The following is a 72089-nucleotide window of genomic DNA, read 5'->3' on the forward strand; positions in this document are numbered from 1 at the left end:
GTCACATTACGTCATTATCGTTATTTTTTTTTTTTTTGTCTGTTCTGTTTTCGTATTCAGAGGTGCGTCGTCTGTTTGACATCCAGATTTAAACAAAGCTTTTAGCCTCGTCTGACTGTTCATATCCATGGAGACCGACAAGCCTCGTGTTCATCTTGTTCCTGTTCACCTGGACACCCCAATGTTTAGGACGGTGAGTGTTCCGTTTGTATAGGCAACTATAAATATTTAAACGGTAAAACTGTGGTGGGGGATGTTGCAAAACTACTCTCAGCTGAATATTCATTACTTATAAATATTTTATCTCTCATTTCACCAGCATTCCATTGTGTGTGTGTGTGTGTGTGTGTGTGTGTGTGTGCTTGCAAACACACATGAATCCGAGTGAGTATGCTGTTTCCAGAGGTTGCTTTCGCTGGCCAATATTATTTTATCTGACATGTGTAATCAATAAAACTACTGAAGCTACAAGGTCTGCCTTCCTCACATGGGACTGGCAATTTTTCTCTTCTAAGAAACTGCAGGAATCTTTTCCCACAGTACTATTTTCAAGTACTTTTTGATTCAAGAGCTAAGAAAAAAAAACTCAGCAAATATTTACTTAATTTATAAAAAATTCAGCAAACGGAGGGAAATTTTGAGGATGCTGGTTCAGTGGAAACGCTGAGTTGGTCGACTCCTAAATGAGGCGAAGGTCTTGGCATTAGTTTTTAGAGAGAAAGGTAAATTATAGTCGTCAACTAATAGTCAGGTGTACTGAAACGGAGTACAGATACGATATCATTATCTACAGCAGCAGAACCTTCTGTTGTTCAGACATGAGAATAGTCCACATTCTTATTATTTTGTTTGATTTCAGAGGCGTGTTTGTGTGATGACACACAGTTCAATTCCAGTTTTGTGCAGCTACGTCGACGTTTATATAAAAGAGGCTCAATGTTTGTCCTTCATTACTGGCATCACCCTGTGAAAATAAGAATTGTGTTTCAATACTGTTTGGCGTCAACTCCGGGGTGTTGCAAAGCTGTGCCTTCCTCCTGCGGGCTGGGAAGAAGCCGTTTGGTTTCTTAAACACAGCGATTTGACAAACCACCAGCACAAAAAAAAAAAAAAAAGAAGACATTTATGTACTGTGAGGGAAAACAGAATTATTTTATGGTTATTGCTACTGCAAAAAAAGAAACCAATATTGACTGGTAATGTTTAGGTTCTTCTTATTTAAATAATGTCCTCTGTGTTTAATTTTTAGCCAATTCCCCACCAGCGTTTACTCAGTGGATTGAACAAAATTGAATTAGTCAGTCCAATTTAAAGAGATAATATAATATAATATAATATAATATAATATACACAAGAGCAGCAGCTTTTCCCCAGGTTAGCTCTCTCCTATATTCAGCTGGAGGAATGTTGTTTATTGTCTAAACACAGTATGTGTTCAAACTTGCCCTAAATTCACACAAGGATTTCCATCTCAAGAGGGTAAAGTATGCAGAAATATTCTTTGTTGCCATAGTGAACTGTAGTATCTGGGCTGATTCAATGGTGCCTTATTAGAGCCGCATGGACATGCTTAATTAAGCAATGTTCCGGTTCACAGCTGACTGTGGCCGACATGTTTTTTTTTTTGGGGGGGGGATTAGTGAGGAGGGGGGGTCCTGGACCACGTAGCCCTGTCTTGAAATGTTACAAAGCAACAACGCTCTGTTCACTTCCTGTTCAGTTGGCTGTGTTTATTTGTGTTGTGTATTTGTAATTTTAATATTGTTTTTATTTGATCCCTCGTGCTGTTGATGCCTAATGTGATGTCATTTTAAAGGTTAAAACTGACTGTGAGAATTTTCCTACTCGATGTTGGAGCTCACACCTGCACACATCACACTTCACATCATCCTATTACCCACAGATAAATACACTGCCTTCCTGTCATTTCATATCTATGGGAATCTGACCATAAAGAAGTATCGGTACGAGGTACTGGTGAGTAATAATAATAACAATAATAATAATGACCGACCGAAGTGTAACTAAACCAATAATATCATTTAAATGGTGAGGAACCTCTGAACCCGTAGCTGCTGCCAGATCCCGCGACCCAGCGATTTGATTCATGTTTACCTCCATGATGAGAGTATTAGAGGCTTACCACTGTGTGTGAGTGTGAAACCAGCAGTGTAATGGAACAAACACTAGGGATGCCACCAGAGAGGGCTCCTGACTTTAAACACACATCAATGAGTGTCCGGCCGGTGCGAAGCGCGGCGCTGCTGGCAGTTGTTTTGACACAATATTCTCAAGTGTTCGATGAAAAGATCTATGGCAGTGATTGTGGCGTGGGTCCAAGGTTCTCACTTCTGTTTGGTTTTTCATTAGTCCCTTTCTAATTAATGTTTTCTCGCTTTACTGATTAATGGCACAGAACAATTCCCCACACTTTAATATATGGTAGGATTCAGACTGTGGGCTGGTTAGATTGGGTTGGAACCCCAGAATGATCCCTTTATAATATTTGGACAGTAAACAGCCCTGTAATGAAACCATAAAAAACCAGTCTGCACACTAGGCAGTTATTAACTGTTGACAATATTGATGACGGATCAATAGCCATTCAGAAAATTTCAATTGATCAACTCTCCATACACTCAGAATAGAGCCATTTCATAGATATATTTGAATTTGAATGACGTTTCGTGGTTGGAATGTGTCATAATATCAGTATATTTACCTGAATTAACTTCAATGGTCCAAAAAAGGAGAAAATAATTTAACTAAAACTCTAATGAATTTTGTAAAGTTAATATTGAAACAAATATAGAAACAAACTGTACTTTTATTCAGTAAGATGTTTTTAAGTCTTTAAATAGATATTATTTTTATTCATTATTTTATTGACTTATAGAAATAAGGCTCATCTCTTTATTTACTTTATTTATTTTTTTCCTTAGACTTTTCTGCTGCTGTTTACAAGGTTCTGAATGTTCTGTTAATCATTCCAATTTTAAATGTCCAACTATTTCAATATGTGCCTTGTGTACAGGGCTGATCATGTTTGGCCTGTCGGCCAATGGACGGGTCGTTAGGGGCAAAGGTCGAACACATCGGGATGCATTTGTACATCGTACAATTCAGGATTTCCAATACATGAATTATTCAAATGCGATCATTAACATAAAGGATCTCTCAGTGGTCACTGTAGTGACGTATACGTGTGTCCGCGGTACAGAAAATCTATTCACTAAGATTCATTAAGTGTGTTTGTATTCATTAGGCCATGTTTTACATAAGAAGTTGAAACTTTTATGCAAAGCGCCGCACGTTTGCCTTCGACGCAGATGAAAGGGTACTGGACACACCGGCCGCCATCAGCGTTCAATGTTTTAATCAGTGGAAACTGAAATTAATGCAAAATAAGGTGAAAGAAAAAAGCTTGAACATATTAAATCAAACCTCTTAGAGGCAATACTTGATCAAACATACTGCAGTGGGGAGAGAAAAATAAATGTCAATCTGAATATTTTATATGAAGATTTTTATTTGTTCGACAACATTAGCTGTTTTTTATGGGTGCTGTGTTATAATGAAGTTCAATGGAAATTGGGTTTAATAAAAGTTGTATGGATGTCAATGTGGTGGTGGGGAGGGGGCACAGGGGGCTAAACTTGAATTCTATCTAGAAAAAAAGTAGTGAAAAAACTATGGATTAACTGGTTGAGACAAATAAATTAGTTTAAATCTTTTCACTGGAGGCAAACAGATGAAGTACATGTACTATATCAAAGAATGTTTCTGAATGAAGTACATATAAATATGTCACACACCAACGTCTATGACTGCGTCCACACACACACCGGCGAAGAGAAAGTGAAGAATTGGGAACACCAACGCAACCACTGGTCACACTGACAACATGCATCCAGCCAAATCTTTAACATTCCAGTTCCCCTCTGGGTTTAGAAAGCTTTGTGAGCTACCTGTTAGCTACTGTTAAACCATTATGATGAAACTTCCCTCATTCCACTGCAACCCTGCAATCTCACACACACTCTCTCTCTCACACACACACACACACAGATTTTTGTTTTGCTAGCCCTTCACGTTAACACAACACCTTCTCCAGTCCTTTACCCTAAACTTAACAATCAGAAATACATATTTAATCCCAATCCTTACACTGATTCTAATCCAGCCTAAATTCTAATCCTAACATGGAGCTCAATCCTGAACCTCACAGCGTTACACCCTGAGCTGGAGTCAGGAAGCAGGAAGGTCACAAGTGCAGCCCTCAGTTCTCAGACAGTTCTCAGTTGCAGGATTTCACTGTTTATCCATAATTCACAGAGCTTGAACTTGAACCCACTGGACAGAAGGACGGCACAGACCGAGAACACACAAGCGTAAAACACAAAGTACAGCACCAACAACGAACTGACCTGGACTGAGGTACACAGTACATACCCTGGGCTCCAGGTGGCATGAGTGAGACTGATGACAGAGACACAGGTGAGTGTGATCAGAGGGATCACCACAGCAGACACAGGCAGAGAGGAAGGAGGGCCTAACACCTAGTGGAGATCTGCAAAATGACAAGGAGAGTTTCCCCCTCAACAATAGTATAAAAAACATTGTTCTGACTAGAGCTGTTCCAGGAACACACACACACACACACACACACACACCCACCCATGGTTCTCAAGCCATTTACTGAGGGCAGGTTGCCATGATTGCTTTTATCAGTGCACCATTATTCCCAGTACGTCTGTATTCTGGGTTTATTGTACTTCTATACTATTGTCAGACACAAGTATCAGCAGATTTATCGCCGAGGCAAATGACTAATCTGTCAAACGCAGTTGTCACGATACATTTAGCTGTTGAAAATGCACAGAGAATCGGCGCTCTGCTCCAGTAGCAGACACACGTTTGGTATTCTGTGAAAGGTTTCCTTCAGAAAGAGCATTCCTCTATAAAGCATTATCTCTTTTCTTTGCTCAACCTTTTCTTCCATTCTGAGGCTCTTTTTTGGGAGTGTGACACTTAAGGGTAAGGTTGGTGAAATCACAGTGCAGGGAAAAAAAATAGAGTTCTGTCATGCAGGGGAATATTGAAAGTTGTGCTGAAAGGATTGAGTGGAGAGCGAGAGAGAAAAAAACCCTCTGATATCTTCAGGTTGGTGTGTCCACATGCTGGGCCTCAACACAAAGAAATGTCTAATTGGATGATTTCATACGGCGACGGCAGCTCTGTCGTGAATTAAAATAACTCCTTAAAAAAGCCACAGTCGTTTTTAATACAGCTTTGCCGTTGAAAAAGAGCCACAGGAAGCTGAACAAACGCCTTTGTCGCCGAGCATCTTATCTCTGAATCATGTCGTGTCCAATCACACTGAACAACAGAACTTCATTTTTACACATTGATAAAATCTTAGATCTGAGTCAAGTCAATTAGATTATTTATTTAATTATTACTATGACTTACTCAAAATTCCTTAATTAACCCCTTCGTCCTCGTCACTGAGAATAAAGGCAGTGATGTATATGAAGTCAATATTATACTGAGGCAAAGTGGAGCAGAATGTAATTGAAATTATTGTGGAGAGCAAATTAGAACACACACTGAGTAAACACTGGCGATGGTGAGGAGAAAAAAAAAGACTTTTGAACAGGAAGAAATATCCAGCTGATCCAGACTCTGTGTTCAGCAAAGAGTGAGAGGAAAATGGGGGAGAAAGGAGGAGAAACAGTAAGAGAGAGAGAGAGAGAGAGAGAGAGAGAGTGTGTCAGGTAAGCTGTTAAATACAGTACACTACTTCCCAGAATTTCTGTTTTCCTTAATATTGAAGTACTTTGTCAACGCTGTTGTGTGTGCCAAACGGAACGCACAGCAACATGTTGCCATAGATGTGGAATTAAGGTGTGTTATATTTATCCTAGACAGGATGAAACATAAACAGACCAGACTGATTGCAGCAGGTTTGATAACACTGTATGAAGCATTGCTAACAACCACGGAGATTAACCTGGTGAATGTAATGGACACTTTTAGCATTATAGGATGATGGTGATGAGGAAAATTCTGCATGGTGGTATGACTGATGATTGAGCAGATAGTTTCAGTTAAGTAAGTCACAGTAAAAAGAAAAACAAAACAGAAAAACAACGGGCATGACGTTCTCGAAACAACCTCTGAATCAGGGGTGTCTTTTCCTTTGTGTACAGAAACTGCTTTGACGCTGCTTTTTCTCTCAGGTTCATAACTGCTTTTTTTAACATTTTTAAACTCTCTCACAGTCACACACACAGATCTCTACAGACCTTTTCAACCTTCCCTGTGAACGTTCAGTCCGAAAACAGAAGGCACCGAGAGGAATTTCTAGATTTTCACATTGAAAATGACATTGTTAGCTTCATTATGCCACGTTACAAAATCAATGTTTTACTAATCTCTAGAATCAATTCTTCATTAAAAAATATTTTATCATCAGCTTTCTCCCAGAAGCCAAGAAAATGCTAGCAAAAAAATAAACATAAACACATACAAAATGTATGTAACAGTTGTAACAGAAAAGCGTTTAATAAAAGTTTAATAAATTTGCTCTACAAATAATTCAAACTAAAAGATATCTTACAAAATATAAAAAAGTAATTCCCAAACTTAATGAGAGGCAATAAATAAATAAAGGCAAATACATGTACCTGACAATGTTCTGCTTATATTTGACGCTAACGTGCACTGAGGCACAACCAGTTCATTAACTTCAGAAGAACTGCGGTTTAACATAAATAAACCTGTGGAGATACATTTACTGACATGTCTGTCTGTCTGTTAACACTTAAAAAACACACAGTGTCAAAAGAGGTTTTAATTAGTCTCTTTGTGAAGTTTGAATTACAGCCAGGCTACAGGAAATCACTCGAAGCGTGGTTAGAAACTGAAACTGTGAAAACCCATATCTGGATTTTCCTGTGTGATGTCACTAGGGGGCATAGTGAGACTGCAGGAGGCACGACCTGCCGCTGGTGAACTATACATCCATTACCATGGCAACAAGACTTTCTCCACTTCTACATATGAGGTACATTTTTTGAATGATTTGTCTGGAGCTAAAAATATGACATGGATCAACGTCAACAATTACTGTTGGTTCTTTTGCGAGAAACAAGTTTGAAAACACTGCTGGAATAAAAAGTGGGTTTTCTTCTTCAGTTTTGGAGAAAACATGGTTTCTCCCTCTTACCACCAAAGTGCCTGTGTTCCTTCACACTGAGAGTAAAAACGTGACTTTGCAGGTGTTGTGAACAGGAATTCACAGATGTTATTTAACAGCGCTGAAATGCTGTGAGCTGCAGAGAACCACAGCTCCAGGTTCAAGATTACAGGTCAGAACAGCACAATGAGTTTCTAATGAGTGTAAATGTGTGCACTCGGAGTGGTGCCCTGGTGTCTTTCTCCGTACAGAGTCCAGGGCACATGTGTTCACCTCTGGTTTAAGTGCTAATTAGAATGCAAGACTCTTCTCTGTACAATGATGTCAAGACCTTGTGGGAACAGACGCCGCGAAAGTGAGGAACCCATTCATGTGGTCTGATTGTTTCATCCACTAATACAAAAACAAGCTAATTATTTCACTGCACTGGAGAAACTTGTTAGGTAAATTATTTTTAGAAGACTAATGAACAGGTTACATGTGTTTTATTTCTATTAGATTGTTAATGATCTGCATGTGTAACACCGGTGGACTATAAAGAGGCAGCCACTGGGATTCTTCTGTTGTGAATTATAATAAAGGTATATTCATATATATATATAATATACTTATTTTTAGATACTGAAGTTTCACGATAATAAGCTGCACTCTTGACTGCCAGGACTGTCACGAGTCTTTGGAGAAGTAACTGGCTCCTAAAGTAAGTCAGGCTCCTACAGTCCTCTATATGAATTACATACCATGATAAAACTGCCTGAGTCTAAAAATAGAAAGTGCTCCTGCCATCAACTGGCAGGTCTGAAATAATCATGGCTACATTTTTCTTTGTGTGGTAAATCAATTGTTTGCTTGTTTGTTGACAAAATAAAATAAATAAAATAAAGCCAAAAAAGTACTCTGTGCAAGATTTTGTGACATCTTGTGGTAAAGTGAGATATTACTGGATACATCTCAGGCTCTTGACATGGTCATCTTCTGGAGTGTAGTGGCTCGGGAAAACAAAACTAACATAATGGATGACAGGGGGCGCTAGATCACGATTTCGTTTTAGGCGAAAAAATGTCTACAGCCAACACTGCATTCTAGTATATAGAATATTGGATAACTCTCCGTTATTCTTAAATAATTAAATAATAATAAAATAAATACTGTTGGCTAATACAAAATGATTTCATTAATAACAATCTCATGCTGGAGGTGAGTATAAGGTACTAAAACAAATACACGTGACACTGTAGTGCTGTATGTTTGTATGTAAAGCACGTTTGTGTTGGGTTTACCTTTAGGATAATCACCCTCCACATACACTAGTTGAACTGGGAAATTCTTTCAGGTGAAACGATGATTCAACTGTGGCCCAGTGAAAATAATACACACGATGCAGTTCATTGTTGGTTAAGTGCTAATTGTGTTTGTCATCTCTGAGCGCTGATAGGACTCTGCTGCTGCGGCGCCACATGAACTGGGTGTGGAGGTATACTGTTCAAACACAGTGAAGGCAGGGTGTAAGCATTTTCTCCATGCCTGTCCACATTTCATGAATGCATTGTAAAGAGTGCAGCAACGTCTGCCTGTTTGTCCACATTTCCTGCTCATAACAGTGACGAAAACAGATCTAAAATCTGCATTATTATGAAGAAACAATCATGAAAATTGTGCCCAAGTGATGACTTTACCTTGACTGACAGCTGAGACCCTCTAAGAAATGTCTCCCCACGTTTTGTATGGGTTGTGCACTGGTTATAGTTCATGACAGCAGTCATTCCACACAGCCAGCTCCCAGAGTTACTGTGTGCCCTTTGACCCCTGTCGCTTCTAAAATAGAGGGACGACCTTGTGGTGACTTGAGTCATAGTCCCAGTTGTTGACTGCGCACTTTTGGTCGTCAGTCAAACACTCTGACGTGCTGGGCGGCACACAGAAAAAAAAAAGAAAAAAAGAAAGGCGACGCACTTCACTTGTTTTCCTGAAGGAGATGTGATGAAGTGTTTGCACACAGTCAGTGGTTACAGAGCGGACTTAATGTTGTCATCTCTCTGAGGCTGTCTCTCCTGAGGAACTTCTGTATAACTGTCTCTCTTGTCTGATGGGTGAGTTTGACTAATTCTTTCCATTTTTACCACCATGTTTGTGTTGTCTGTCAGGAAGGAGAGAGCTTTGATTTGAGCTGAACAGACTGTACTTAGTAAGTTAGTTGTTTTCTTGACAACAGAGACAAAAGGTCACTGTGGATAAAGATAAAGAACAACATGTAAAAGTTTCTGTTTTAGTCTGGTGGTCAACACTTTTCTTTTAGGATTTAAAAAAATATTCAGTGTGATTTTTGTTGTGGCAAGTGAGTGATTCCCAACCTCTGGGTTGGAATCCATATGAGGGCCACAGGGCATTCTTCTGGTCCTTATCTGCTTTTAGTTGGAAATAACTAGATGGTGAATTTTGATAATAATTCACAAGAATGACTAATGACTTGTTTACCAGCATACAGGCTTAGTGATTTGGTTAACTATAACATTGTTTTTTCATTTTCCCACAGTTAAACCTAAGGTTATGAAACCACATAAAGGCAGATTTTTATACAGAATTGTTTCAGTTATTATTAGTGTCATGTGTCATAACTATTTGTTTAGGATCATTGACATTTAACTGTTAATGTCACGAGGCTGTGTTGTCTGTAAGATACTGGATCCTCATTTAAAATACTTGAGAAACACAGCTATAAATCAAAAGACACGACGTTGCCTTCTGTCTGCGGTTCCTAACAGGAACATTATAGTTTGTGCTGATTTATCGTGAGACAGTTTCCCACGAGCTCAGGTAACATAAATACAACTAAGTATTAATTAGTGACACATTTTATGGATGTTTTTATCTCTTCCCACTGTAAATGTTTAGACGTCATCTGTTTTATGTACCTTAGCAGTGAGGATTGTATGGAATAAGTTGAAGATAAAGAGTTGTTTTTTTAACCACAAAACTCAAAGAAATGAGAGTGAGCGGTGATGGATGAGTTGCCCTGAGCATTGGCCACACTCGTTCCTGTGAAGCCCAACTATTCAAAGCCTGCGCAGCAGCTTTGTCAGAGTGAAGTGGGTCGAGGCTCTTTCTTTGTGTGTGACCCAACTTGACTGAAATGTGGTAATTGGGGAACCCTGGTGTCTGGGCTCCCTGCGGTGATGATGGGTGAGGGTTTTTATAAAATAATTCAAAGCTCAACCGGTTGACACATGAGAAACAGGTCAGCTTTTAATTTAGGGCCCTGACAAAAATACACTTCTGTGCTCGGTCAGGCGTGACGGCTCTTTCTTTTCCTCACATGAAAAAATGATGCCACAAATAATGATTTCACAGAGTTTTCCTTGATGCTATTGTAATCATTTCATTAGCATCGTGGGACTATGGCTAGAGGAGGTGTAGATTTGTTATGTCTAATTTGTTTATGTAATCACTCTTGATATTGCAATTGATGTCAATTCATTAGGAATGAAATAGACAGAAATTTGACAATCGGATGTTCCATTAAGAACAAGAAAATGAAACCTTCAGTAAAAAAAGAGGAATAAAATGTACTGGTAAGGTGAAGTGTTGAGTAATGCTGCAAAGAAACTCCAGCTATATATAGCTATTCAGATGTTTTCTTTTGTAACATGATCGTTTTTTGTTCCTTACAAAAAAGATGGAGTGCAGATATCTGTGTGACTTAAGCTGTAGTTGATGATGAGTAGAAATTGTTGCTTTTGGCAGATTTTCTACCACTAAGTTTGACTCGGTTTGTAATTTAAAATGGAGTAGGAAGTCTGCAAATACTACCATTATGGATAGGTATAGCATGAAATATGCTCAAAATTCACAATGCAACATGAGCCACTGTCTAGGTATGACTGTTTGACCTTTCAAGAGCGTAGTGTTGGACAAGTTTAGTTTTCCAGGCTGTTCAGTTTCTGTGACCCCAGAGTCCATTATCATGCTTCATTAAAGAAACAAGAAAGTGTTCAGTGTAACACACACACACACACACACACACACACACACACACATATATATATATATGTGTGTGTGTGTTAGTGTGAATGTCCATGGTCGACCCCACCCTTGTCTGATGACAACTGGGACTGCCCCCCCCCATGTACTGTAGGGCTGTAATTACACATTCATTTCTACCAAGCGTCATGTCCTGTCCCTAGAAGTTTAGTTGAACTGGTGATCAACTACAGTACTGGTACTGATGATCAACTACAGTACTGGTACTGATGATCAAATACAGTACTTGTACTGATGATCAACTACAGTACTGGTACTGATGATCAAATACAGTACTGGTACTGATGATCAAATACAGTACTGGTACTGATGATCAACTACAGTACTGGTACTGATGATCAAATACAGTACTTGTACTGATGATCAAATACAGTACTTGTACTGATGATCAAATACAGTACTGGTACTGATGATCAAATACAGTACTGGTACTGATGATCAAATACAGTGCTGGTACTCAGTTCATAGGTCATAGTTCTTACCAACAGTGAAAATACCTCCAGACCTTTGTCCTGTTATCTGTTCAAAATCATTCAGAATTCTGCTTTAAATTAATGGAAGATTTAACACAGATTCTTATGGTGCTTACCTATTGTGTTCTATTAGCTTCTCTCTATTGGATAAAGTCAGTATTGTGCAGATTGATTTCCACTTTCACATTTGGAGCTCGTGAGCACAGGGAGGCAAAGAAACGGGAATAAATTCTAAATGTCACATGCCGCGCGGTTTGCTTGCATGGGCCTCTCATGTCTAAATGGAAAATGACAGTGGATCCTCAGTGTAAATGTCATTATGCTCTGACACTGTGAAATGGAAATCAAAACTTTCCATGGCTAATAGCTCCCTGGTGGTAACGACGAGAAAACATGAATGTTAAAGTGGCCCAATAAACCACTTCCTCCCACTTTTTCAGAGGTTCCAGTCTGCGTCACCCTGCGACAGTTATATCCAGCATGTGTTGCCACATGTCAGGCATGCATGGTCTCCACCTACATGGTTTGCCTTCCTGAGAAAGAGAAGACATAATTACCTCTAGGCAACCTGGGTGACTGCATAATTGGAGCCTGTCAGAAAAGTTTTAAAAATATTCTCTCTGTGATGGAGCTGAAGATCCAACGCAGACTTCACACGAGTGACAACGAAGACGCTAACTTAGCTTAAAATAAACATCGTCATCATTGTTTAATCTGGTAGATAGGACGCTCATATAATGCACTGTTATTTTTAACCACACTGGTCGGATTTGAACTCCAGCCAAATGTGTGGTGACAGGCTGGGGTATAAGTTTAGCTGCTGTCAGCAAATGAGCGGCTCATTGTTATCCATTAGGGGCAGCCAGTCTAAGTGTAAGAGCCTTAACCAGGCAGGGAGTGAGTTTTCAGACAATTAATCGGTGGTGTGCTGGGAAGGTTTTGAATCCCGGCCAGTTATTTAAAAAAAAAAAAAAAAAACAGCAGTGTGGTGTTATCACGGCAACGAGGAATAGAAACTGCAGTAACTTCTCTCCCTGTAACAGGATTCTATATGAATACGTTGATTGACTTTAATCAAATCTGAAAACATCGCCAGTGAATACATTTATATGGTTGAATTTGTTGAAGAGAGACATCCGTAATTAGGAGAATTGACGTATTAGCAAAAAAGATGCAGAAACAAAAAACTAAATTAGAAAATGTCCTGGTATTAAGATCAACGTTTGATTTCAGCCTTGCAGTTATCTAATGAGCGTAAAGCAATTAAAACTGAAAAATCCTAAACTAGATTTTAAGAAAGGTGCTGTTTTTTTTTCAATGTTCTCACGTTGCAGACGTAACAACTAAGCACCTAAACTGCACGTTGTGGTCTCACGTTCATCACTTGGTCCAATTAAACTGTCATTAAAAGTTAAATGCAGTTTTAAAGCAAAGCCAGATATGACTGCAGAGACTACGGGGTGTTAAAGAAAGCATTTGTATGGATCAGGATTGATGCCATCGTTTAAGGACATGTTAAGGTCTTCAAGGTCACATGTCATATATTCTTTATTAATTCAAATCTAGATCATACGTGTCAAACTCAAGGCCCGGGGCCAAATGCGGCCCGCCAAGCCGTTTTGTGTGGCCCACAGGAGCTTAAAAAGCATTTACTGAAGTCCAAGCAACAGAGGTTCTTAACCTATGAAATTAAGAGTTTTCTTTACTACACAGCAATGAACAATATTTGTAGCTTGAATAAATAATAATCAACTGCAGAACCATTTTTTAGTCTGTTATGGAGTAGTTACATCTATACCAGTGCTCCCCAACCTTTTTTGTTCCAAGGACTCAGCCAGTTCACTGTGTCCCACTGTGGCCCGGTACCAGATGACCTATGGACTGGTACTGGGGGTTTGACACTCCTGGTCTAGACTAACCCAACGTTGGTACCACAAATCCACCTAATAATGTCTTGTGTGTGGCACATTTTATTGAGTTGGACCTGGTCACCCCAGGTGGACACCACATTAGACCCAGTGTCACACCTATTATGTCAGACATTCATGACCAGTATCACTCTACATCCACAAGGGTCCTGTGTTGTTGCCAAGCAACACAACTATACACGTCTAGAAAGAATCTATAAAAATAATATTCAACAGGACATGTGTGAATATATCAACTACACTCAACAGCTGTTATGAAATATTTCATACCCGTTATTAGATTATTTTATCATTGAAATCAGATTTTTTTTTTTCTGTCTGTGGTCGTCTCTCAGAAACCGGCACATAACAGAGGAGAGAAAAGAAGGTAAAGAGAGACTTTTACTGTTTGATAAAATACAACATTTGGCTGTAATTGTCTTCTTCCGTGCCATAAAAAGAACCAACAGAGTTCCTTCGCCCACTGCTATCTGTGTAATTTAATGATGCTCGGTTGACTTTGAATGGAAAATGACCCTGAAAGAGAAACAAAACGGACTGGCCGCTGAGGCGTGTGTTCGGTGGGGAAATTTACTGCTGCGCTCCGAGGACGACAGTCCACGCTGGAATGCTTGTGAAATATTTACGGGAGCCACTCACACGGCAACTTATCCCCAGTCAACACCGTGGCTTAAAATAGAGAGGTCACTGTCAGACACTGATTGTGTTTTCGGTGTGTCTGTCTTCGGCAGCGTCTGTCGACCGATTTGGTCTTTATCAAACTTTCAGCTGTTGCAGCATTAAGCTTGTGTCCCGCAGTACTGTCTTTTAGAAGGTTCTTAGCAAATCCTTCCAGTGCAGAGACCAACCACACTAGTTGCTATGGTGTCTGGCTCTCTGCCTCTTGGCTTTCTGGCCGTTCCTAACAACCGAGAGCAAAGGTCACACCCGCTCCAGCCGACAACTGCTTGGTGAAATCAACGCCTCGCGCGGGGGGCACAAATAACTTTGCACCCTGTCTGGAACTGACGGCTCTCTGTGAGCAGAGAGGAGAAGGAGATGATCTGGTTTTTGAGGTCGGTCACGTCTGCTGTCCTCAGACTGCCTCCACCTCCCGGTGCTGCACTCTCAGGAGCTTTTCCACGAGTTCAATTGACAATAGGCTGCATTCCATCTAAGAGAGTGAGTAACATGCTCTGCTGGCACTTCAAGAACCCTTGGCGGCATTCATCTGCACTCATGCTTTTGAAAACAGTGCCCTCACTGTGAGGACCCCTGGTTCGGGGCTCTCACTTTGAGACAGAAGTACAGAAATAAAATGTGACATATGCATCACATTGCCTTGTTGTCAGTGACAGTGTGTAGCTCTCATCAGACGAGGAAGTAAACACGCTCTCAGTGTGTCGTCGACCCTGAGTGATTTCTCAATGGATCACTGCTCGCTCTGTTTTGTTTTGGTCCTGCGAAGTAAGAAGTGGAAGCACTTTAGGGGAGTTCAAAATCAGGCCATCATCACCGAGCCTGACTGTACTGTAGATTACCGCCTGTGTGTGTGTGTTTGTGTGTGTGTGTGTGTGTATGAATACACATGCGCGGGCGAAGACTGCTGCGTCTCTGACAAGCATAAAGAATTTCTCCGTGACGCAGAGTTTCCATGTTCTTACATGTTCCAGCTCTTTGAGGATCATCTGTGTGAGCAACAGCAGATAACCAGGCTGTGTGGGAAACCGCTGAAAACATTTCACTTTCAATCACACTGTAGAGGGTTCGATAAATCCTAGGTGTTTATCTGTACCTGAAAACCTCAGACTTAATAGTTCTGTTAATCAATTATATGGGTTTAGAAGGGAGCGTCACCAGTTCAGTTTCAAATAGTGAAATACAGTTCGATTCTCACACGTTCTTTCTGTTGACCTTGAAGGATTAACATTAACATTAGTTTGACTTCAAACGGAGCTGTGTGTGTGTGTGTGTGTGTGTGTGTGTGTGTGTATAAACACTTCTTATTCCTCCCACATTTCCAGACATGCTACCTTGTTGTTGTTTGAGTCTTTCTCTCCAGCCTGTCAGCTTTTACCACTTAACAAACATATAACAGAATAACAAGCAGATTTGTCCTTTTTTTTTATGAATCTGGCTGTTGTTCAAAAACCTCCATCTGTCAATGCTTGAAAAAAGAAAAAACAAACAAAAAAAAACTTATTAGTCTGAGTTTTCTTGTGTGTTTGGCCGATTCCTCTGTTTGCTGACATTCAGGTCCTCAGGTCCCCGTCCTGCGGTTCTGCTCATATTCCTGTTTACATAACAAAACTCTTGTCTGACCGGCTAGATAGAATGTCAATAACATACTTTCAAAAAAAAACAAACTATCTCCTGTCGTGTCTAGCGATATTTTAGCGACATGGATGTAAAACAAACATTGTGTGTTCTGTACTCAATGCTTTGTTTGTTTGGCGGTGGACAGAACTGGAACTGCACCATATGTATGTATGTACAGTATGCGTTTAACAATCCTGTTGTTAATGTGATTGGTAGAAATGTCACATTATAAAAAATATGCAGTTTTTTATGCTTTTTTTAATATGCCAGTGACCCAATTCCATATAACAACACACGTCATATTTCTCCTCCAAACTGATATAGTTTTGATTATATAATTTCATCTAATATCCAAAAGGCCAGCTCCCCATCTCTAGCACACCATGAGCAGCTTAACTTCGACCCTGTCGTCACCATGGTGCCATGAATGGAGCTCATCTGCCGCTGATACCTGTGACAATGGGCTCTGTATTAAACGACTGCTGGAATTTGATTCATGTGCTAATGACTTGAATTCCCATGGTTCAGCCTCTCCTGTGCCACAGATATATTACCCTTGAACATCTCTGTCGCCAACTTCTCACCTACTGTATTCTTTGCCTCTCACGCACTCCCTCTTGGGTTCACAACCTTTTTTTTTACAGTACTGTTACATAAGGTCTTTGATGGTGAATTGAAATGAATTTTTCTTGTGAAAGGTTTTAAAGAGAGCTGGCGAGTATTCAAGGGACTGAAGAAGTCATTGAAATGAAACTAGTATCGGTGGCTGTTGGTATTGATTTTTATTCTTTTATTTTCAATCTATTATGTTTAATAAAGTTGAAAACATCATAGTTAAGAGGTGGACTATTTGTTGACTTTAGCCTAACACACAATTGACCGTGAATCGCCGACTATAAAAAAAGTTTGGGGGATAAACGACTGTATGTTAAAGTGAAAGTCACTAGATGGCAGCATTGCAGCTCATTCAATTAATCTCACACTCATACAGTGGTTTGTATAGATAAATATATAAATATAACCAGGCCTATATCGGTATCGGTTGATATCGGAATCTGAAAGTGTATGGACAATATTGCATATTGGATGTCGACAAAAAGTTAATATCGGACATGCCAAGTTACTGCCAAAGTTGTAAAATCCAATAGACCTGCTTAAAACAACAGAGGTATAAAAAGCAGGTTATTTAGTTAGGTGTCCCTAATATATTGGCCGCTATCGAATAACATCAGTGTTTGTCAATTTACATTCTCATAGAGAGAAAAAAAGAATGTTTCATGTTAGTATCAGCACTGTCAACTTAGATTCTGTTGTTGTACTTTGTTTTTGCACTTGTTTTTGTTAATTATCTGCCCCAGTCTTTTAATAATCTTCCCCAAACCATGGCAGAACAATATAATTATGGATAATCACACCTGCCGGGGGATACTGCAGCTCCTGATTTACTGTACAGCACCTCTGGGCGATAGTTGGCTTTGAACGTGACTGACTTTAGCCTGCCAACATTTTTGGTATCTGTTGAAACATACCCTGATCACTGTTGTCACTTGTTATATGGCCCATATGTTTGTGCAGCGAGGAATTGTCAAGCAGCTAGCCGTGTGCAGAGGGATCCAGTCCATCATGTCATTCAGAACATTTTGCTTTTCTCCAGTCTGGCACTCTCCTCTATACACCAGCTCCCAAACTTCCGGTCCAACACAGAGGAACTCCTAAAACACTCCTTAATGGCTCCTTTCAATTAGACGCACAGACCAGAACAAACACTTTTATTCATTGGCCTCCAGAAATGCAAATGAGGCGAGGCCTTGACACTTTCACAGGGACTGGTCCATCATGGGCCTATCGTGTCACAGCACGATCCTGGGCGGTACTGACTCCCGTGGCAGTCATGCTAACTGTACGTTACACCCTCCCAGAACCACTCAAGTGTCAAAAACTAGTTTGGAATTAACGGGAAACAGGAAGTTGGTGTTTTCCACCTCAGAAAAAAACACCTTCATGCATCAATACCTTCTCGCCTGCACAACAGGAAGAGGCTACCTGTGAGCACATGGGAGCCTGTGAACGGAGTGCAGTGCTGAGAACTGCCACTCACTAATCTGTCCTCTAATCTCCACTCCTGTGCTTTAAGTCACAGCAGGCCACTCCACTCCACACTTCTCCAAGACTGCACCCCCCACTTTGGCACATCACCTCTGTTCAGCAGTGCTGCCTGTTCCTGTGTACTTTCAATTCACTGTGTATCTGTTCATGAAAGAATTCAAAGGGCTTTTATGTTAGTATGAACTCAAGGCATCAGGTTGTTTCCGCATATTTAACCTGTGAGTATCATTCATTTTAATACATCCAATGAGGACGCTGAAAATATTTTTGTCATGCAGTCAATGTTATTCATTATGTATTATTATGAAACAATCAATGGTGACAGAAGGGCAGGGATGTTATTAGAGAACCAGAAAAGAAAAACAGAATTATATTGAGAAAGGTGCATAGATGCTCATTTATCAGTGTGTTATATACAATATATCAACATAAGAAAAAACACAGAGATGTAAACAAAATTGCACTTCTGGAGAACTCTGAGTAAACAATCTTAGATGTAAGCACTGGTGTGTAGTAGTCTCAACCAATGGGGCGGGGCTACAATTGAGCACTGACATTTTTATTTGAAATCACATCCAGCTGACGAGGTCAAAGAAACCCAGTCACTGTAGAGTCAGAAGTATCACTTTTTTCGCTTTTAAAGCAAATGTATGCAGATATTTGGAATTCATCTAATTGTCTGTCTCGGTCCAAAATATGTCACATAATATAGTCCAGTTTTCAGTCGACAACTCCCTTTTGTCCTTTTTATTTTCTTGGTCTCTAAGTCTAAACGCTGTTCCTTCCTTACTACTGCGTCGTGATTCTTCGTGAGAGCCTGCAGTTGATGAGTAATAGCTCTTAAAGAACACGGTGTGTGACTCACGAGTCTCATTCTTGGGACATGTTGCAGCAAATGCTCCAAAAGCGATTTACTGCCAGTTCATCGTGAGCAGGTGAATAAGACAGGAGTTTCTCTAATTTTCTCCCACAAGTGTGGGGGAAAACACTGAAGACAGTTTTCACTTAGTGATTGTCATTAATGAACAGCCTGACTCCTCTGCTCTCCTCTTCGTCTGTCTGGGAGTGTTACCCATGTGTAAGTACTTGCACGTTGAGTAAGACCACTTATGTATTTTGAAAGGTGTGGTATGTTTTAATCTGCTCAGATTATGAATGGATTTTCCCTAAGACTCTCTTCATCCTGGGCAGCAGATGTTAGAGTGGGCGGATTAGGGCTTCATCCTTTTTCCGTCGTCTTTGAGCAGAAACTGCAGGTGCTGCAGACAGACTCACAACATTTTTTTTTCCCAGCAAATGCTCAGTTTTCTTCTCCGTTCCCTCAGTAGAGATGATGTTAAAGGAAAACTGCAGACTTTTTTGGAATGTTTGAAAAGCAGGGTGGGAGAGGACGTGTGGTAGAGGGAGTGTGTGTGTGTGTGTGTGTGTGTGTGTGTTAGTGTGTGCTACAAGATCAGACAGGTCTTACGCTGATGCTGGGCCTCATAACTTTGTGTGTCTGAGCTCTGTGGAGATGAATGTTAATCCCAGGGATTTAACAACAGCTGTTATTTCTAAACAACATAAAATGACATTTTCACAACATGTCATTAAGTCCGTGGAGGTTTCTGTAACTTGATGGGTGGCTGCCGTCAGGTGGTTCTCTTCCTCCCACTTAGAAGGAAAATAATGAGATGAAAGGGTTAACGTGTGTCAACAGCTGTATTGATCGCGGGCCTCACTGTGCACGCTGATGGAGATTTTACGACGTCAGTAAATGGACTTATCGAGGTCCGCACGCTGCTGCTTTGAACTCATATGTGCTGTTAATAATGTTACAGAGAGTGTGTTCAATCCATTTATAAAGAGTCCAGTCATTATATAAAAAATAATAAATACCCAGAGCCACGTATGAGAAGTCGGCTCTTCATTATGGTCTAGAGGGAAAGCTGGTAACAAGTGGAATTTAAAAAGCCTTATTTCAGTCAGTGTCTCATGTTTCTGTCACTGGTCCATTTATAGGTCTCTTACACTGTACGAATAACAAACCAATAATAACTACAAAAAAATAAATAATAATAACAACGTTTTTGCAATGCTAATGATAATGGTTGTAACATTAGTTTGTGTCATATGAGCAGCCAGCCAATGCAGCTTAACGTCCAGGTCGAACATCAAAGGTTGGGTTTTTGTTGTATGTTCTATAAAATCTGATATGACATCAAACATGAGTAAGAAGCATCTTTATAGGTGTACTTGCTAATGACGTGTACTGACAATGACAGTTCTCTAGGTTTGGGTTTCAATACATATGCAGTGCACTGGAAGGCATGGTTATATACTGTATTATACTGTAATATACTGCCACAGCTCTGTAGGACAGGAGGTATGTGTCAGTTCAACCCAAGCCTCAGTCAGGACACTCACTGTGGTAGGAAATGATAACAATCAGTTTAATGTTATTTCCATTAACAGACCGTAATGTATTTCTATCCAAACGAAAATAAATATTTCTGTATTAAACCAAAGGTCTGACACCGTTATAACAGTAGATATTCAACTGATGACTAAATAGATAAAACTAATGATAAATATAATTAAACATTTTGCATAGCTATCGCCACAAGCTGAACAGAAAGTGAGCAGAGCTTTTACACCAAGAGCGTCGCCACAAGCTGAACAGAAAGTGAGCACATTTAAACCAAGAGCACCAAGAGCACATTTAAAATGAAATGCTGGACAATCTGAAACAATTTTTCTTGTATTTGCTGAGATTTTTTCAACTCAACTAAATCACATTAGAGCCCCGAGATTATCCTGTAAACGAATTACCAGATTATCTTTAAGCACGGAGGACAGCGCTGCACGCTCAGCTGTCCCACTACAACTGGAAGGTGGAAGGCGTGCGGAAGGTACAGATGCGACCTCACTACAGCTGGTGATTAAGGAAGGAAGCTGAGTTTGACGGCATGTCCCCGCCCTCTCTGTCTTTAGGCTTCTTGGGTTTGCATATATGGGTTCCCTACATGAACGTCTCCCACTTGAGGTAGCACTCTGTGATGATTCATGTTGTTGTTGTTGTTTTTTTTCTCTCGAGCGGATAAGAAATGTTTTACGTGTTTTTGTTATGTTCTCATGTCCTTCCAACTTCAAAGGTATGGCTTTAACAGCATGTCAGTGGACCACGTGCCGGGTTATAGCATGTATTTAGAGGTGACTCTCACTGTGTCATCCTGCACAGCAGCGTGTGCCGCTGAACATGTAACCTTTAAAGAATTTAAAACACAGGCAGCATTTGTGAGTTGAAGAGAAAAGTATAAAACAACCATCAAACTCAAAAAACTGTTGATGTATTGTTTGAAGGTGTGTGTCCACCAGAGTGTGGTGGAATGTTTGAAATTCACCGTGAGTTACTACAGTGTTTGCCCTGAAGTGTGACTTGGCTAAGTCTCTGTACATAATACTGGAAGCACAGGTTTGATGTGGAGGCAGTTCAAGTGTTTTACGTGAATTCCAGTCACAGATGATTGCTGGTTTGTGGATGAGCTCGAGGGGGAGTGAGACACACACTGGTTACTACACCCACATGTGATGTCATGTGAAGTCTGACCTGAAAGGTGCGGAACTTTTCTTTTTTACTTTTTACAGCAATGTGCTCAAATTTGTGGTTAAAGACATGTTGTGTTGCTATGGACTGTTTAACTTCAGGAGACATGGATGAGAGCGCTGATGTGACGTGAGTCAACACCTACATGATGATTTGTGTAACGATGTTGTGGATGACTGTGAACAGAGACTCAGAGTCTCAGAACTTTTGGTCAAACCTGTAATTTAAACTAAACACAGTACATAATTAATGTGGACTGGGATTTTTGTAATGTCTTTGCGTTAAATATTTATGTTTACCTTTAAGCGAGATAAAAAGTGGTCCAAACTGGGTTTAAATCAGTTTGTCCACTTTACTCTACTGTAATGGAAATACGGGAAGAAAATTCTCGTGGGAAATCCACCAGCATGAATATAACTTATTTATTTTGGCTGAATTTAGGTTTCATTTTACTTGACCTGCATTTGACTCAAGTGTCACTATAACTAATTGTTTGAAGGCGTCCTCTCTGTTTGTTCTACACTGTTGTTGATGCCAACAACATTTTCCCATGCGGTCCAGGTGTGTTCCATGTTTTATTCTGCTCTGTCACATTACTATTAAATCCATTACAGTATACACTCATACAAATGTATGCAGTCCTGCATCAATGGTATGTGGGACCCATGTCCCATAAAAGGCAGTCAATAATTCATGTTAGTGACATGTAACCCAGCCATCGAAGGGTTCACCTCACAAATATGTCAGGCTGCTTGTTCAGTAAGGTTATAATTAAAGCTTTTGTGTCGCATTTAGACTTCATATCCGGTTCTCCAAATTCAGCTACAAGGTCACATAACTTCATGCACTCAACATCGAAACCTGGTTCCTGCAGCGACAGGAGTGTGGATCTAGGAAACTGGACTTGTCAGTTCTGCAGTGAAGAAGACTCTTACGGTACAGAAGAAGTGACACGGCGCCTCGGAGAAAAACAACCAAGTGAAATGAGTTCATTTGCTTAGATCCACACTCCTGGGAGTCTGTGAACTGAAAGGCTGTGAATCTTCATTAAAGGTGCAATGCAATAAAACATGAAAAAAGGAAGTCGTACCGAAACCGTTGACTTTCAGCGGGTCACTATGTCAGATAGTCAAGCAATGTAGACATGTGTCATTGTTCTGGAATGCCATAGGGTTATGTGACACTCGTGACACTTACTGTATGTTGCTTTAAAAATTATTTAACACCGGAATGTATTAGGTTGGAAGAAGGTTACTTTTTTTCCCCCAAGGCTTTCTTTTTTAATTTGCCCATGTGTATGTTCAGTTTCTTCGGTATTGTATGAGAGAATTCACACACAAATGATCTAAGTGTGATCTTATCTGGCTAATTATGTGGCAGTGAAGGTTTTGACAGTTTGTTGTGAAAGGTATGTTGTAATTACTGTGCATTTGTTAGCGTTGGATGCAGACAGACAGGCAGGCAGACAAACAAAAATAAACGTCTTGTAATTATCCAAAAAAAACCCCAGAGGCAAAGGAGGAAATGCACTGTGACAAAGAAAGGGGGCGGAGCTGCTTTTCTGTTAGTCACTGCAGTGAAGTGTGATAACCTGGGTAACAACAAGCTTTGTGCTTCTCACCTCATCTAATCATGAACCATCCATCCATCTATCCATCCATCCATCCATCAACCCACCCAACCATCCTTCCATCCATCCATCAACCCACCCAACCATCCGTCCATCCATCCAGCCATACATATTTATATCCAATAAGTAAAGGATATAAAGTTACAAATCAGTGTAGTCACCACAAAAAGGATCATTTGATACTCGCTAGCTTTCGTATGCAGTCCCTGCAGTTGCTCTGTCCCCCTCTGTCCCCCTCTGTCCCCCTTTGACAAGAGTAAAAGGTGGTGAGCTGCCTGTGCTCTAACCCCTTTCCATATCAACATAAAGGGTAAAAATGTACAAAAAGTGCTGACTGGGTGTGTATGTTTACACAGCGCCCCCCTCGCTTGTTTGATCACGTTACAGCTATAGATCTCGCCTTACTCTATTCCTTTATGCAGATGACCCAGTATTTACATCACTTGTCAGTGAGTAAACCTGCGTCTGTGTTTGACTGTTCCTCGAGGGCCATTTGTTTCCTGTGTGTTGAAATAAGACCCTGTCACCTGTGGTACTTTTGACTACACTCTACTGCTGAGTGGTTTTTGAGTTTTTCTGCTCTGTTTGTGACTTTGGGCTGAAGTCCGAGTGACTTAGCGCTTCAGAAATGGCTTTGTTTCTTGCATAGCAACTTATATACTTCAGTTAGTATTTCATTTATTGTACCTGAATAGATTTTTTTGGAGCATTATCCAAAAGTAGGCCATAATAACTCCAGTAAACGCCATTTCATTGGCTGACGTCATCTAAACTTGTACGTTCATATATCGAGGTTCCGCGTTGATATGAATGTCAACTCATTTTATGCTTATTGGATGATCCTACTGATGACTGCCAACACGACTTCTGTTCATTAGCCCTCTAATTGCTCTAGGAAATGGACAAAAGCGGTAAATGTGTCTCTAAAACTACCTATAGTAGAGGTTGCTGCCTTCATGCTCAATATTAAACAAGTCCTATTGAGAGGATTACAAATATATAACGCTGAATAACTGCACATAAAAGTGGCAATTGGGTTGATGGAACAGCCTATGGAGGAATTCAGAATAGAATGAATAACTCTGATAAGAGACGGCTCGCACAATAGGAACACATTCAAAAAGAAATAAAGCTGAATGAATGTCCTTCCATTAAAAACTGCTGGACTATTTCAGCCATTTTCCCCCCAGGCCTCTGTATCTATATCAGGACCCTGAAGCAATGCATTTAAATGAAGGTACACTTAGAGAAAAGCTCCACGTCTCTGAGATAAAATGACTTGCCACACTTTTCAGCGGAGCTAAAACACATTGCATCGATATAACTGAGAGAGGTGTGTGGTAAATGTCTGTGCCAGGTTTGTAGAGGGCAGGATGGAAGAAAAAAACCCACAATGTTAGAGATAATAAAGGGAAGAGAAAAAGAAAGAGAGATGGTAGAAGCCTGTACTTCCTCTCCGCCCAGTCTTTAATGTTCACCCAGAAGCCCTGCAGTGCCGGCTTTGTCCCAGAGACTTACAGAGGCGATCTGCCATGAGAGAGCAAGTGAGAGGCTTTAGAGACATATGTCACTTCCCCGAGTTTCCCTGTCGCTTCTTTAGCCGGCTGAGTGGAGGGGTGGGCAGGGAGGCGTGTCTGTGCACCTAAACGTGAGGTTGTGGAGGAAGGACATGACAGAGTGATGGCTCTGAAAGAGTTGTTGGAATGATTTCTGAACCTTTTCTTTGACTTTTCTTGTGCAGCTGCCTCAAAACTCTGCTAGAGATGGAACTGACATGAAGGAAGTTGTAAGTATTGGCTAAAATAAAGAGGTTACTCTTCTACATTAAGGATTGGTTTCTGGACCTGGTGTTTGTTGATTTAAGTTTAAGTCACAGGAATGCAGTTTAGAAACTACATGCGGTGTGTGTTGGCAAAGATTAGGCGTGCAGTAGTCACACTCTCTCCGTGCCGTGGCAAATGTAATCTCTACATATCTGTGGCTGTAATCTGCCATGTGTTCAGGGAACTGAGCTGAGCCTACCAAAACAAATGCTTTGTTGGCTGTTTATGTAGTGACTGCACCTGAGTTTGTGCTGAGTTTTGTTGCGCTGGCTTTGTTTGACCTTCCATTAAAGCGTGTGTGTGAATATTCCAAAAACTGCCAAAACACTGAGCTGTGCACCAGGCACTGGATTACCGGCTGGTGAAGGAATGTTGCATGTCTTGAAGTTGGGTTTTCTTCAAAGACCTAGTTTACTAAGGTTACATTGTTTACATTTTAACTCTAGATTTCAATCTTAATATTCTGAGTTGTTGTTTAAAGTCTTTAATGCACGTCTTGCATTGGTCTCAGGTCTTGCAGCAGGCCCAAACTGATCTGACTTTTTTAGTCTTTTTTCAGTAGTGTGTTGTAGTACTACTACTGGCCAACAGGCCACTATAGTGATTAGCTAAATCAACTATTCAAGGTCCATCTGAAAGCCACCATCATAAGATACTGTTGTAAAAACAGTATTTGTACATTTTTACTTTAAATAAAGAAGTTTTCCACGAGGGTTTTAAACCCCTACTGGACCTGCAGAGGTACTGCAGGGGCTTTTAAATTTAAGTATGTCACTACATGAGTATTGTAGGAACAGCGTTGTTCATACATTAGAGTGGCACTGATAGCATCCTTTTTGTTTACTATAAGATTATAATTTAACTTGAATGACTGATGATTCTCATGTTGATGGAAAACGTTGACGTAGCTTTGGTATCAGTACCAAGACACGTCAGTAACCTGGCCATCCTTTTAACTGTACCTTGCACATTTGCAATACTCAGGGGTCCCTGCTCCCCCTCTCTATAAGTGTGGGGGTCCCTCTACTGTTTTATTGTATTTAAGAGCAAAGGATGTAAAAACTACAATGTGGTGGTTGCCTGATTTTCATTTCCTTTTACTGACAAAAATGGTAAAAATCACAGCTTTGTGATGCATTGTTTTGCTCAGTTGTTCAAACTCGGGGTCTTCTCAGTTCAGCCAAGCTGAGAGTCGAGATGTCAGTTCTGGGATATAACAGTATTAACAGTTGTAATGTTCTGTGATATGCATTTCACACATCAGGGTTTTCAAAACAATCTTGTCATAAGCCAACCCTGCCAAGCCTCTAGGCCAAGGGGTGGGGTGGGAAAAATGGTTGGCCCACGGAGCTTTAAAATGTGACTGGCAGTTCAGTTCAGTATTGGTTGGATGGAAAATGATTGATGAAATAATGTAAAAAAAAAAAGTTCAAGAATAAACCTAGACTTTGGTCTAGACTTTTAGTGGCATCAACAGAAATTACAGGTTACACGCTGGATTATAAAGCCCAGCAGACACAAGGGTTTATTTCCTTATGTCCAGTTTATTGTTAATATAAAACCTGTCCTGCTACTGGGCCCAGGGTTAATCAAATTGAAATCAAACTAAAATTATTTCTAAAATTAAAACATTAAAGATAATAAAATAACATAAAAATTACATTTTAAAATATTTTTTCACTCTAGTATTTAATGACATTTAATTACAAAATCTCCTAAGAATATTGGGTTTGCAGATGAGGTCATACATTTCTCTGTGTTGTGTGAGTATCTGCAAAAGTGTGTTCCACACGGAAGTCAACAGTTTACAGCTCCACAGAAAGCTGTCATGGAAATCTAAGGTAGCACATTTATTCAGTGGACTACTGTTCATGCATGTTGAATATGCAGTAATACCTGTGTATTCTCCTGGTTTGTGGAACCAGTTCTACTGTAATCTAAAATGTACTCTGTGATATTCACTCTGTTGTTCTTTGCCACTCTGGTATTTTAAGCACAGAGTCAGACTGCAGGACTTCACTGCTTCCACTCTCCCTGATAGCACGATAAGCTGGAAGGTGAACCTGTTTGGCACTGCCTGTGCTGCTTCAATCTTCACTGCCCCGTGAGAACTAAGCCGTGAAATACAGTCGGACTTGGACCAATTTATCGTCGGCCTGCATAGATCTGGAGATTGTATAGCAGACACAGCCTCAGCATGTGTACCGGCGCCAAGTTTGTAGAAGGCATGCGGTAGAAACCATACCATCACCTGACAGTTGTTAGATCCCAGGTACTGAGGTACCAGCTCTCTCACATAGTACAGGTGACCCGTATCTGGTCGGCCCCTCCGTTTAAGGCAGTACTTCTCAAATAGTGGGGCAGGGGTGAGGGGTGAGGGGCTTCTAATGGAATATGGCACGCTGGACATAGGTGTACCACTGCTGTAATGCTTGACTGATAACAAGCCTCCAGTCACTAGGTGGCAGCAACTCATACAGTGGTTTGTACAGATTAAATATTGTGTTCTCAATAGCATTTCATGTAGTTCAGGGGTGTTTGTTGGGTAAGGGGTGAGTGAAAACATTTCTGTCCCCAAAGGGGTGCAGGACAGATAATTAAGAACCACTGGTTTAAGGGGTTAGGAGCCGTAGCTCTCTGGTAGGTACTGTCCACCTCTCACAGTGGTCCTCAATGGTTTCTATAGGTCTGCTTAGGCCCATGGCTGTTTACCAGGTAATTTTCTAACCCTGCTGTTTTTATCTCTTCCTGGTCCTCTGTGTCTCACCAGTTTCAAGTAACACCAGCTGATCACCGCACTTTACTGACCACTGCTGTCACTAACTAGTGCAAGGGGGATGAGGCTGACGGGGACCCTGCAGCTGGCTCTGCTCCTGGCCCTGACCTACAGAGCAGTGGGCCTCAGTATCCCTCTGGAAGGTAGTAACTCACAATGAATCACCTATTAATCATAACATTTTCAGAAATTTTGCACTTTAAGTTTTGACACTAGGATTGTTTACGTCTTTTGTGTCCTTTAGGGTAAAACATAAAATGCCGTATAGCGCGTAATAAAAGAGCACTTTTCCTGTAGGATTTAAGTCTGTTATGTGAACACAGTTCTCTGGAGGAATTAGCCTGACTGTAACAGTTAGTTTGTAAAATGACCTTCGTCCTCATCCTCAGCCTTCTTCCATGCCTGAATATAAATGTTGATAGCTTAAGTTTCAACAATAACAATCCCTCGCTTAAAGTAAATTGTTTGAGCTTCAGCCGTTCAGGTTTCTTTGTTTAGAGTTTGAAGTATTTGCTTTGTACTCCTGGTCTGCTGTTTAAGCTCTCTGTCTGTTCAAGAACCCCTTAATTGTCTATGGTGTTCTACATTATTGGCACACAACATACTGTATATATATATAAATCAGGGGCGGAATAGAGACTAAGAACAACAAATATGTTCAACCTCATAACAAGTGTTTTTTGTGTGGTGTTTCTTTCTTGACCTTATAGTGGAGCAGCCTCCGACCATAATAAATCACACATCAGGTCCCATCATCGCACTTCCATTTGACAATTTTATCACAATCAGGTGTGAAGCAAAGGGCAACCCACCCCCTGAGTAAGTGGCATCAACACAGAGCCATATTGTAGAGATTGAAAAAAAAAAATCAATGTCACAAAAATGAAATGTTACAAAAAGCATCTTTGTCCAAATACTGATCACATTCTCGTGGCTGTGACAGATACAGATGGACCAAAGACGGCAAAGACTTTGAGCCCCCCCACATGACCACCAGTGATTCTGATCGCACCGATGGAAAGATGGTGCTCAGCTATAAAAACCTGATCCACTTCCAGGGTAAATACAGATGCTACGCCTCTAACAAATTAGGAACTGCAATGACAGAGGAGATCCAACTGATAGTTGCCGGTAAGTATCATTGACCACATGCAAAAATGCTCAGGTCCTGTTGTGTTTCCAGTGGATTTAATTTTTTTTTTTTTTGAATAGCTAATCCCAAGTTTCCAAAGGAAGAGATCGACCCATTAATCGTTCAGGAAGGAGAACCCATCGTCTTGCACTGCACTCCTCCAGAGGGCGTGCCACCACGACAGATCTACTGGATGACTATTGGTAAAAGAAGAACTCACTGTTGTTGTAGAGAGGACTTATCTATCTTTGAGAACGGCCTCTTCTCAAAGACATCCAGGGTGATGAACGGAGTTTACACAAAGTGTTAGATTAAACTCTGACACACAACTCTTTCCACTCCGCTACAAACCTGTAGGGCAAAATATATAAGGCTGACAGGTTAAGAAAATTACAAAACCTGAAGATTGAAGGATTAGTGTCAGAAGAAGAAGTGTCATTTTTAATCTCAGAAACACTGACCCACTCAGGTGGATGTTGGTGAGATCCTTGTCAGTACAGCTGTAGTACAGTGGCCACACAATAAATGTACTTTTATATGTACTGCATATATAAACACGATTATTTGGCCCACAAGGAATTTGTGTCAAACTAAGGTGGACTCACACCGGTGTCTGTCTTTCCTAGTGTGTGGTAAAATTATTGTGATCTGACTGGATGTGTCATGTTACGACAATGCACAGTGTAGATAATAGGAACTATGAGGACAGCAGTAATTAGGAATACCCTCAGGAATAGAGATCCACACACACACACACACACACACGTAAACCTGTCTGAATATTAAAGAAGATTATTTCCCCCTTCGTTCCAAAGGCTTCTTCAGTTCACAGACTCCTGTTCTTGTTCCTCTCAAGATTTTCAAAAAGTGTTTTTTTTTTTATGATGCCAAAAAATATTAAAATAAAATTAACTTTCATTTCAATCTATCCATGATGTCATTACAGAATTATCCTCCCATGCTTAACTTAGAACGACCTGGTGTGTACTGTGTTGAAGCTCCATCCTAAATTACACAGAAGAGAATGAAACCGATCCAGTGAACACACTGGCTCCATACCATACAAAGGTTTCTACAGGGCAGCGTGGTGGGCTGTGACCCAGACGTTGGTTGTGAGACTAAACAATACCTTTAATTCAACTAGTGTCCAGTTTACAGCGAGGCACCGTTGGTGGTGAATCTTTTACTGCCTCTACAAAAACAGTACTTTACTGGATGGCATCGGCCAAAGAGTTAGTCAGGAAGAAGAATTTAGAAAAGAGGTGGGCAAACTTTGTGGCTCAAAATGAGGTTCACAAATTGACTGGTGGGTGGTTGAGTATCGCTTGGATGTAGAATGTTGAGCAATATAATATGAACAAAGTACACGATTACACCTAAAACTTTAAATTAAATGTGACACATTTGATGTCTGCTGCCATCTAACGGCATCCACTGAAATTACAGTCAATTTTCTGTAACGTAGGACATAGAAGGGCTGACTTTGGCAGCCATATTAGAAAGCCCAGCGGGCTGTATGTGGCCCACGGGCCATAGTTTGCAGATGTCTGATTCAGAGCTTTTCCATTTAGTATTACTCAGGTTAAAATGACCTAACATTTTAGGCCATAAAGCACAGCTGCAGCATGAAGCACACCAAAACAAAAAACAAAAATAAATAAATTGCAGCATGAAGCACACCAAAACAAAAACAAAAAAAATAATTCGGTCACACCTAAAAGACCGTGCTGAAGTGCGGTTCACAGGGATTGATCGTTTGAGACCCACTGCTTTGGGGCATTAGGGCATCCTTTAATGTGTTGTGTGTGAGGCTACTTGATGTAGTGGTTATGATCACACACCTGAGTCATGATGACATCACTCAGATATTTGATTTGGTTGACTTTTGACTTTTGATACAGCCAAATAGATATATTTGTGAGTAAATCAGTCTTGGTAAGGTTTTATTGTTGATATCTTTTCTTCCAGGTCTCCAGCACATTGAGCAAGATGAGAGGGTTTCCATGGACGTCAACGGCAACCTGTACTTCTCCTATGCCTTGAGGAAAGACAGCCGCCCTGATTACTGCTGCTTTGTCGCCTTCTCCAGAATACGCACCATTGCCCAGAAAACTGCCATGGCTGTTATTGTCCAGAGCTGTAGGTGTAGTATGACACACGTGCTACGTGTCCAGAGCAGGGCCAGCTGTAGCAGGTGTTACTTCAGGTTAATTTATTAGTATATTTAAAGAATCCCTTCACTGCATACCGAGTACTAAAGGCTAGTTCTGTCATGTTCAGTCCGAGGAAGTCTGTACTGAAAGATGAGAGGAAGGAGCGCCAACGCTACCAGTGTTTTTCTAACGTTGTTTGGTTTTCTTTTTTCTTTTCAGTGAACTCTGACAATGAGACTGCAGACAGCAGTGATGCCAGTGAGTGATCAAACCAGAATCAACATTTCGCAATATAATTCAATACACGGTCGCACAAAGTGGACACACAACTTTGTAAAACTGCTTGTTAAAAAGCACCTGTAAACTAAATTTAATAATGGATTAGATTAATTCATTATTTATATATAAATATTTTAACAATTAAATAAAATGAATAGACTCCTCTCTGTGGCGCAGTTGAAGATCACCCAGTGAGAAAACCCGGCCTGCTGCTGCCCTCTGGCGTTCAGTCAGAGAAAGTGCTGTTGAAGGGAGCGGACCTGCAGCTTGAGTGTATACCTCAGGGCTTGTGCGTACAAATCTCCTACTCTCTAATCTCTCGTAGTAAAATGTCCTCGTTTCTTCAGCTCATTACACGTTTCTGTTGTGTCACACCGCAGTCCCAATCCAACAGTTACGTGGAGGAAACTGGGAGAAGAGCTGTCTCCAAGGAAGAAGTTCAACAACTTTGGAAAGCTGTTAACCATCCCTGCTGTGCAGGAGAGCGACCAGGGGAAATATATGTGCACGGCCAAAAACCCTGCAGGAGAGGCCGTGCACTACTTTGATGTAATAGTGGAAGGTAAATCCACATCAGGGCCTAATGATATACCGTATGCACGTCTCTCTGAAGCATTTGTCTGTGCTTCCGAGGGGAAAGCTGCTGACACAGGGAGGGCAGTTGTTTTGTCCAAGTCAACATAGCTCTCCTTAATGTCTCCCAGAGCCGCCGAAGTGGCTGACAGAGCCTCCTCAGAGCCAGCTCGCTGTGATTGGGTCTGATGTTCACGTCAAGTGCTCAGTGAGTGGAAAACCACCGCCAGACATAACATGGAGGAGGAATGGAGAACGTATCCAAGGTGACCACCGTAGGAATATTTATGTTTATGTGTCGGCCATGTTAGCAGCAGTAAGAGCAGAGTATGCTAAAAACAAAAATTAAAACACTCAACACAATTGATAATAATAATAATATATAACTTTGTGTGTGTTTTGATTTTGGTGCTTTCTCGACACACCACAGTCAGGCAGCCATCCTCTGATGCCAAGCCAGGCTACAGATTACTCAGCCTATAAAAAACATGGAATTTTAACAAATAACGTTTTTCAAAGCTGAACCTTTTTTTCCCTCAAAGATCTTGTTAACATCAAACAACAGTTAAAACCCAAGTCAACTTATTCTACAGTTAAAGTTATCGATTGTACTCATTGCAGTAATTGGTTCCAGTGTCAGTGTTGTTTTTTTTTTGTTCTAAATCCCTCTGTGTTTGGGTCAGATGACCCAGGCAGTAACAGGCGAGTGCTGGACGACACCATGATTCTTCACCGGGCCACAGCGGAGGACAGTGGTGTTTATCAGTGTGAAGCCTCCAACAGTCACGGCAGTGTTATGGCCAATGTTAACATCATGATAATGAGTGAGTATCTCAGCTAAGACACTCTGAACAAGGACGCGGTCACTGGTCGATTAAACAGCCAGCCACTTTTTTTTTGACAGTGAATCCAGGCACTGGGCTTGTTTTTCTTAGAATGGTTGGTACTGATTGTCCTGCTGGAAGCCTGTGCCTCAGTGCTTCATTAAATGGTAACCAGAACAGATGGAGACTGACCCTCATCGGTCTTAACGTAATAGGGGCTTCATTGGCTTCATTTGAATTGCCTGTAAGCATGAATGAAGTAATGAAGGCTTTTCCTTAAGCTCAAGTCTGACCAGAATCTGCTGTTTATTATAGAAATAAGATAATAATTAGTTAATTGTATTATTATTCTGTCCTTTTACAAAACCTAGAAGAAAACTAGGTTTTTAGAATGTCAGTTTAAACAGCATTTCTGGTTAAATTGTTTTTTCTTTCATAGTCTGAGAAACTACTCAGAATCATTCAAAAATACAAAGGAACACTATTCTCCCAGAGCCTGGGCCTATTAACAGCACTTTTCTTGAAACAGTAATAAATTGTTGAGTTCTGCACGGTACTTTTAGGATTTTGCCTGTGTCATTATTGGCCAAAATTATATTAAGATATTCAAATTTTTTGGTTAACCCTCATAAATGGTGTAAATTGGTTCTTTTCTGTATTTCTCACTAAGTTTTGCTACAAGAGGAGTTCAACAATTAGTGTTTTCTGATAAGTCATAACTGAATATAATAAAAAAATATTAGTAAGAGTGAAATATGGACAATTTAAAGAAAATAAAGAATTGCGTTATTGGTGTGACAGCGTAAATGTTTATAAAAATATGTAAAAGAAAAGGCTCAGTTACACATATATTTAAACTTTCCCTCTGATTTGGGTTTGGAAACAGGGCTTAGGGCTGTGTTTTTCAACCTTGGGGTCGTGACCCCATGTGGGGTCATTTGGATTTCAAATGTGGTTGCTAAAAATATTTAGGAAATTATTAAAACAAAACATTAATGAATAAATTAATGATAAAAATATTTTTTCAAGTAATTTTTAGTTTTTAAAATAATGATTAAGAACTCCCCACAAAATTATAATCAACTCTTTTACTTTCACTGTATTTGCGCCTCACTACAACAAACGTGATCGAAAACTAATTCTAGATAAAAGACAAAAATGTCTCTGGAGTCGCCAGATATTTGTGATGTCAAAATGGAGTCAAAGAAGGTTAAAAACACGAGTTTCTTGCATCACATTTTCCTGCAGCCTTTTGGGTTCATCACTGCCACCTGCTGGGTCTATTTTCCAAACATTTTCAGCTCAGCTTCAAATCTACCTGTATATCACCACTAACCCACAGATACAGCGCCTCAGATCCTGACAAGAGACTTCCAAACCTACCCTGTGATACTGGAGGGTAACGTGACCATGAACTGCAGCGTGTTTAGTTCCCCGCCCCCCACCATCTCTTGGTGAGTAACTTCCACATAAATCCACGATTCATCTGTGTGATGTCTTGATTTGCTCTGAGGGTTTTGTTTCCTTCAGATTTGAATCTGTGTTACCCAGAAAAGCATCGGTGCGTGAATGTTGTCTAAACATCTGTGTTCCTGTCTGCGTCGGTGCCAAAAGTGTGAATCGGCTCACGTTCACTATAACAACACTGAGTCACGTTATCTCTTCCACTCAGCCTGTGGGTGTTTGAGTGCAGTAATCTGATGGTGCTGCAGCACCAGTGTCTGGATGAAGCCATAATCCTCACCAAATTAGTCTAATTAAAACTTTCTGACGGGGGAGTTTGGCCTCGACTGTAGTTGCGAGGAGAAGTAATTGGATCTCAGACAGACACTAGCAGAGGCACTTGACCTTTGACCTTCCGCAGAACACTGAGGGTACTAGAGCAGAACATTTAACCCTTTAACCCAATTTTCTCTTTCAATCCAGTGAATCCCAAACTTTTTTGGTCAGTTTCCAAGCCCCACTTGGTTCTACTGAACTAACACCAACACTCAAATAACACCAAGTTCAAAAAGAGAAAATAAACGTGCAGTTGTGACGTCAACTTTGTCACCGCCCTCCCGTCTTGTCTCTGTCCCCTACCAGTGGGCCCTGCCCCACACTTTAAGAAACACTGCTTTAATCTAACAAAAACCCTAATCCTGTAGGCTGCGCTACAGTGAAATAACTACAGTAAAAGTGAACCACACTAAAAGCAGGAATAATGTTGTGGAATATGAAGAGTAACTGTGTGGAAGTGAGTGAAAACAGGAATTTAACGGACACAAGCAGCTTGTTAAGATAAAAGTGAACGCTCTCTCCGGTGAAACTTCAGGCTAAAGTTCTAATAAATATGACCCTGTCTGCATATGCACTGTTAGTTATGCTGTGTGCATACTCTCCCAGGGCCAGAGATGATTCTGCAGAAACTGTCAAGGAAGAACGATTTTTTCCTCTCCAGAATGGATCTTTGCAAATCAGCGGAGCAGAAAAAGGCGACAGTGGGGAATATGTGTGCACTGCCTTTAATACAGAGGGGGAGTCATCCGTCACCGCTGTGCTGGAGGTGAAAGGTATCTCAGCAGAAATGATACAAAATCATACTCTTCTCTTTGAGCAAGTCATTGCACAGAATCATTCATTACAGGGCCAGTTCACCCAAATAATAGAGTGTGTGAGAAGAAAGCAGCTTTTCTCCACAAAGGTAAACTGACCAAATCCAATCAATAAAAGTGTGGTGGTGTTGCAGGTCAGACGTTCAATAAAAGGATTTAGCTCAAAGCCCCAACCTCAAAATCCACTGTGGTTATGTGGTTACAGCTGAAACCTGCAGGTTGAAGATACAGCCGGCTGAAGGCCTTTTCTCCTTATTACAGTTCACCACGCTGTGCTGCGGTTATTCTGTCAGTTTTATTTTCTACTTGTACTGACAGTTCATTAAATATATTTCCATCATGACTCGAATGAGTACATCTGAAGTTGTTATCGACCCCACACTTAGTCACTCATTAGCACACTGCACTACACCTATGATTTTATAGTTTGTATGATTCATTCACGATAAATGAATCCTTTTCTAATGTCGTGTTTTCATGCCACCTTTAGACCCTACAAAAATAGTGAGTCCACCTGAGGACATGCAGGTCGTCAGTGGAACCACAGCACAGTTGATGTGCCGGGCAGACTACGACAGGAGTCTGCAGAGTACTTTTGAGGTGGTATGGACAAAGAACGGAGAAGAAATACCGCTCCCTACTGAGGAACATTCCAGGTGGGTTAGATTTACTCCACACACTGCTTTGACTTAAGGTTGTTTTTTGTTTATATAAAATTAAAAAATCATCATCATCATCATTATCATCATCACAGTCCCACCCTGGAGAAACGAGGGGCCGTTCACAGTGGTACAGCTGTATAATTTCTACTTCACAGATACTTCGTGGAGGATGGAACGCTGCAGATCATGAGTGTGAACCTCACTGATGAGGGAACCTATTCGTGCACTGCCAGAACCAGTCTGGACGAGGACAGTGCCACTGCATATGTTACTGTACTAGGTACCAGTACACAGTCATTACATTAATGACACATTTCTCAGCTCTTTACTTCATTTCTAACTAAATATTTCTGTCTGATTTTCTGTGCTGTAGATGTTCCTGATGCTCCGAAGAATTTGCAGGTTTCCGAAGCCACAAATCCCAGGAACGTGGTCCTGACGTGGGTACCTGGGATCGACCACAACAGCTCAGTAACAGGTAGAGTTTGAGGCATTAACCCCGAGTCTTCACTCTCCTCTTCTTATTAATTAACAGCTGTTTATAATAATCTGCACTGTTGTGAGCAGCAGTTGTCACAGTTTACAACCCCCCTAATGGTGTAATTATTGGCTAATTATAATGCAATTATAAAGTAATTTAATTATGATACAGTTTTAACTGAAGAAGAACATGAATGTCATTAGCTGCAGAAAGTGTTCCTGTCGTACTGTAGCCAGTTTAAGGCCCTCTCCTGCTGAGAGAGGAGATGAGGGTGAAGTGAAATTATTTTTTTGAGCCTCTGAGAGTTAGTGACTGTTTTAGAATGTAGAACCTTTTGACTTCAAATGTGTATCTCTCATAAACATTTAAGAGGTAACACATAAAAAAAACTCAAATACAAAAATGATGATATCCAGAGGGTCCTTGACTTATGTTGGGGTTCTATTTCTATGGCGCGATGTAACTCAAAATTCGCTGTAAGTCGGAACTCAAATTCTGTACATAAGAGTCAATGTCACTCACTCAAAATAATATTATTTTAAAAGCAGTCACTAATGTAAAAATAAGTTGCTAGTACCAGCTTTTTTCAAACCTTATTCAGAGGAAAATGTCTTTAAAAATCTTTTTTAATTAACACGATCTACTAACCAACACTTAAAAATATGGATATTGTAAAAAAAGAAAACTAAAACACACACGGCTGCACTCAGGAGCAGGAAATGAGCACAGTCGCTCCCCATTAACAATAACAGCGTCATCTTGGCCCAGTACCAGGTGAACATGTGCATAAATATTCATTACATTCAATTATTTCACTTTGGATTCTGTGTCAAAAGCTACGAGTGTGCGTCCTAAATCACTCCCTGTTTTATTCACTTCTCTACATGATAAACAGTTGATTCCTTTCTCCACAGTGAGAAGTTAATTAAAATGTGGGCCATTTATGAAGACTCATTATTTAATACACACTCAGAGCTATAATTTTACTTCAGTGTTTTTCACTTTTTATTGCTTTCTACATTGTGGCACTTTATGAGTAGTTGCATTACTTTTTACATTCTCATTGTTCAGGTCATTTCCCTAAGGTTGATTTCCAACTGGAGACATGTTTGTTATATTTGTTTTAAGTGTCCTCATTAGTTTAAGATTAAATGTAGAATAAAACGCAAACTAAATTGAAACACGAAGAACAATTAAAATATGTGTAGGTTTTTAAGAAAATTAGCCAAAAGAAGCCACTAAAATATGGCTAAAAGTTATAATAATTATAAGGGAAAACCATATTAAATACAAGTGTTTGCTTCAAGGTTGTACTGAGGTAGATAAATATGGATTCAAAAATTGATTAAACTGCCCTAAAAATATCTAGAATTTTTAACTGGAAACATATTTCACAGGAGCAAAGAAGATAAAAGATCCACCACCGATGATAGGTCATTAAAAATTAATTTTCAGAAATACAGCCCGGCCCATATCTTAGTGCTGCTAATGGTCCTCAGGCCAGAGTCTTTGTTACTGTTTTAGCAGAAACTCAGGGCTAAAATATGTTTACATTCTCTCTATGATTGTGACATTTTGATAACTAAACATGCTATTGTCTAAATATGTTCCCTCTCTTCTCTTGTGTGAGTGCAGAATTCGTGGTGGAGTACGAGGAGAGTCAGTGGGACCCTGGCAGGTGGAAAAAGCTGCAGAAAGTTGCTGGTAACCAGGCAACAGTGGAGTTGGCTCTACAAGGACACATTAACTATCAGTTCAGAGTTTATGCTCTTAATGCTGTTGGGCCTGGGCCCCCCAGTGAGCCCACTGAGAGATACAAAACACCCCCTGCTGGTAGGGCCCGCTCCCTTCTATTACCATTTCCACTGAGGTTATGTGTTGGATGTGAAGTCATGCAGCTTTGTCACATTGGTAAACCTGACTAACGCTGACTTCATCTGGTGTTCCACAGCTCCTGATAGAAACCCAGAGAACATCAAAATCCAAGGTGTTCTTCCTCACCAAATGGACATCACCTGGGAGGTAGATGATGGAGGACTTTAAAGCACACATTACATTATGAAAAACTCTTTAGTGAATACTAAACCCACAGAGTATTCTCCTGTTTTAGCCGCTGATGCCTATAGAACACAACGGTCCAGGCCTGGAGTACAGGGTGAGCTACAGGAGACTGGGTGTGGACGATCAGTGGAAGGAACACATGGTTAAAAGACACAGCTTTGTTGTGAAGAACACAACCACATTTGTGCCCTACGAGGTCAAAGTTCAGAGCAGGAACAGCCTGGGCTGGGGCCCTGAACCTAAAGTTGTTACGGGTTACTCCGGAGAGGATGGTGAGTTGGAGACCAAAGTACTCAGCCATGTATTTCTCTAGTATATATATATATGTTAGTAAAGCATATACAAATATTAGAGCTGTCAAAGAATTGACATGTTTTGGATCTGATTAATCACAGAATAGCTGTGGATCAAACATGATTAATCATGATTAATTGAGATTTATTAACTTTCAAAATCTAAGTAATCTTCACAATCAATTAATGTGATAATGTGTTACTTCTTGTAAGAAATGTCCATAAAACCGTGTTATACAGTTGTTTGATATTTTTTGTATTTATCACGTTTTTAGTTTTTATCTGGCATTGTCCACTGGAAAACGTGTCAGGTTAGGTTTTTTTCTGTGCTTTCTTTCTGTGAATGGTTATTACCTGTGCTGGTGACCCCCCCCCCCTTTTTAGAGTTAGCAGATGGCTTATACAGAAGACAGGCCATGTCTAATTTTCACCTGCCTCAAACGTTGTCAGAGAGGTGACAGATCGCAGTTAGCACTGTTGGCCTCCTGAGATGCGACACACATTCTTTTCCCATACATGTACTGTAGTTCCTGTGGTCACTATGTACTGGAGTAGAGTTTCCCAACCCATTCTGAACCTTGGCGCATTTTACATAAAGAAAATCCCACAGTACTCTTTTTTAGTTTTTATAGCTATGTCTGTTTTAATTTATTTGTTTTTAATGACTCTGCCTGCCACTGTCAAATTAAAGGACTCAGACAAATGTCAAGGTGTAAATATGTCATCGATTTCAACACAGTACAAATAGAATCATCTCCTGACGGCACCACAGCACAGTGGCTGGGGATCACTGCTATAGTACTACAGTACCAGTTAAGTCAGCAGTGATTCCCGTGTTAAAAAGGGTTAGGTCACGTGCAGAGGAGACCATGAGAAACTATTTGCTAACAGGCCACAGGTCAAACCAGGATTTGAACCTGTCACTCTCTGTCTGGAGGGTGACCTTGTTAACTGCTTTTACTGCGTTAAGTATTTTTAGCCAGTGAGCACATTATTTGTTCCTCTTCCAAAACAAATACTGCCTTTAAGACTATTTTGATGTTGGGGTTCCATGAATCACCCTTTTGTAGTAGAGTTAGAGACCCCGCTTTTGACCTTTGCCCTTTTGTATTTTAGTCCCTACATCAGCACCAAAGAACGTAGCAGTGGAGGTGGTGAACAGCACCATCCTAAGAGTCAGCTGGACCCCAGTTCCAGCTGCTACAGTCAGAGGTCATCTCGGCGGCTACATAGTAAGTATTACCCTTCAGATAATTGGCTGGCATTTGTTTATATAGTATATTAACCCGTCTTTATTCCCATTTGCACATTATGCTGATTCCTTGCCTCACTAGCTCTCAGTCACCTGTTTTTATTGTGTCATAAGTAAAGACAGACTCCAAGGACCAGTCGTCTTTTTACTGCATTATTATTTTATGTTCCATTTCAAACAAGTCGTTTATGTGCAAATGGAGTTTTTATGAAGTGAGACAAACGTTGATGATGTGATTTCCGCAACAGCAAATGATCCTGAATTCTAAGAGATACATATTTAAGAGCAGTGCTAAAAATAACGGTGTAAAATATTAAAGGTTGTATAGGTAACTGTACTGTGATCACAGACTGTATACATCACAGACGTCTGTCACCTCAGGGCAGCTGCTGGCTAGAACTGCTGAAACTCTTTTGGATGTGAGGACTATATTCAGTGACTTAATATCAATGTTCACCATTTCTCTTGATAAGTCACAGCCTAAGTGACTTCTTCAGTTTTGTTTCTTGAACTCCTGTCCCAGTAATCCCAGTCATGTCTATATTGTGACCTACACTCTATATGTATGGGATCGTGATTTATAAAAAACACCAATTCAGAGTCAAAAACAATTCAGTTGGACAATTACGTTTTCAGGAAAATGTTGGATCTCATGGTAATAGCATAAATCATAAACGATAAGTGCAACCTTCCTGCTTCTTCACTTCTGTGATGTCAGCTGTGAATATGATGCTCTTTTACACTTTGATGTCACTTTATGACAGGATGTACTAATTAAACAAAAATAACAGAAGTGAGACAACACCTACAATACTGATGCATCATCATGTTCACAGTATATAAGCCATAATTGACTTCTTCATTACAAGTGAATAGATCCAATACACTCTTATTTATTATAGTTATTTCTGCAGTAAATACTCCCCCTATATTTTTGTCCTTTTCTGAGTTCTTTAACCAGACTGGTGCTAAAACTTTTCATCCCCTTAACAGGTGCACTGGTCACGTCGGCGGAGTCTGCTTGATCCCAACAGGATCCTAGACATCCACCAGTCTCTGTCCTTCCCAGGGAACAGGAGTAACACCGAAGTGCCAGGAGTCAAACCTTTCTCAGAGTACACACTCACGGTCAACGTTTACAACAAGAAGGGCAACGGGCCCAGCAGCGATCCAGTTACTTTCAACACCACGGAGGGAGGTGAGGCGAACCGAGCGCAATATTACACACCTGCGCAAACAAATGTTTTAAATGCGTCTGACATTGGACATATAGTTCCTTGATTGGCCTGCAAGTGGTGCTAAGTTTGCACTGCAAAGCCCTCTGTTGTGAAAGTACAGAGAGATGTTAGTATTCTTGCTGATTAATACAGCACGGTACACAACAATTATAGTTATAATAGTTATAATTTTATGGATTATTTACAAGGTCTTGTATATAAAAGCATTAAATGTTATGTTAAATAGACATTTGAATGGTCTCACGTATTCAATATTTATATTGTTTAAAGAAACATTGTAACAACAAGGTTCGGTTTGCCATTATTGATATCAAAAAGTTCACAGAAAAACTCCTTTTTTGTAGTATCACTTTGTAGAAACATACTTTTTAGTGTTATTCTGAACTGACAGATGTTCTAACGTAGTCTTGTTAGAGAAACACATCTGCACAGCTGACAGTTCTTAACAACATTTCATTTTTTCATTTTCCCTCAGTTCCTGGACTAGTGCCTGTCCTCACTGCCTCCAATGCTCAGAGGGACTCCATTCTGCTGGTGTGGGGACCACCGCTGGAGACAAACGGCGTCCTGACTGGTTATCTACTGCAGTTCCACCTCCGTAAGTACACACCATGTTTACTCACTGTCCCAGTAAATAAAGACCTGCAGGACACCAACCCAGTCACTTTATCTATGTCTGGTGTACCAAACACTAGGTGGCAGTGTTTAACACTGAACAACACACCCCAGTCTGTAAAAGCCGCTGTATGTTGTGCTGATAACATTGAACTGTGGTTTAAAAGTTCCCAAAAGTGTTTTTATCTTAGAATCCCTTGAACTGCAGGGTTTTTCTTTAACAGTATCTACTTTATGGTGCAAATTCAGAGGACTGTCAGAAAACACCTTCTTATAAAAACAAAATAGACCCAAAACTACTATGTAAAGCAGTGGTGCAGTGGAGTCATTTAGGAACAAGGTGATAGCATTTTGCCCCAGCTGAATTTGTGTGGTTTTTTTAGTTTAGTAATACAGTGTTGTCAAGTTATTTTATATTATATACTGATTGCAATCAATAAATCAAATGTTACTTTAGTATTAACCAGCAATGACTAAATCTTGACAAATACATATGCTGTAATGGTAAAAAACAAACAAAAAAAAAAAACCAATATGATATACTGTAAAACAAGCAAATTATTTCAACATAACACAGCAGTACAAAAACGAAAAATGTGCAATTCAAATTTTGAAATTTAAACAACAATGCTAAAAAAGCTGACAGAAATGTTGTAGTGAATATTTTTAAGGGAAAGTAAGGACAATAGGTCAAAAGTTCAAAGTAAACAGTGATTTAAAACCCACACAAACACTCTTCACAAATGCATTTCTAGCCTACATCTGTACTTTTGTAATGCACTTGTGAACTTGTGCTGAACTCGTATTCATCTCTCAACTCTCAGACACCTGTTTCCTCAAATATAGGTAATAACCCTCACGTCTAAAAATAGCCCTGTAATCTCTGAGGCTGCTGTGACTGACAGACGAATGATTCTGGACTCCACAGGTTCCAAGCCTTTGAACCGTGGACGGGACTAATGGACAAGCAATTTATGCCAGTCTAACCAGTCTAACAGGCCTATATTTCTACTACTGCCATTTTCTTTCAAGTTAATAAATGACCATTACTTTCCAGTCTAGTCTCGTGCATTAACCCTTCCACCTTCAACCCAGCTACACTTTTCACATTTCTCTTTGCGAATACTCTGAATGTGTCCTCATTTCTGAGCCTTTGTCCTGGTTATTTTTTTGTGATGCAACTGTCCTCCTTTCTCGAGTCACGTCAGTCGTCACCCCTTCAGTACAGCTGGATGGGTAAGGGTGGATGAGTAAGTGGTCTTTCATCCCATTTCCCCTGTTTTCCAAGCCTATACTAGCTGACATTTCAGAAATCTTTTGTCAGTCAGCCCGCCGCTGTCTCCATCAACACCCCCACAGTCTGCGCCACTCTCGCTTTCTCTGCTCTGCTCCTTCACACGTAGTACTCTAATGAACACGCCGCCGTTTTCCCTTTAACATATTAGAATGGTTGGCAATTTGGTCATATGTAAATTGAAATGAATAAAATATGAAATTGTAAGATGCATGCGGTTCAGATTTTTCATTGACTTCTTACACAGCAAGTTCCATGATATATTTAGATTCATAAACATATGAAGCATACAGCGTTCTGTGCTGAGAAAAACCCAGACTTAGCATATTAGGTCTAACAGACCAGAATATTATTCACCATACCTTCTTTTGAACATGAGGCCTGACACCAGCGTAGTTGTCTGCACACATATGGTTGTTTGATCTATTATACATGTTTGGTGATATGTTATTCTGCCTACGATTGCTACTATTTCCACCCCCCCTCCCGTCTCCAACTTTTATTTTCTTCTTACTGCAACCCTCCTGCTGCTTCTGCACTTCTTCATATAACATTCCTCTTAATGCTTCGATTGAGCTTCTATTAATAAATAGCTCCTGTTCTGTTGAACAGGAGAGTGAGACTGTTCTATAACATAGATGGAGTATGACGTCTGTACTGTATGAAAACTCTTAAGGTGATAAGTGAACATCCACCAGATAAAAGAACTATATACCCTCATTACAAATATGTAATAATGGCCTTCTTCGTGTACAGGCCAGGAGGTGCTTAATGAGCGGGCACAGATGGTAGCCAGCCCCGACTCTGCCACCGCCAAGCACCATGGCCAGCAAGGAATTGCAGTGAAATTCCCAGGAAGATTAACCACCGATAAACCAGCTGGGTTGGTGATACTGTTGGCCAACTAAAAATAGTTTGAATGTTTTGTGGAGGTCTTCACTTCCAACCATGAGGGGCAAAAATGTTATAAAAGCTGAGCCTAGCAAAGCTGAGCTGAGCAAAGCAAGACAGAAGAGTTTCTTATTGTCGTACAGCAACAGAAACCTCCAGTTTTTGTGATTCAACTCTTTTTAAATTGTTTTACATAATCTGGAGCCCCATCCCCAGAGATATAACAGACATCTATGTTTCATAAATCCAGAGTCTGACTTATCCATGAACAATAACATGGGGACTTCCCCAGGACAGGTTATAAATGAGCTCATAATATCTGGCTACAGAAACAGTCCCTTTCTTATGGAACAAAGTAAAGTATTTAAGCACTTCACAGATTCACTGAAGTTCACATCATCAAGTACAACAAAAAAATATTCAATATTCAGTCTCCACCAAGGGTAAGCTAGTCCTGTCTCCTAATACCCTTCTGCATTACTTATTCATTTTCTTTGGATTAACCAGAAGCTCATTATCTACTTGGTCTGTTTTCACTAGTTAAAAAAAAAGAAAATACAGACAAAGGGTGGAGTCATTACAGCTAAACACAGCGTCTTTAATTTTTAGTGACTCACGCTAAGAAAATACTCTGACATGATTATTTGACGTAGTTCAATTGTATTCTTTGTAATGTGTTAAACCTGCCTCCTCCTCACCCTCCCCAACATCCACAAATCCTATTTGTATTTTGTTATCTGATGTAGCATAATTTACCTATAAAATATGTGTGAATGTCAGTTCTACTCTTCAGCCATGAAAAGGAAACCAAACTATTTTGCCAACATTTGTGGGATCTACAGTATTGTAGTGGAAAAGAAAAAGAATGATTTTTTCAGCCGCTCATGTCTTCAGGGGTTGCCACAGAGTGTAATCTGTACAATTGACTCGCTGGATACTCTTCTTGATTCAACTCTGCTAATTTATCAGGACTGCAATGTGGCTTAGTCACACAGCTTGACTCGATCCCTGACCTTTGGGGTGGAAGACAAACCGTGTTACTCAGTATTAGCCTGGCTGTAAATATTTTTGTAACCCTTAATAATTCAGACGTAGAGAAATGGAAGAATAGGGCTGACATTTGAAAATAGTGAAATTATTTTATAAGCCTCCTCCTTCTCCTCCTCCTCCACTCCCTTTCATCCACAGCCACTTGTTTATGCCCCCCTCCTTTCTCTGGAGCTTTCTATCTGCTCCTTTCATCTTCTTTGGCTTTTCTTCATAATGTATTCCTCCTCCGCTCACCTGTCAGGACATGTATCTGCTACGTTTACGCTCTGCCTGAGTCTGTGTGACATCTCCTCATCTCCTTTGTCTTTTTCTCCCTCTCCTTTCTCCTGCCTTTGTCGTATGTGGAGTGTCATTGAAGTTGCATGACATTAACCTATTACAGGACACAAAAACGTTGATGACTTTTTCCACACCTACCCACTGTTGGCTCACTACTACCATGTCAGACTGACCTGACTTCTCTCTGCTTCCCTTCATCTATAGTTAATGAGACCTCACGTGAAATGGCCGACTCCCAGGAGGTGAACATCACCGGGCCTGACACCACTCAGTGGCAGCTGCAGGGCTTAGAGCAGGGCAGCCTCTACAGCTTCCGCCTCAGCGCCTGCACACGAGCAGGTTGTGGACTTCCGCTGGCCCAGGAGAGCAGCACAGTCACTGCAGGACGTGAGTAGACAGAATCAGTTTCTACCTGCAGTGGGAAGGGGTTGCTAATCCGATTTCCAATGGTATTAATTTGAAAGCCCCTCGAGTGCCGGCTGCATAATGTGCCACAGATATGGTAGTTGCGGTTTAATAATTCATACAAAGTAGAGATATCTATGCTAATGATTTATTGTCCTGAAACCATTGTTTATCATCAAAGAGAGAGCCGATCAATCACCAGAAACATTTTGTCACATTCCCCCCGATGATATCATTAAAGTAATCGTGCCCTGGAAAAATATTTTTCTACTCATTCTTCAATTAATGAGAAGCAGAATTTCCCAGTTTTAGCAATTTGACCTTTTTTGTCAAGTAAAATTCAATAATGTTGAGTATATATTGAGTATAATATTAAAAGGGGAGGGTGCGAAAGCAAAGATTCAGACTGCAAAGTTGAGAACTAAAGTTAAAAAACTGTGGGTGTTTTTAAAGTTTGAATGATTCAGTCGATTCTGTTCCACCGATTCAGTTCATTTGTCGAGTTAAGGACGAGGAGTTTTCAGAGTTTGACTTAAACTGTACAAAAGTCAGAATGTTTTATTATCAGCTCTCAATTTTTCATGAGCGAAAGTGTTTCAATCACTGTTATCACACGCTGCCTCGCAGTTAGAAGAGACGGTAGAAAAGAAAAATGCTGTTTTTGCTGTAATATTAAAGAAACCACTTAAGGATATAATTAACTTAAAGCAGGTGACAGATGGTGGAAGCTGTAACTTTGAAGTGTTTAGAGAGTTAACACTTAGATATAAGAAGTACTTTGTTAACTAAAAAAAACTTTCTAAAAGAAAGGCTAAAGAAACATGTAATGTTATTTGTCAGATTTTCGGTTCTGTGTTTGACTGTTTCCATTTAAATACCCTCCAGTTTACATTCATGATATCAGTGCTGTGTGGTGAGGTTCATGGCTGCTGAGGCACTGACTCCTCTGGAGTCAGACTTACAATTGTAAGAACCGAAAAGATCATGCACCTGGTAATGCTTCATATCCATCAGCATTACACGACACCAACACAAACATACACACAAAATATTTGTCCTACAAACAACGTTTCTTTTATACAAATGGACAGAGCACCTTCTTGTGTCTAAGAAATTTATATTTACTGTAAACAAAGTATAGAGATGAGTGCAGCACAAATTAAATTTTGACTTTTAATTATTTTATTTAAATACTGGTGCTTTAACCAAAGGCTGTCTATCAATATGTAAAATACTTTTTTCTACTTACTCTCATGCGATTTAAAAAACAAACAAACAAAACTTTTTAGCCTTACCTTTACTTACAGATGAAGTCCATGCGCCGATGCTTCTCCACGAAAAGCTCTCTGACTTGGTTGTAAAAGTCTTCATTTTTTTATTTCCTTATTATTATTATTATTTATTAATTGTTTCCTTATTTTTAAACATTAGCGCTGTGGACACTAATGTTTAGTCTCCGTTTTTAATCCAATGCCAAATCGATCCATGAATTTCCAAAAGTTTTTAAAGAAATCGAACTCTGAATGTGCGTGGCTGATCTTTCATGTCTGCTCAGGCTTCTTTGCAGGTTTTTCAGGTCCCAGTATCCAGAGTTAGTCCAGACGTTATCAAAACAAAAAACAAGGAAAGGTGGTTTCATACAGGACAGCCACACAGCCAGTCCTTTCGTTTGTGTCACTCCATTTGAAAAGAACGACTCTTCTGCCCCATAGTTTAAAGCAGCCTTTTAACTCCGGCGTTGGTCTTCCATCACTTATGGTCTCCTGTTTGGACCGGAAGTCCCGTTTTGAGAATTGTTTTACTCTTGAAATAGTCGGATCAGGCAGAGCAAACAAACAAACAAACAAACAAAACACGCTGTTCTTGACCGACTGCCTCCAGCCTGGCGCTGATTGCCTGTTGAAGCCAGCTGGAGCGCACCTGTCAGCTCACGCACGACCCCTTGAGGTGAGGCAGAGTGTGCACTTTTATAATAGTGCACTTTTCTCTGCACTTTTCTCTGCACTTTCTTGTAGGATCAACAGGAACACATACATTAAAGACATTACACAGACTGTAAAGAGTCATAAATATAAGTCTTAAATATAAACAGAATAGTACTAAGGTTACATTGATGTTCAATGCTAGCTTTGAACCTAGAAAAACAGGAGACCTGCAAATTGTTTGGCTGCGGATTAGCTTAAAAAGCTAAAGATGGAAGAAAAATAATTATATGTTAATGAAATCTCCCAGCTGATTGATGACGTATCTGGAATGGCTTTGGTTTTTAAAAAGTGAAAATTCTCATTTTTCCTGCGGGCGCTCATTAGACATAGCATGCTAACAAAGTGAAAAGGCCATTGTGTAACATTTAATTAATTTATTTTTTCCACCAGTATTGTTCTCTGAGGGGCTCCATAAAATGGTAATGATGATTCTTAAAAGTCAATGTTAAGCAGCAATAAAAAGCAGCAATCATTTTCTCGCATGTGTTAGCCACTCACACAATGTCTGTTATTGAGGAGGTACGATTTTTGATCTACGTAGTTTAGTCATAAATATTCAACAATATTTATTATCTTGAAATCCTTCTTTTACACCAATAGAAAGATGATGACAGCGTTTGTTTAATTTTGTGTGAATTTATACGGAGTTAGTGTATCATTTTTTTATTAGCACACTGGTAATAAATGCTAGAATTCTGGCACGAAATCCCTTCCAAATAAACACATGAGGTAATGTTTGTCCACAGTGAATGCTGAATGTCTGAATATTTTAATAAAAGTTACTCATTCCTCGCTGCCTTTTATGTTCCCTTTGAGAGCCCCTGCATCTTGTAGGCGGATATCTGGCCAGAGAGCCATTAGATGCATTGTTTGTAAATATGAAGCTGGGCCTCAGTGGGGAGATAAAATGGTTCTGTTTCAGAGTGCTGTCCTCGGGGAATGTTAGTCACAATGCAGCAGAGTAGATTTATGGATGCCAATAGCACAGAGCTGGGGCATCATGAATTCAGAGACATTAATGTGGAAGGGCTGGACTGACAGCAGGAAAAAAGGAAAAATTAATAATAGGCCATGTGAGTAAGTAAGCCCCTGCGTGCTGCCTGGATTTCACCTTTTTACGGAAGGAGCCTTTTATGCTTTGGCAATTTAGTTACCATTAACAGGTGTCAGGTTTTCAGATGGTTAGGAGAAAATTAGGTTAGCATTTTTTTGTGTATAAATGTGTCCTTGTTCGGATGTGGTGTAATGCAAAATGGGGTTAGAGAAAGGATGTTGTGAAAGATCAGTGAGAAAGAGGGCGAGGACAACAGATGGAGGAGAGCTAACAGCCAGGGACAGAAAGAATGTCTCCATCAGGTCTAATGAAATGAAAAAGCAGCAGAGATGCATTGGATTACCAAATAAAAAGCACAGAGTAGCATATCTCTCAAAACCTATGCAAAAATACCCAGCTCCAATTATTTGCACTCTGGCAGCGCATTTGAATATACGACTTGTTATCCTCCAAAAATCTGGCGATGACTCGAACTCCATGTTTGAAAAACTTTACACCACAAATACACTGAAATAAGCAAAGGGGAATAGATTTGACATTATAATCAGCCCAGGATTCAGTGTTTTGATAGAAACTAACTTCACACGTTTTCGATGAAAGTTAAATTTGTTGATCTAGCATTGCTACAGATACTTCATAAAGCATTTATTGACCATACAGACAAATCTTTTGGTGAATCAGATACTGACAATAAGAATAAAGTAAAAAAAAAAAACCCTTCAGTTCTAACCTTACGTTGCAAAAGTACCAGGTTATAAATTAGCATTGCTAATTCCAATAATAAGTCTGCGATGCTAACTTATAACCCACTCGGTGTCATTTGTTACATCTCTATACTGTATATCCTAATAATGCTTGCTTTTAAAAATTATTATAGGAGAGTATAAAATACGAATGGTATTTTAAGACGTGTTCCAAACAAAAAAGTAATACAAGAAGAGTAGCAGAGGCTCAGAAGCTTTTTTTAATTATATTAATGACCTTAAGTCTAGATGACATTTTCATACATATATTTCATGAGTTCAATATGTTTTGTTACACTTTAGTAGTGTAAAAAAAATACATTTATAGACATTTATACAAGCTTGTTCGTGACAAGGCTGTGCCCACACATTTGAATTTGTATTCTATTTGTGTGTGTGTGTGTGTGTGTGTGTGTGTGTGTGTAGTCCTTCTCTAAAACCTTAAAGCTGGCTCTCCACATATTTGTAATCTTCTGCTGTTATTTCATTTTCTTTATATCCCTCTGAAGATTTGTCCCTGACTCCAGCTGTGGCCCCTGTTCAGAGCAGTATGTATCATCGCCTGCAGCTGCTGCAACTTGCCAAAATAGACGTAGTGTGGTGGTAGAGATGGAGAGTTGTAGTTGTGTTGGTGTTGCTAGTAGCTGCCCTATAACCTTAGCAGAAGTCTGTCCATCACATTGAAATCAGGTTTCAGAAAATTCTCATCAATGACAGGTTAGGACATACATTTCTTCCACTAAAAAATGCTGCTGCCTCTGCTACTGCTGTGGCTGCCGCTGCTGCCTCCCTGCTGTCCTCACGATATTGAGTATTACACTTGACTGCATTGTAGATGGAAATCTAACATCTGAGACTTCTCTTTGATTCCAGGCTACAACTGCTCTCTCTGCTCTCCCGGCTCTTTGCCAGGAAATTCCACTCATCTTTCTTTAGGTATACAGCTCTCTCTCGCACTCGTGCACAGCCTGTAACATCCCTGTGATCCCGTTCTTAAACTACCTAAACTTTTCAACTAACAATGAAAAAACATGGAGTCTTCTCCGTCAGTTCTGATGTCTGCTGACGGGGGTGTGGGGTTGGGGGGAGAGAAGCAGGAGGAGAATCCTGCTTTTCAGAGGAAGTAAAGAAGCCATGTCACTCCAAACCATTTACTCTACATCTACTTGTTATGAGATGAAATCTATCTGCGCTCAATTAAGTCTTTTGAATTGTCATCTTGAAACGGCGTTGCATGTTGCACTGTTCTCCAGCTACACGCGGCTCCTCTGTGCCTCAGCTAATCCTCTTTTCTTGTCTCCTTTCTTCTCTCCTCTCTGGCTGTCGGTGTTCTCTATTCTCCTTGATTTCCCTCCTACTCCTCCTTCTCTCCTTATCAGTTCCAGTCCTGTTGAATGTAAGCACTTATGTGAGTGACACCTTTGCTAATATCAGCTGGACGACCACAGATCCACAGCAGGACTCTCAGCTCTATGTGGCACACGTAAATAACCGTAAGCTACTTTCCCTTTCTCCGCTCGATTGGAAATTTCAGAGTTGAGTACATTGCTACTGGAGAAATTCCTAGTCTTGATGTTTGCATGGTTACACAATATGCTTAAAATAGGGTCTATTGAGAACCAACTTGAACAGAACAGTTTGTACACTTCCTTAAAGGGCATGAAAACACAAACTAAACAGTTTAAAAAAACAACAACAGTGGAATCTTAATGAGTTAGCAAAAATATATGAATACTTAATTTTACTTCCTTAAAGGGCATGAAAACACAAAATAATAATACTTAATTTCCAACAACAGTGGAATCTTAATGAGTTAGCAAAAATATATGAATACTTAATTTTGAGTTTGCTCCAAGATGAACTAATTTAGTAAATGATTCCTACAGGACAGTGTCAAATTTGCCTATTAAAATTACTTTTTCATCATTTGGGAATAATAAATAGCATAAATTACAGTTTTGCAAGTGAGATTTATGCCGTGTTCATGTGCTCATCAGTCAGCCGTCATTGTGGTCTGATTGTCCGTTTCACGATGCACAAGTTACTGTATTTCGAGCAAGACACAGCTCTGGACTGCAGTCAGGCCAGTCCAGTGTAAACAGGTCAAGTCTACCAAACCAGCTGCCAAATTGTCAAGAACAATTAGCATTTTGGACAAAAAAAAAAAAATCAAAATGATTCCCAGACAAACAGCTGTTTTAGACAGTTTCAGACAGGTGCACACACTTCTGGAACACTCCTGCCATCAATCTGCAAATTTCTGTGCAGAACCTTTTACCATGGCAACTGGTTAACCATGGTTGCGCCCCCTCTCTTCTCTCTAGTGACTCACTCAAATTGGTCTTTTTCATCTTTGGAATAGAGTCCAACACACACAAGCTAATAGTTGGAGTGCTCCGACCACAGATGCTCTCTCAGTCCATCTCCGACGACCTTAAAAAGTTGATGGCATTTATAAAACGAAATAATGTTTGGTTTGTCCTTGGTATGGTTACGCCCTAAAAGGAAACGGTTCTCGCTAATCCAATCTAATCCAAACTTTACTTCTCTGTCTCAAGTCTTTTTGGAGAGCATTAATGATTACAACTGTGTTGTGTTTACCAAATGCATTAGTGTTGTTGTGTAGTAAATAGAGGTTGTGGTCTTTTCTGTATTTTAAGGAAGTGTACCAATTTACTTGGGAATGAGCTGTGGACCATGGTCTAACTATCATCACTCAGTAGCATGAATCAATGAATTAATATACAACCTTGCTGCTTGTGCACCTCTTGTGCTTGGCTGTGTAGGTGATGGTAACTGGCGGATTTCAGAGGCTGTAAACACTTCTCAAAGTTTCCACATAATTGATGGGCTCATACCCGGGACGATGTACACTGTGCGCCTCACGGCCAAGAGTCCGCTTGATAACACTAGCATTTACGAGGACGTTATCCAGACTCGATTTAAAGGTGAGAGCAGAGAGGTGTCACAGTCGATGCAGTTTAGTGTCTGTCTCTAACATCCCTGAACTTTCCGTGTCAATGACAAATTGATATTGAGAAAGGTGAACGTGAGTTTATTTCCCCGCAGTCTTTTGAATCCCTGTCCACTTGTAGTTTACTTGTAGAGTGTCAAAGCTGAAGGTAATGTGAGGGACATGTGATGGGAATACACAGGCGTCCTGATTTGAACTTTGACCCCTGTGCCTCTGACGTTTCTGTCCTCAGGCGTGGAAGGTCAACAGAGGGACCCCTCGATCCATGGATGGGTTATCGGGACCATGTGTGCTGTGGCTATTCTCACCCTGGTCGCACTCATGGCCTGCTTTGTGCGGAGAAACCGAGGTGGGAAATATTCAGGTACGGCACCGTCAGGACAGAGACAAGAACAGGGTCACATGGGAACAGGTCAGTTGGTCTTTCATGGGGGGTGGACCACCTTTGACGCTTTACTTTGGAAGGAGGAACAAAATATATCCCAGGATATAATATGTTTTTAATATATCTACTTTATTGTCACTATCTTTGAAATTAAATCACATTAAAAAAATTCTCCAAAAAACTTTAAAATAACTTTTTGTATCGAAATTAAATCACATTAAAAAAATTCTCAAAAAAACAGTAAAATTTAAAATAACTTTTTGTATTTTTTTTCAAACACATGGATTGTCTGTAATAAAAATCCTCTGTAAATAAGAATAGTATTAAACAAAAAGTAAAATAAAATATATAGCACTTCAGTCAATTTAGAAACCACACAATGTTGGTTGCCTCCACACAACACTGCAGGAGAAATTATGCCGTTTCAAAGACAGGGGGCGCTGATTATATGTTATTGCCCTTGAGCTGCACCTCAAATTGAACCATGTTTACTGGACCTCCATGTTTTGGTTATACCTGTTAGGTTCCATTAGCAAATTGGTTAAGGAACCATAGAACATGAAACATTGATGCATGTCATGGGTCCATGACAGCTCATCACCTGATTGGATGAACCCAGCCCTTTGTTGACACTGGATGACAATATTTTTTAATTCAGTAGGGGTTTTTAAAAAATCAATTTAATAACATACAAGAGACAATCTGAGTGAATCACAACAATGATCATTTCTTTCTGACTTCCTGAGTAAAGCGCCACTGGCCCCAGCCCTGATACTGACTCGGTGTGAAAATGCATGTGCACTCCATCAAGCCTGTGTCTTTGGAATGTAATGAACACCCTATTGTCTCTCACCTGTGCAGACTTTCTCTGCAGAAAAGACTCAAATTCACTGATACTCACAAAGAATTTTATTCCTCGGCTTTTTTTCCCCACTAACCTAAATTTACCATGTTCTTCCCACATCCACATTCTTTTGCCTGCAGAAGCTTTTGACATGAAGCTCTGAATATTTCATCATCCCTCCTTGGATCTCGTCTCCACACACACGCAGCTCAGTTCATAGAAATCTTTGACTCTTGCTCTTTCCTAAGAGCAACCAGTGTTTTTAAAGCATATTTACACACAGCTGATATGTTGAGGCAGACACAATCCGCCCTGCTCAAATGATACACTTACACCGTCCAGCTGGTTGTATCTTTTTACAACGTGACACTGGTGACAGTCACGACTGGAGCCATTATGTCAGCAGAACTCCCATCTGCCTGTGCTCCTCTCCTGAGTGTAATACCACTGACACCCCTGGAGGGACTTTCTTTACATCTATTACCAACATTCTTGAGAGTGACGTCATTGTATTTCACAGGTCGAACCACAAAGTCACTGTGACCCCATTTTAGAGAATATATCAGCGAGGCCTGGACGGGAGTTGATTATATATGGGATCAAACTTGACTGAACTCAGCAGCAGTCCCAGTGGTCACAGGAAGCATGTGACACACAGATTCACATTCTATCTATTTTAGGGCCGTAAGAATAAACACATTTAATGTGTTGATTAATTAGTGAAATTAACTAGATAAAAATGTGATGTGTTGATGTTCATAAATCACGTCGAGACACACACAGTATACACAAGGCAAAAGAAAAATACCATCTCAACACTCTGCATGTGTTTATGGAGGATTCATATTCAGGTGAGACATCCGACTTACGTCAGACCAGCTTCAGCGAGCGTAGAGCAATAATCAAGTCTACGGCTGACAGGTTGACTGACACTGTTGTCAAACAGATTACGAGAGAGACTGTAGACTGATTAATGCTGTTGAGGAAAGGAGCTTAAATAAAGTTTCACCACGAGTTTTGAAAGCAGCTCTTGATGTGTTCTACAATCCACTGTGAAGATGAACAGTCATGACTAAAACACCAGCAACTCTATCAGAGTAAAAAATATTATAAATTGATCAGTTGAGTTGGTCACAAATAAAAAAAAAAAAACACATTTACATGTTGATATTTGTCTTTCTGTTCCAGCAAGACAAGAATAAACATGGCACTGTCTTATTCAGAAATGATGATTCGTCTAGATTAATCACGATTAATTGTTAATAATTGCAATACAATTTATCACAATTAACTGTGATTAATTGTTTGACAGCCCTAGTTGATTAATAAAAATGTATACAATGTGACTAGTGTGAGGCACCAAATGGATTCAACCAATGAAAACACAGCACGACTCAAAATGAACATCAGTGTTAATTATTGAATTATTTTATCTTTACTTCATCGCAGGATATCTAACACAGGTCATCTTTACAGTAAGCCTAGCTGAAGTTGAAGCATTACAGATCGTTTGACATCCCAGCACCAGCTGTACTCAGCTGTACTCAGCTGTACTCAGCTGTACTACACCTACGGATAAAAGTACTGCCTGCTTTCTACACTCCTGCTAAAATGTCTGCCTTGCCGCCCCCTGCAGTGAAAGAGAAGGAGGACCTGCACCCTGACATGGAGTCACAGGGAATGAATGATGACACCTTCTGTGAATACAGGTGAGCTCTATTTCTACTTCTGCCGCGGAGAAAAGCCGCGGTGCCAATGTGTGCTGGGTGAAATTACATTTTTTTTATCTCCTAGAAATAGATTGCGGTGTGGCAATATTAATTTAACACCCAAATGTGGAACATTTCTGTCTCAGGCCCTCGTTTTTCATGTGTCACCAGTAATGTCTTTCTCTCCCCTTTTCAAAAAGCAAAGCCTGCGTTCACGAGCAGGATCACACGGAGAGCCAGTGTTCCCAGCGGTTAATGGGATAGGTAATCACACCCAGTAGTTAGGAGCAGTAGATGAAGCTCAACGTTCTCTGTCTTTGTATTGGAATCCGTGGTCTGTGTGTGTTACCTGTTTGATTCCTATTATGTGCATGAGTGCACGGGGGGGGTAAGTAAGTGTTGCTCTAGTTGTGTTAGACTGCTTGTTCCTTACCATTGGTTTGTGTTTGATGGAGTGTTGTTTCTTCAGGTGAACTAAAACGTCTGCGATTCTGGGGATTCAACCCACAGCTGTGATGGTGTAAAGTGTTCAATGTTTTCCTAGATTGTAAACCTAGTACACTGAAGGTGCTTTTTATCATTCAATATTTACAACAAAAAAGATGTATTTATATGACAACAAGGCTGTGACTTAGATGCTAGTTGTTTTTGTTTTAAAATTAGGAATGTCCAAAAATGTCATGATAAGCGTACCGATGTAATATTTGTTCAGTTCACCTTACTTGACTGACTGGAATACAACATACATACATGTACCCTATTTTAGGGACTGGAGTTGCTCTAAAGTATAAGTTGCACCTGCCAAAAAATGCATAACAAAGATGAAAAAACCATATAAGTCGCACTAGCCAGCTAGAGTGCCCCCAGTGGCTGTCAGTGTTAAAATAATGAACATGTAAATTTTCAGTGCTACAGGAGTAGCAGATACTGGTACACAAGCCTAGAGTGCCCTCTAGCGGCTGTCAGTGTGAAAATAACAAACATGTGAATTTATATATTTTAATATATAAGTTGCAAACCCAGTGCGACTTATAGTCCAGAAAATACGTTTTTTTTTTTTATGTAATGGAAATCTTTGTTAAATATGTTGAACATTTGACAGACAATAACCAAAGCAATGATCATACCAGACTGATTGGTCTGGACACAGTCTGTATAAATACCTGGTAACAACAGCTGTAGCGCTTCCGTCTGCTAACACCGTAACCAGGCACCCGTTTATCTTCAACAGCTCTCGTCGCAGACGTACAAATTGATTTAATGCTGCTGTAAAAGAACACACACTCACCGTCTGTAACATCTCTAACGCAGACGCCCGGTGTAAATGAACAGACTCACGAAGAGACGAAGGCAGGAAATTTATAGTGGCAGTTAATTGCTATTCAATGCAATGTTTAGCTGCTCCAGGTACAGATGAGTGAAATTGATGGAATACATGCGGATAGCGTGTGACACAGGTGTGTATGTTTGGGTGCGCTGCCTGGATCGTCTCTTCTGTCTGCTCTGATTGTCGATATATTATTCAGAACAGGTTTAGTCCCAATTGGAGCTAATTGCGCTGCTCCGTTTCTCGTCGGTGTTATAATTCTATTAATAATGAAAAATGATTTGTGTGTCTACGGCGCCATTGATAGATTACACAGCTTAAAAATGTAATAAGTTGGTTTTGTACTTCACCCAGAGCCGTACATGAACGAACGACTGGATGGAAGGATGAGGCTGTGTCTGACTGTGGACACTACAGTGTCACGGCTGCCCTCTGTGGAAGGGTTTGTTTTATTCTGGAGCTCCTCAGGCAGGAGTCATATTAGTATGAGTTGGTGAGAGAGGGCTTCAGCTGCGCTAATGTTTATACACCCCCCCACCCCACCCCTCACCCCCCGCAACTGGCCAAAGTCCACACCCCCGGTCTCCCAGAGGAGCCTTGGCTTTACTATGATGTCTCCCCGGTGCTAACGTTGTTGATTTCTGTTTGGTGCCCTTTGAGTGGCCGAAGGTAATGGATCACCCACTGGTTTGCCTCATGTCTGTGGAGCTGACAGTTTGTAATTACGGTTCAGATGATTTCTCTTCAGAGACAGATCTCCGCTGCTTTGTCCCTCTGTCCACTGCAGGACAGGCAGGTGTCACACGGTTCGGCCATCAGTGTGATGCAGACATTTTCTCAACCAGCTTCTTATTGTTTACTCTTTTATTAAACCTAAAGCTCTCCCCCCTCCCTGTCCCCGAGCTTAAACTTAAATAAAACCAACTCTAGCTCCAAAGCGTTACGTGACCAACTCCACCTTGTTCCTAAAGTGTCTCTCGCTGCCTCCAAACTGAGTCAGCATGGGTCAGTGGCAAGACAAATTTAATTACCTTCTGTCCCTTCTGTGATGTGCCTCCATTTCTCACTCCACCTGATTGCGAGACTGGGTGAAAGCCGTTTTTTTTACGACAACACCTGAGACTGAGCTGGATCCCGACCAGGGACTGAAATGAGCTGCAGCTCAGACGCTCTCAGTCCCAATTTTATCACTGTATTCAAAGTCACTGTGGGCGGGCTGCCGTGGCGGTGGCTTTCAGCTGCTCTTAGATAACAGCCACTTATCTTCAGCACTCTAGAGTCGTCAGAGAAAAAGGGTTTGATAAGAGCTGAAATGCGGACCTTATGTGGCTTGCATGGTAAAATGGCACAGGTTAGATGAGATTGGTTTGTTTAAAAAAAAGTCCCTGTGAAGGAGACCCTGATTTGTAACCTCAGCTTTCAACACGTTTTCTGCACCAAAATCTGCTGGAAATGTCAAGCTTGTGGTTGACACAGGTGTCAACAACGGCGGTCCTCCGACTGCACCGGCGGACGCACTGGCCACCTGAAAATCTGTGAGGTGAATTCTAAACTGACATAATGTGTTTGCCACCACGGATGGTTGGGGGAATTAGAAAAAGAGGACAGGGAGGAAAAATATCCTCAGTGTTTTGAGGTGACCCCGTGTCTTGTAGTGAGACACCTGCAAGTTGGCCAGCTGCCCAGACGTAAATTGGCATCTAATCTCCTCAGCCTCCATGTGGGCCCTTCGGGAACACCGGGAATGACAGGCTGTTTGTCTGGGATTGCATATGCCCCACCTCTACTCCCCTTTTTTAGCGTCTCCTTTTCTCAATCTAAGCCTTCAATCCCCACCTCTTCTTCTCTGCCTGCACACACACACACACACACACACACGTTCACACACCCATCTCTTTCACTCTGCACTCTGGCAATTTCCATCCATGGCTCTAAAGAGATTTGAAATTGCCTTTGGTCTTGAAGCCTTGGCAATTAGCAATTACTAAAGTGATTGTAGTGAGCCAGGCCCGCCTCTCCCCTGTGCTCCCTTTCCTGCAAGTTCCCCCATAAGAACTTGCTTTTGCACCGAGAGCCCGTGTGTCTGTCTGTGCAGCCAAGCATTCGCTGCACAAGTGATGTTTCAGTTAGTCTGTGTTGCCTGTGTTTCTTTGCAAATTTTCGTGTTTGCGTGTGCTTGGTTTTATAGCCGTCTGGAGCCACGTGTGTGGCCTCAAACAGCTGCTTTATGTTGTGTACGGCGTGTCTGTGTATCCTCTGCACCACTGACCCCGGTTATTGTTTTCTGTTGTTGTTGATGGCAGTGACAGCGAGGAGAAACCACTGAAGGGCGGCAGCTTGTGTTCCATGAACGGCAATGACACGGCCGGGGACAGCGTCAGCAGAGACAGCCTGGTGGACTACGCCGACGGTGGACGGGAGTTCGACGAGGACGGTTCGTTTATTGGGGAATATTCTGGACACAGGCATGCAGGGTCCGTCAGCGAGCCCAGTGGGTTCACACCGGTCAATGCCTAAAGAGAGGCTGCAGTCTGCTACCAATCCTCTGGAGACACATTTCAGCTCAGCTTCCTTGACAATGGATGTATTGTAAAGAGACAATTTGGAGACAATGACTCAAAAGTGCAGAGAAAAGTTTTGTCCAGAAGCCTGGACAGTTAAAGTCATTTTAAACACGGCTGAACCATTTGAAACTGTACATACTGTAAGAGTTTGGACTGTATAATTTGAATGTTTTATGATTTATTAATAAATGAAGTTTTGTACTTAGACATTTCCAGTGAAATCAATGGTTTTGCAACACCTAAAAAAATCATTTTCTACGTTGAAAATTATAATAATTTAAATGAACGTGTAAAACCACAAAGGTTTGATTTTCTCACAGTTGCTTGTTGCTGTTGACATTTCCCTTCTTGTTGTCATTGCTTCAGCTCCTTGATTTATGTCTTCAGTTATTTATTTTTATTATTGGACTGAAGGCTAATATAAAACCACGAGGATTCAGCATGGCTGTGTCCAGTGAAAGTCCTGCTTCTGAGGTCAAGGAAAAGTGCTCGACCAGGGAAGACTCACGGTAAAAAAATTACTACAATTATTTTTTGGTATAAAAATTATTCTAATCATAAAATTAAAACAAAAACAGGTCACAGTTGAGAAATAATTACTATTTTGTTTTTGAGTTTTGTCAACACCAAATTTTTTTCTTCCTAATTAGAATGTCAACCTAAAAAGGTTGGATTAACAAATTGTCAATTTGTGTAAAAAACAAATAATAAGTGGAGGAAAAATGTTTGTTTAGCCTTTAACTTCTTCAAAACAATCGTAGGACAACTAGTTTAAGGTATGCACAAAGTAGCAGCTGAAATTAGAGGAATAAAAGAAAATACTGAGGGAATAACATGAAAACATGTCGCACTAATGGCTCCATTTTCTCCAAAAACAACACATCTGCAATTTTTGAAACTATTTTGCTCATTATCTCTGCAGTGCATGGTGTGAATCCCTGCATGCATAATACATGTTGCTAAAATATTCATCAAGGATATGACTCAAAATAAAGTCAGGATTTGACCTGTTCCACAGATTCTACCACGTGCAGAGGTTCTGGCGATGGCTACACGAGTGTGAGGCAGACATTTAAATGTTCAGAATAGTTAAAGCCTTTAGAATGTATTCATTATGAACTTTAAGAATAATAATAATAATAGAAGGCAGAACACACAATGTGTTTTTAAAGTTTTTAATAAGGCTTTCAAACTATGAAAATTAGTTATCAAATTATATAGACCTAATATATGGTTTAATCACGATTTATCTTGATCTTTAATTAACCATGATTAATGAGTGCCCTCTAGTGGATATCAGTGTGAAATATAATTTAATTTAATATATAAGTCGCACATGCCAAGGGATGAAAAAATTGCAACTGATAGTCCAGAAAATACGGTAATTACCATTAATCAACACTCACTAACCTCCCCCAAAAATATTTTTCGATTTTTTGTTTAAAGCAACTAACCTGCTACTGAAATGAAATAAAATCCAATTGATTTGAATTTTATTGTTGGACATCAGAGTTGATCAAATAAAAAGTTGCAGAACAAAATAACTCTGCTTTTTATTCTTCCCTTTGTTGTTGCAGCATCACATCTGTCACTCGCACAGCTTCCTGTCTGTGGCCTGGTGATTACACAGAACTATTTTGGGAGGAATCAAAACAGACTTAAAATAGTGAAGTTGAAGAGCAGCCCTGTGCACTCACTGCCTCATGGCAAAATAAAGGTCATTTAAAGAGATAATCCCTGTATTGTCAGGGATTATCCCTCCGTCCTTTTAGAAATTGCTTTCTCTGTGAAACCTTCAAGCCCCCTAAACAATAACAGAAGATTACCCTGGTTTTAGTCCTCCCATGTTTTACAAGCAGCCCTGTCTGTTGGTGAGGACGTGCAGGAGACCCTATCATTAGTGACAGATGCCCGTCTGGAAAGACATCCAGGTCTGTGAGCCTTCCATTTTAACTATACGGCTGGAGCTGCGTGGTGTTGATTGCGGCTCAGTGTTGTGCTCACATTATCGCCGGCAGACGCTGGACAATCACGCACACGCTCAAACATCCCAGCTTAAAGCACATCACTCCCGTTCAGCCAAGTTGATGGGGGCTGAAATTTAGACTAAGTGGCCTGGAAATTACCTGGTGGGAGGAAATCAATAACGAGCTCACGCTTGCTGCAGCTGCAGCTCAGCGTCTGTGGGCTCGGTATTCTATCAACTTCAAACTAACCAAGGACACCGCAAGAACAGCGGAACATATGAAAAAAAAGAGAGTAGCACATAGGAAAATGTGCCGTTTGCAGATGTTAGAAATAATGAGTTGGCTCGGCTGCTGAAAGAGGGAAGCACGGTGGCCATGAAGATCTCATTAATAATGAATAGCAGCGGGGTCAGTGTGAAGGGAGCTCTGAGAGGTGTTTGCTCTCAAAAGATGCTCTTAAGGAACACTTTTTTTCCCTTCGGTGGCTTTTGAAGGAGTGGAGTAAAAGTACCTGCAGCAGCAGCAGCAGCAGCAGCAGCGTCAGTGTCAGGATTTAAAGCAACATCACAACTCTTTTAAGAGACAGCACAGTTCCTTTGGTCTGTGGGGAGGAGGACGCCTTAATACTTTCAAGAACAATCTGTTGGTCCTTTACCATGAAACAGCTGAAGTGTGGAGGAGGGAAGAGAAAGTTGCTTTTGAGGAAAACAGTTCCAGAAGGACGACTCGTGCCTGTTCAGAATGAACTTGGTTTCAGAGTGAGTTTGGGAATAACGCACAGGTGCTTGGGAATGAGGAGTGGGCATGAACAAAAAGTTGTTTGAAAAGTTTGAAAAAAAACAAACAAACAAAAACATTGCATTAATTCCCGTGGTATTTAGGGTCACGGAATCAGGGTCACTTCCCATATACGCGGGGTCCTCAGTTTACGATGTCCTCGACCTGCGGTGTTTCGTGGTAACATCTCCATCGCCCATGAATTTATGAAGAACGTCTTGTTCCATTATTTTATTGTACAGCTTTAAAACTGCAGTTGTATTTGCAGTTATATTGGTCGGTTGTACTCCACAATATTGGATTGTGCTACTTTTGCTTTCTTTCTTTTGTGTCGTTCTCTGCTCTCCATCATGGCTCCCAGGGTTACGTCAGACTCTTCTCTTATGATGTCACCTCGAAAATCTGGTTACGTCGCAATGTATGAACGAAGTGCCGATGAAAGTGGAGGACCCTGTGTATGTCTCTAGAAAAGAACCAACTGTTGAAAATGAATAAATCACTACGTCCATTTTTAAAACTGCATTAGCGCAGCAGTGTAGCATGAAGCAGATGAACCACAGAGGATGACATTGAAAGATAATGGTCAGAGTATTAGAGAGTTTACGGTTGTTGTTGTTGTTGTTGTTGTTGTTGGAAGGTTGTACATCTGCTGTATACTGAACCAAGTCGTGTCTGGACATTGGGTTATTACAGTAATGACAGACAAAAGACAGGTAAATATATTAAGTAACAGCCGTCTCAGTTACTTTCCATCGGAGGATTATGTTTGTGACACAAACCTCTTTCTCTACCCCGTCCCTTTCATTCCTTTGTCATCTCTACATGAGGCTGTACATTTCTGCTGCCATAATTTAATTTGTCTCACTAGAATGCAAATGGAATGAGGCGGTTGTGCATACAGAGGGCTATTATTTCCCCGCTAAACTGCTTTAGATGCAAGCCCAGACTCTCAAAAGCCAGCCAGCAATTGAGTGGATGCTGCGTGCATGTACATATGTCTGGTTTTTGACTATGTGTGTGTGTGTGTGTGTGAGCTGTAAGAGGCGAGACAGAAGCGGCCGCCACGCTCAGCCATGGCAGGAACTAATGAGACATGCTTTGATAATATGATTACAAAGAGCCAGGCTGTGTCAGAGAATGAGAGGTGGAGTGGGAGCGAGGACATCTGCTCAGATGAGAAAGTGGACACTGTGATGTCTGCATCACATTACTCTGAAGGTGAGCAGCAATGATACGGGAGGTGGAGTCCAGGCTCCGACTCACTGTCATCCACTTAATAACAACCCAGGCATGGTCTGGAGGAAGTTTTTAATAAATGCCAATTAAACAGGGATTTTAGGGTCATCTCATCCCAAGTTTGATATGAATAAAAAAAGAAGAAGAAGGATTTCATCTCGACTCCTGCTGGAGGATTAGATAATAGACATGTAAAGTGTTGTGTGGGAAGTGAATAATTCTCACCTTCCTTTCTTAGCCCCGGGCTGTCAAAGCAACAACTTGGCAAAAACAACGATTTATACACAAAATGTAAATCAGCTCAAAATCTCTGTGACAGAGCCATGTGGAAAAGAGCATCTGAACGAGTGCAGGTAAAAACACACACACACACACACACGCACACACCGACGAACACACCCACAGGTTTTTGTTGACATCTGAACACTAGGCCTGTTCATCCACAGTGACAGATGTAGAGATATTTTTAGTTCATTTGAACACTTTTTAATAATGACTCCATTGGTCTGTTAGCAAACGTTAGCATTAGAAAGAGCAGTCGTCTGTTTGTCTTCTTCGATTTTGGAGAAACTGAGGGAACAGTGGGAGGACGTGGAGAGAACATGGAGAGTGTTTCCTGCACATGTTGAACTAAATTCAGTTTATTATTATTATCATTATTATATGTACTGCGTATCATGGAAAAGTTTTATTTTACCCACCCCAGCCTCCCAAAGTAATTCTTTTTATATGATTTTGTTCCTTTGATGTGTTTCCTGTGGAACACCGCTCCTGCATTATTCATCATGTCCTCATTAGAACACCTCCATTTACATACCACACAGAAGCCGCGTAGGATGCATTATCTCTGTTGAACCTGACGTACATGTCAAGTGTTTTTACATAGCATCAAATGTACATTTTTTTTTTTTTAACAAACAGATATTTGTGTCACCGATACAGGCTATCAGACCAATACTTCTTCAAGTTGGGATTAAATAAATATCCAATTAAAACGAAGGGCAGTGACATACAGAGGAACCACAGGTCCGAGTGTGTCCAAACAATGGCTCAGGTCCAAACAACGTTGAGGACACCAAGGAGAATGGTTACCGTCCACATTCAATCTCTTTTTATCAACAGAACATAGTTTTTCTCAATGTCAGCGGTAAATTGTTCCGTTTGTTTTTCTTGGCCAAGTTTTTTATGTTTGGTTTCTAGTTGTAAAATGTTTCGATGTGCAAAAGTGCAGATAAATTGAAATTAACACAATCGGGAACTTTTCTTTTTAGTAATCTGACTTACTTTATAAAACTCAAAAGTCCTAATCTGACAGTGGTGTGACTCATTGGAGTGACTCCTTTGGTGTGCACTCCTTTGTTCTGCTGGGACCATTCTTCACTTTTTCTCTCTCTACACTCCTCCGTGGGTAAATGTGAGGTAAGCCAGTTGTCACAGTCTCTCACTGTGAAACGTTCTGTGGTTCTGGCAGGTCCTGGTCCAAGGCCGGAACAAATGTCTTTGGTTTTGGGAATGATGCTGTTAGAGACTTTCTGAGGGTTTTACAGAGAGCCGTCTGAACTGGAGAAGAGGAAGAACCGAGCTCCTGGACCACAGTGAGTCTGTGGATTCACCTGGATTATTCTGGGAAAGTTTTCTTCTCCCATTTGTTTATACTGTGTTGGTTTTTATGTCACCATTTACTGGATTTATGATTCGACGATTTCGGTGTTACTGTTAAAGTCTGTGCAGTACATCATTGGTCAGGAGTCATCATGAGACTGCAGAAGTGCTTCATATGAGGTGATACATTCTTATAACCTTATAACTGACAGCCCAGACTGAGAGCAGGTACAACGTGTACATCATAGTTGTTTGTGTTCCGTACGCCAAGGAAAGGGAAGTACTTTACACACTCTGTGACCATAAAACGCAGCCACTTTTGATGGTGGCTTCGATTATGTTTTAGCAAAAAAAAAAAAAAAAAAAAAAAAAAACAAAGACAGAAAAAAAGAGAATGATGAAGCGCAGTAACGTCAAGGTGAAACGCCGTGCTGCTGTGGCAGCACTGGGTATTCACATGGACACAGCTTTAATGAGCCTGTGTGTCATGCTGTGGGGTGTCAATGCCAGGATCCAAGGACAGCTCTGACCAAGACTTTTTTCCCCAAACAACATTATGCTGCAGGTTCACACCCTTTATCATTTACAATAAGACGATTACCTTTTTATTTTTATTTTTATTATTCTTGGAACTCAGTACATTTTTAGTTAAAGAATTTTTAGTTAAATTTTGCTCTTTAAAAGCGAACAAAGCAGTACATTTTTAGTCGGCAAAAAATATGTGTGAAAGACTGTTAGTCTGACAATATGGTGTCTGCATCACATGATAAAGTTGTAAATCAAGTTGTGACAAAGACGAAGTGTGACAGAAAGTATCAGATATTTTAGCAGCTTTTTAATTAGCAGTTAAACCTGTCATCACCTTTTAGTATCAAGGTTTAGTGTAAAAATCAACCAACAACAGTAAGACAGTTAGTAAAACATGATCAAAACATTCTGTTGATGCAGTTTCCACATTCATTTATCTCTAACACACAGTTGATACACGTGTCATTATTTACACACACACACACACTGCAGAGAGGGTTTTAGTTTCACTGAAGCACCTCCAGCTTAAAATGCCATCTCAACACCAACATATTTTTATGGAGGTTTTCAACTTCAGACCAGCTTCACTGAGGCTGTGAGTTCATGACTGACAAACCGACTGACTACAGACTGTCTGTCCCCCATTTATTCAAATCAGATTTACGAATGCTGATGTATCTCGATTAATCATGACTAATTGTGAATAATTCAAAGCCAGTCTGTGATTAATCAGATTGGAAGCCCGACAAAAACGGTTTCTCAAACCCACAAAAATGAACTATTTTGAAATCATCAAGAAATGAAGTTCAAGTGATTAAAGCTTTGCAACAGGTTTTGCGATTGAGGATGTGGAGGGAAATATATATTTTTCCCTCTGTTTTCTTACAAAACCTTTTGACCAACCATCGTATTCATAATAAAGACAAACCTCAGTATTTAATGGCAAAGGTGGAAACTGCTGCTGAACGCCCATGACCCCATCCTTGAGGTCATGCTGCTGTGATGGATGGAACCAGGTGTTCTGTTTACATGAAACCTCTCCATTCTTCTCCACCCAGCTGGTTTTCCATTCACACAGAAACATCACAGCTCGGTGATTTTCCTGTTTCCTGATACGATGTTTCTCCTACACACTCATCTGCACATCAATCATATTTAAAAGCTGTCTGACTTGTTCCTCCCCGTTTGGCAGCGATCAGACTAATGAACACAGATTGAATGACAAAACATGCATCGATACGACAGGTGTAGTACAAGCCTCATGTCCAAAGCTGTTACAGCTGTACTTCATTAATACTGATCGCTTAAAATGCAGAAGCCACCTGCTCCCAACACTCACACTGAGGCACACCAGAATAATAAAGTTACATCCAGTCGGAGTTTGAAGGTACAGTGAACGTCTGTTCCCACAAACACACGTCACAGAGACACGATGCATTCACTAGACTTTAAACAAATCACATGTGTTTAATCCTAATCTTGACGCTACCTCTAATCTAAGGAGGTGGCTAATTCTACCCCTAACTCTCCTTTGACCTCAGGACGCCCTCTTACTCAGTGATGACCTCCTGCAGTCAAACAGTGGGAAACTCAGTCAACATATGGGAGGGTGCCGCCCACGGACCACGCTGTTAATGCATCGAATTTATGGTGGGAGGGTTGTCGGTTTGAATCCCTGTTCCTGGAGTCCAGTGTGTATGGTAAACCTACAACAACGGACCAAACTGCTTCTTCATCCATCGTCTCTTCTTTCAGTTGCGCAAGGTTCGTGATCTTTGTTTTTCAAAAAGCACAAAAAGAATCAGCGAAACAAAAGAACGGCTTCTGATAAATAATCGACTACTGGGAAACCTGAGTTTCTTCATAGACCATTTTCATCTGAACTGCTCGTTACTGTCTAACAACAATTAACAATGTTCAATGTACTTTTGTGTATTTTAGGGGTAGACCATGAAGGATTTAGCCCCTCCCAGTGGCCAGGTTGCATGCTATGCTGCACCGTTCACACCAAAACAGGAAAAAAAAACACATTTTCATTATTTTAGTCTAAGGTTATCATCAAAACACGGTAAATGTTTTTCTAATCTCTTGTTGGCTGTGATGAAAACCCTTTGATCCGGTCACATGTGCTGATCTGATACCTGTCCTCGAAAATTGCCTTTTTGTGATTCCATGTCCAATTACGGGCTTGTCACCGAGCAGAAATGCCATCAGATATATGGATTATAGTCAAAGTGCTGGTGTAAGGGTTTCTGGGTCGTTTTTATTGTTTGTTTACATGTCAGTTTGTTGCGAAAATGGAACGAAGTGGTTGAAAACAGTGTGTGAGGCTGGTGTGAAAGGCATTAGTGGTCAGAGATAATTGCCCAGATGACTGTTGGCTTCTGCTAGAACACATGACCTGAGCTGGTTCTTTCAATTCCACTCACCACAGGCTCATTACAGATATGGATTTGTCCTGTGATATGCCATGGAAATGCTTGATTCTTTCGCAACGGGCTCACACCCTCGCTCTCTCTCTCTCACTCTCTCTCTCTCACACACACACACACACAAACACACAGATAAAGAGAGAGAGAAAAACAATGAGCACAGATGGGTTTTGTGTTTCAGTTTTTTTTTAATCCCTCTTTCTTTATTACAATTTCGTGTCGACCCCCTCAAGGCCTAAATTAAATACCTAAATCTGAATGCGGCAATCACTGTGTTGTTGTGCTGCAGCAGCAGCGTGGCTGTTATCCCCCAGACTGACTTTTGCTTTGGTTTGACGCCTCTTTAAATTACTGCCTTGCTGTTTGTCGTTTTTGAGAATCATTTTGTTTGATGGCCATTAACTACATTCTCAAAATAAATGGCGGCAGCTGGCAGGATGGGAGTCAGAGTCAGGACACAGACACCGGTCTGACATCTTCAGATGGGTTTTATCGTTTACCATGTCAGTTTGGGCTACGTCTTCCAAATTGTTTTGATTTTCCGCTGTTTTTTGGCTGGTTTTTAATGTTGACTGACATAAGAAAACAACGAAACAGACTGAAATTGTTTTTTCCTGCATTTTACCTAATTACCCAGGTTTGTTGCAGCCTACTGCTGTGTTTTGCAATGACAACAAAGGCCATTCCCAAAATTGTCTGTTGTTTTCACCACATTTTTGGCTGCAGGGCAACAGGCGAATATTGCAACGCCAACAAATGAACAAATGATGGGTATTAAAACTGTGACAAAACAATTCTCTTTTTTTATTGTTTTAATGTGAATGTTGTTTATATTAGCTAATATTTAGTTTTTGGCTCCTTAAACATTGTAAATATATATTTTATTGATTTGTGGACGAAGCCGAAACATTTGAGGAATATTGGAGAAATTCACATCTGTTTTTACGACCTATCAAAATGATTCATTATTCAAAAACCAAACATTATAACTCTCATCTGTAAGAGTCCTATACAACATGACTTAATTGATTTTATGATGAAATAAGAAAGAAGTATTATTTCTATGGCAATGACTTATTTTTGCAGTATTTTTAGTTGCACTCATGTTTATCTTTGTACGCAGGTAAAACATTGGCAGTGATTAGAAAGTCACAAAAGCGTTGGGAACAAAGAAAAAAAAACATCGACCACTGCTATTGGCATTTCCTTCAATGACTGTCTGGAGTTTCTTTTCTAATCATAAAGCTATTTTCTCTTTTTGTTCTGGTTTTTTCAGTTGTCTACAATACACAAACCTTGGTTTTATTCCCTAATTTTCAAAAAAAAAAACTTCAAGTACAAGTCATTAACACAAACAAACTTGTCTAAAACTGTTGACAGTCGACAGCATTTCCTCGTCATTTACAAACTCTCTCCCCTACAGGGGGTGCTGTAAACACCGTTGTAGTTAACGCTCATAAAATAAAGTGTGAAGTTTCAACGTCATTATTTTTAAATCATTTTAATTATCTAATTGTGTGACCAATTGGAGTAGACCATGTAAGGGTTGGAGACTATTGATTTCCCATTGGAAACAGGAACAGAAACTCTCCTCCAGGCAGACAGATCTGTCAATCAGCCCAGGCCGGCTGGGGTGAAGATATGACTGGGCGGATAAAAATAGTGGTGAGCTCCACTGTTTTCTGTCTTGAATCCAACTCCTTCAAAATGTGTCCAATGAGAGAAAACACACAAAGACATGGCTAACACTTCTGCCTCTCTCTCTGATTAGATTTCAGTTACTGCCACCTAGTGACTTAGTTTTTCTACTAGAAAAAAAAAACAAACAAACAAAAAAACCCACACACCTTAATATTCTCATTGGCTTACAAATTAGTAACAAAAAGATGGAGGATGTGTCTCTTCTGATAAATACAGCCTCATGCTGTCTTGGTTTCCAAAGCAGGGGATGAGGCACTAATGGGGTCTTACTTTGTGGAATTAATCTTTCGTAATTTTATTTACCTTTTCAATGATAACTCTGATGGTTAAGGCAAACCCCGCAAATGCTTTAATGTGAAGTAGTTGAACAATTATCCCATCTCCAAAAGGGGGCGCTGCAAAAAAGTTTCAGGAGCTACTGATTTAATGTGAACTCTGAGGATTTTTTCCCCCTCTTTTCTGTCTCTCTACACCTGTGATGTTGGATTTGACATTGCCACTGTTGTCACCAGAAGTTAGGGACACAAAGTTTGAGCTCTTAGCACCTGCGTGCTTTTCACACTCCAGCGGGCGCGTGCTCCCCTGAGGAGCCACGTCCTCCGTGTTGTTCAGTCCAAATCACCTCATTTCATTAGCCTATTACTCTCCATCATACCTTACATTACACCTCCTCGACGACTCCAAGAAGCTGCTGGAACCTGCGGTGAGAAACAACAGGGATGCTACTTCCTCAATTAGTGGTCACTCATCCTACCCTGGAATCCATCAAGTCCTGCCTACCTCATTTATTCTCGCTCTGCTCTTTTCCTTAACTCTGCAATATCAGGCTGAGAGAAATCCTCCCTGACATGCATGATTACTAGAAAGCCTCTTACTGTCCTCTCCCATCATGCTCATTCAGCCGTGATGGAACCTAATTCTGCCCTACAGAAGGCAGACCGGGACATTTAGCCTTTTTTCTCTATATGTCGTTTTCTATGTGTGAACAGATATAAAACTCTGACAGCAATTTTCAGTCATTCCGTCAATTTCTTTTCATCAGCGTTATTCATCACAGCACTGAGAGGAAGAATCTAAAGTGAAAGCCTGTTTAGCATTAAACACGTTTTTGTTGTTGTCACTGCAGCTCGGACACACAAGAGCAAAAACACACACTGACACACAGTTAAAAACAAAAACAAAAAAAAAACATTGTCACTGTGTGTGTGTGAGAGAGAGATTCCCGAGCAGGAGCTTTAGTGTCGGTGACCTTTTGACCCCTGAAGTCCCGCTGCAGCCATAAAGAGCTGGACATCACACCTCACTGCTGTAATTAATTAGTGATATTTCCTGGACGGTGGGAGTGTGAGTTGAGACCTGGCTCCAGGAGAAGACACCCTGGTGGTATTTATGTGGCAGTTACTGCTACAGCAACATGGCAAGGTCATGTCTTTGAAAGAACCTCACTGTACTAATAACATTTTAAGGTAATAAAACATCAACGCTGATAGTTGTCCTCTGAGGGATAAAAAAAAAAAAAAAAGAACCCAGAAGAGCTGAAACGTTTAAGGCAGCTCTGCTCGAACACACTGAGGGTTTAATAACCAATCAGGTTTACTAATAGAAAAAGTTGAATAATTCTGTGTTTATTCTCAGGCCAGTCTTCTGAATGTTATCAATGATAGGTGAGAAAAGATGACACAAATGTCAGTGAAACTGGGTCTGCTCTGAGGTTATTGATATAAACTGTATTTCATAGAGATAAAGGATAAAACACCCAGATAAAACTCAGTAATAAAGCTTTTCATGTTTGTCACCATATTGACATTGAATCTTTTTTATAAATTTGTTAATTTTCCAAAAGCAGCATATTCGCTAAAAGGTACTGGACCCTGGGAATTTAATCGACTCTCTTCTCTCTCAACAATTAAGGTGTAATATTTGTGTCTCCAATCCCTCCATGGGTATTGACTTGCTGATTTTTAATCAATATGTAAACAGGGCAATCAATCAAGCAAAACATATTATTTTTGGTCTTACATAACGGCTTTTCAACTGGAACGTGTCAATTTGTTAGCGTTAGCACATGTACAGTCAACATTGAACACAGATGATGTTAACAGAAGTGCTAATTTAAGAACATTGCACCTTCGTCTTCACAGATTGAGTTGTAAAAGTCTCAGAGTTAGCACTAAAAACACATCAGAGACCTGGTGCTGCACGTCTGCAGTCTGTAGTTTCCTGTACAGGCAGTAATGGCAGCTGTCCGAGGTCTTTGGTCTGTTGGTAGAAACCTGTTATAATTTCATCGTAAGTCAGAACTCACATACTGCACACGAGAACATAT

The 72089-nt window shown here is 40.4% G+C and overlaps 1 protein-coding gene across 1 annotated transcript; it reads left to right on the top strand.

Moving 5' to 3' along the window:
* The first annotated feature begins 9070 nt into the window (after positions 1-9070).
* Positions 9071-60006, top strand: chl1a (cell adhesion molecule L1-like a). Its single transcript, XM_017035971.2, has 29 exons — positions 9071-9291; positions 27854-28002; positions 28570-28678; positions 28803-28990; positions 29072-29194; positions 30960-31130; positions 31364-31402; positions 31601-31712; positions 31804-31985; positions 32128-32262; positions 32680-32820; positions 34163-34274; positions 35206-35372; positions 35905-36070; positions 36232-36356; positions 36450-36554; positions 38193-38390; positions 38509-38579; positions 38668-38890; positions 40028-40143; positions 41157-41361; positions 41877-41999; positions 45735-45917; positions 50227-50265; positions 51097-51210; positions 52504-52665; positions 52924-53103; positions 55557-55629; positions 59260-60006. Exons 2-29 carry the CDS (start codon positions 27921-27923, stop codon positions 59471-59473), a joined length of 3858 nt encoding a protein of 1285 aa, XP_016891460.1. The 5' UTR covers positions 9071-9291; positions 27854-27920; the 3' UTR covers positions 59474-60006.
* The last annotated feature ends 12083 nt before the right edge of the window (positions 60007-72089 follow it).

This window comes from Cynoglossus semilaevis, chromosome 10 (assembly GCF_000523025.1).
Source record: "Cynoglossus semilaevis isolate Cse_v1.0 chromosome 10, Cse_v1.0, whole genome shotgun sequence".
NCBI classification, from domain to species: Eukaryota; Metazoa; Chordata; class Actinopteri; order Pleuronectiformes; family Cynoglossidae; genus Cynoglossus; species Cynoglossus semilaevis.

Excerpts from the sequence above, each read along its gene's own strand:
- chl1a (XM_017035971.2), top strand. The coding sequence starts at position 27,921 with ATGAGGCTGACGGGGACCCTGCAGCTGGCTCTGCTCCTGGCCCTGACC. Across the intron at positions 34,275-35,205 it reads CCGCCCCCCACCATCTCTTG|GGCCAGAGATGATTCTGCAG; the intron begins GTGAGTAACTTC and ends ATACTCTCCCAG. Across the intron at positions 38,391-38,508 it reads ATACAAAACACCCCCTGCTG|CTCCTGATAGAAACCCAGAG; the intron begins GTAGGGCCCGCT and ends GGTGTTCCACAG.